The 72,089-nt window shown below is 41.0% G+C and overlaps 2 protein-coding genes across 2 annotated transcripts; both read left to right on the top strand.

The window, feature by feature from the left end:
• Nucleotides 1-15,129: 15,129 nt before the first annotated feature.
• On the top strand, nt 15,130-20,526 carry LOC122931370 (keratin, type II cytoskeletal cochleal-like). Its single transcript, XM_044285441.1, has 9 exons — nt 15,130-15,555; nt 16,015-16,223; nt 17,711-17,771; nt 17,860-17,955; nt 18,052-18,216; nt 18,304-18,429; nt 18,643-18,863; nt 19,584-19,612; nt 20,372-20,526. The coding sequence occupies exons 1-9, from the start codon at nt 15,130-15,132 to the stop codon at nt 20,524-20,526; spliced, it is 1,488 nt and encodes a 495-aa protein (XP_044141376.1).
• A 14,607-nt stretch (nt 20,527-35,133) lies between these two features.
• Nucleotides 35,134-40,372, top strand: LOC122930401 (keratin, type II cytoskeletal cochleal-like). The gene is made up of 7 exons (XM_044283768.1): nt 35,134-35,559; nt 37,382-37,590; nt 38,343-38,403; nt 38,493-38,588; nt 38,700-38,864; nt 39,939-40,064; nt 40,148-40,372. The coding sequence occupies exons 1-7, from the start codon at nt 35,134-35,136 to the stop codon at nt 40,370-40,372; spliced, it is 1,308 nt and encodes a 435-aa protein (XP_044139703.1).
• The last annotated feature ends 31,717 nt before the right edge of the window (nt 40,373-72,089 follow it).

Here is a 72,089-nt window from a genome sequence, read left to right as displayed (position 1 = left end):
TGGTCAATCCGCAAACAGGCCTCCCAGCCACTTTCAGCACATCGACAGTCTAACTTGAGTCCGTACAGTCGATAGGCTGAAAGCGCAGGTAGTGGACCTCCGATTGACCGCAAGTAAGCGTGCGACGAACTGCGACCGGAACTACACACAGGGTAGTTTAACTGCCACCACCTCACAATTTATGGGAGCGAGGAACCCACTATCTAGATAACACAACCGAGTAGCTTTCCCTTCAGGGAGGCTAGGGTAAGTTTTTGCAGTGTTTGAAAACAGGCATATGGCTAGAGAAATGACTGGGAGGTCATTTATTATATATCTATATACAATACAAATTATCAAGATGCACAGTAACTATTAACACAATAATAAAGGAAAGTATAGTCCAATAAACAAAAGGGAGAAAAGGAAGAAAATACTTAGTTTCCGCAGAAAAGATGTCCGTTGGTGAAATAGTCAATTGCAGGGATAAAGTCCAAGAAGCCTTTGTCCAGTGTAATATGCCTACAGCCCACAGGTTCTCTGGCTGAGGCCCTCTTTAGGTGTTGTTAAAAGTGGAGAACTCCTTTAGCAGATTCTAGGCCTTTGTTATAAAGGCTCCCAGAATCAAGGCAGGGAATTGAGAGTCCGCCTGCTGGGCAGGCTGTATTCCTGAGGTGAATGTCAGTTCTGAAATATGGCATGTGCCATATTGTGGGATGTCTCCGCTGTACACAAGTAACAAGCACATATTCACATTCCCCACAAAATATGGAGTTCAGGGATACCAAATATTACTATTATAACTGGTTCTATGATGGGGTAACACCATAACTTTACCTGGGCACATCTTAGAGTTATGTTTGTCCTATGTAAACGTCCAGTGAATTCTGAGTGACACGATGATGTAATTTTTATGTCCGTAAGTTGCATGGGCTCTCTTAAAAAGGTAAAAATCATATCTTAGATTCATGTTGCAGTCTGGGAAACCTTGGTGCCGGCCTGTCTGCAGCAAGCCAGCTTACAGACCCCTTATGGCAGCGACACCAAATGTCTCCCCCCCCAGGTGCAGTCTTCACACCTAGCTGTGATATCTCCTCAGGAAGGGAAGTTCTTTTGTCAACCTGAGGAAGCCAGCTGTAATTGCGTTATCTGCTGGGCATCTATTGACTGACTTGAACAAAAGGACTATGTTGTTCTCTGGGTACAACAGAAGGACAGAAGGAGACGCTCTGAATAATCAAATTGTAGGTTCTGGGGCCTAGGGAAATAATTACTGTTTAATAGACCCACTGTTCAATAAGGCAGAGTAATATTGATAATATTGGGAGGACAGTTCAATATTCTCGCGGATAATCCGTGACAACGGCGATACCAGATGTGTGACACTTTTTTGCAGCCTAGATGCGCAAAGCGGACCAAATTCCTTTTAGGAGGGCATTTTTAGACATTTGAATCCCAGACTTCTTCTCACGCTTTTGGGCCCCTAACATGCCAGGGCAGTATAAATACCCCACATGTGACCCCATTTTGGAAAGAAGACACCCCAAGGTATTCCGTGAGGGGCATGGCGAGTTCCTCAAATTTTTTTTTTTTTTGGCACAAGTTAGCGGAAATTGATTTTTTTGGTATTTTCTCACAAAGTCTCCCTTTCCGCTAACGTGGGACAAAAATTTCAATCTTTCATGGACTCAATATGCCCCTCACGGAATACCTTGGGGTGTCTTCTTTCCGAAATGGGGTCACATGTGGGGTATTTATACTGCCCGATCCATGTATCAGTGGATCCGTAAAAATCATACGGACGTCTGAATGGAGCCTTACAGGGGGGTGATCAATGACAGGGTGGTGATCAATGACAGGGAAGTGATCAGGAAGTCTATATGCGTGATCACCCCCTTGTCATTGATCACCCCCCTGTAAGGCTCCATTCAGACATCCGCATGTGTTTTGCGGATCCGATCCATGTATCAGTGGATCCGTAAAAATCATACGGACGTCTGAATGGAGCCTTACAGGGGGGTGATCAATGATGGAGGTGATCAGGGAGTCTATATGGGTGATCACCCCTCTGTCATTGATCACCCCCCTGTAAGGCTCCATTCAGACATCCGCATGTGTTTTGCGGATCCGATCCATGTATCAGTGGATCCGTAAAAATCATACGGACGTCTGAATGGAGCCTTACAGGGGGGTGATCAATGACAGGGGGGTGATCAGGGAGTCTATATGGGGTGATCAGGGGTGATCAGTGGTTCATAAGGGGTTAATAAGTGACAGGGGGGGTGTAGTGTAGTGTAGTGTTTTGTGGTACTTTACACAGCTACCTGTGTCCTCTGGTGGTCAATCCAAACAAAAGGGACCACCAGAGGACCAGGTAGCAGGTATATTAGACGCTGTTATCAAAACAGCGTCTAATATACCTGTTAGGGGTTAAAAAAATCACATCTCCAGCCTGCCAGCGAGCGATCGCCGCTGGCAGGCTGGAGATCCACTCGCTTGCCTTCCGTTCCTGTGAGCGCGCGCGCCTGTGTGCGCACGTTCACAGGAAATCTCGGCCCTCGCGAGATAACGCGTATATGCGTCACTCTGCGCAGGGCTGCCGCCTCCGGACCGCACATCTGCGTTAGGCGGTCCGGAGGCGGTTAAGAATGGCGTCTCAGTCCCTGTAATGTAAAACTTTAATCAGGAGAGGTCTTGGAGGCGCCCCTGGAGGCGGAGGCTGAAACGGCACCCTATGTGCCCGTTCTATTGCAAAAAGTGGGGATAGCTTTTCTTTGCCAATAATGTCCACCAGCCATTTTTCCATGTACGAGACTGGGTCCGGGCCCTCAGTGCGTTCCGGTATCCCAATAAAGCGTACGTTATTCCTTCTCAGCCGATTTTCCAAATCATCGGATTTAGCTACTAGCAAGGACACGTTATGTATAACACGCTGTAAGTCTCTCTTAACAGGTGGCAGTTGGTCTTCCATATCACTGACGGGACCCTCCAATTCCCCCACTCTCTCCTTAAATTGCCGCATGTCTTGACAAATTAATAAAACTTCCTCCTTGAGACCCCCCATATTAGTATTTAGGGACGTGAGGGCCGTGCTGCACTGCGCCACCATCTTGTATACTTCTGCAATGGTAGGCTCAGAGACAGGCTCCACTTCAGGCGGTAACTCCGGACCCACCTTTTGCTTTACAATTGAGGCATAAGTGGCTGCTTCCTGGGGCTCCGCTCTCCTCACCTCCTCGGATACCTCAGCTTCAGGGTCCGGATCATTAGCTGCAGCTGCCGGGGTGCGGGCAAATCTTCCCAACTTTACCGTTACATCGGAGAGCTTAGCAGCTTGTGCGGCGCCATCTTGTTTAGACGGAGTGTCCGTGCTGCCGTCTCTGCATTCTCTCTCCCTCTGCTTTTGCAGGGTCATAATGATATTGAGGTGCTCCACGGCGTCCAGGGAGGCTCCTATATATTGTCGATCGTCACCGAAGTTAGGCAGGAGGTGGGAAATCGATCAGTATCAGGATACTTTCCATGAGCTCCGCGCCATGCGTCTCTCTACATCGGCAGTCAGGCCATGTCCCCCGTATGTCATTTCTTACAGATCAAAAAAATAAATAGATAAATACATTTCTTTAAGGCGCATCATACATATATACATGTGATTACTGCATCAGTACTGACATTTTCTCACAGTCATGGCAATGCTGGTACTCAGAGGAGGCACTATAATACTTACACCGAGCTACTGTCTCTAATGGCTAGCAAATAATGACATGTATGTTTTTATTTCCAGGTCGTCTGATAGTGTGCCTTAATAACATTGCTATGCATTGTATTTCATGCACTGTGCCTGGTTGTCCAGCAGGTAGTTATGTATCTGGCAGAGAGTACTTTTAGATGAATGGAAATTACAATGCCATTGTCCACCCTTTTGGGCAGGAGTGGACTAGTCCTTCTTCTCACCAAGGGAGGGTTTGCAGGAAGATGTAGAGGAAGTTGAGTTTTGGAGTCCAAAGGGACCAGACATGGCACAGTGAGGAGAGCGTTCCCCCCTCCTGTTGCAGGAAGCAGCTTGTAGAGCACTCCAGCTCCAGGCAGTTCAAAGACTAAGTATTATGAGGGGGTCAATGGTCAAAAACACTCCACTCAAAGGTACAAGAACTGCTAGAAAGTCCAGTAACCAGAATGAAGCCAGAGATTAGCACAGCAGAGAGATAAAGCAAAGTATTTTTTAAGTTTACCTACCAGTTTATCCTTAGCCTACCAGAAAGATCAAGTATTGTTTGGATGACACAAGTTTATTGAAACTTTATTCAAGTAAAACCATTAAACTTCACCAAGTCTGGACTCTACTTACTCCACCAACTGCAACTCCCTTGTCGCTACGGAGCCTAACCCCAGGTAGTGACAGTATCCATTTAAAAGAAGAAAAACTGCTACAAGAGAACATAGTTTTAAATCAGAGGGGCAAAGGTTTATAAGTAATATCAGGAAGTATAGTATTACTTTACTGAGAGAGTAGTGGATGCATGGAATAGCCTTCCTGCAGAAGTGGGAGCTGCAAATACAGTGGAGGAGTTTAAGCATGCATGGGATAGGCATAAGGCCATCCTTCATATAAGATAGGGCCAGGGGCTATCCATAGTATTCAGTATATTGGAAAGACTAAATGGGCCAAATGGTTCTTATCTACATAGTAACATAGTAACATAGTACATAAGGCCGAAAAAAAAGACATTTGTCCATCCAGTTCGGCCTGTCATCCTGCAAGTTGATCCAGAGGAAGGCAAAAAACCCCTGTGAGGTAGAAGCCAATTTTCCTCACTTTAGGGGAATAAAAATTCCTTCCCGACTCCAATCAGGCAATCAGAATAACTCCCTGGATCAACGATCTCTCTCTAGTAGCTATATCCTGTAATATTATTACGCTCCAGAAATACATCCAGGCCCCTCTTGAATTCCTTTATTGTACTCACCATCACCACCTCCTCAGGCAGAGAGTTCCATAGTCTCACTGCTCTTACCGTAAAGAATCCTCTTCTATGTTTGTGTACAAACCTTCTTTCCGCCAGACACAGAGGATGTCCTCTCGTCACAGTCACAGTCCTGGGGATAAATAGATTATGGGAGAGATCTCTGTACTGACCCCTGATATATTTATACATATTAATTAGATCTCCTCTCAGTCGTCTTTTTTCTAAAGTGAATAACCCTAATTTTGATAATCTTTCAGGGTACTGTAGTTGCCCCATTCCAGTTATTACTTTAGTTGCCCTCCTCTGGACCCTCTCCAGCTCTGCTATGTCTGCCTTGTTCACTGGAGCCCAGAACTGTACACAGTACTCCATGTGTGGTCTGACTAGCGATTTGTAAAGTGGTAGGACTATGTTCTCATCACGGGCATCTATGCCCCTTTTGATGCAACCCATTATCTTATTGGCCTTGGCAGCAGCTGCCTGACACTGTTTTTTGCAGCTTAGTTTGCTGTTTATTAAAATTCCTAGATCTTTTTCCATGTCAGTGTTACTGAGTGTTTTACCATTTAATAAGTACGGGTGACTTGCATTATTCCTTCCCATGTGCATAACTTTACATTTGTCAGTGTTAAACCTCATCTGCCACTTATCTGCCCAAGCCTCCAATCTATCCAGATCCCTCTGTAGTAGTATACTGTCCTCATCAGTGTTAATTACTTTACACAGTTTAGTGTCATCTGCGAAAATTGATATTTTACTATGCAAGCCTTCTACAAGATCATTAATAAATATATTGAAGAGAATAGGGCCTAATACTGACCCCTGAGGTACTCCACTAGTGACAGTGACCCAATCTGAGTATTTACCATTAATAACCACCCTCTGTTTTCTATCATTGAGCCAGTTACTTACCCACTTACAGACGTTTTCTCCCAGTCCGAGCATTCTCATTTTATATACTAACCTTTTATGTGGTACAGTGTCAAATGCTTTGGAGAAGTCCAGATACACGACATCCATTGATTCGCCGCTGTCAAGTCTAGAACTTACCTCTTCATAGAAACTGATTAAATTTGTTTGACATGATCGATCCCTCACAAAGCCATGCTGATTTGGCGTTATTTGCTTATTTCCGTTAAGATGCTCTAAGATAGCATCTCTCAGAAAACCTTCCAACAGTTTACCCACAACAGATGTTAAACTTACCGGCCTATAGTTTCCAGGCTCTGTTTTTGGACCCTTTTTGAATATTGGCACCACATTTGCCATGCACATCTGCCGACACATTCTATGTTTTGTATGTTTCTAGGAGCACTGTAACACAAACTATCAGGCCACAACATATCACTCGCCATTCCTCAAAACTGGGACCCGATTGTCCCTGGGGGGCCGCCCGCAGCACTCGGGCCTACATCATGCCACTGCCACTAATGCCCGAAGGTCAGTTTCCGTGTACTCATTTTCAACACGGTTGAAATTTTAACTTATTTTTAATTTACATTTCATGAGCTGGCATACATGGTTAATGGGATAATTTTAGCGGCCGATTAAGCAGGTTTACATCTGTCTAATGGCCGTCAAAAACTGATAGTCTAATGCAATAAGGTATTTTAGGGGTTAAAAAAATTTACTCACCTCATCCATTTACACGCACAGAGGCAGTTGCTTCTTTCTTGATTCTGAAGGACCTGCCAACCTGTAGGAACTCATAGACAGAATTGCATGAAGGGACAGATGTGGAGAACAGTACAAAAAGCATGAAGGGACAGATCTGGAGAACAGTACAAAAAAAAAAAATCTGCTGCTCTGAAAGTTCCCAAGAACACAGTGACCTTCGCAATTCTTAAATGGAAGAAGTTTGGAACAACCAGGACTCTTCCTAGAGCTGGCTACCCCTTAAAACTAAATAATTAAGGCAAATGGCCTTTGTAAGAGAGGTGACCAAGAGCCCAATGGTCACTGTGTCTAAGCTCCAAAGATCCTATGTGCAGATGGACGAAACTTCCAGAAGGTCAACCACACTGCAGCATTCCTACAATCTGGCCTTTATAGCAGAGTGGCCTTGCCTCAGGGACAGACACATGAAAGTTTTTTTTAAAAAAAGCACCTAAAGGTCTCTAAGGGTTAAGGAAACACATTTTCTGGCCTGATGAAACCAAGATTTAACTTTTTGACATTTTTCTAATTAGTGTTGAGCGAACCCAAACTGTAAAGTAAAGACATGTGTTTGGGCGAGCACTCTCCCATAAAGCACACATTTATTGCAAGTAAATTGATATAAAACAAGTGATTTGATATAAAACAAATGGGTAGCAATATAAAACAAGTTAAAAACACAAATAAAATACATCAATATAACCACAATGGGGTGGATGGATATAGATCAATGTCCAAAAAAATATTATTCGATCCTCTAGCGTGAATTGTATCTGGAATTCTTTATAGGGCCTTTTAGTAAGGCCTTAGTCTCCAGTGGAAGTCCAATATGCCCCCAATGATAGGTAATTGATGTTGTGAATACCTATACAGCGCTATAGAGGTTTCTAACAATCGACTAATACTTTTTTTATATTGGACGTCAATCCTGTAATATTTTGGACAGAAGAAAAGGATGTTCTCGGCTATTCTGCCGCTTACCTCCCCTTTGTAGGGATAGTCCACTTGAGTCCGCATTTTTTTCCAAAGGAGCTGGTGAGAAAAACCGGGTGATGTATGATACCGGCGTCTCACGTTGCTCTGTTCAATGACCGCGTTCAGTGCTCGCGGGATTACACTTACGTGACTTCCTGTATGGTCCGGTGGTGACGTCTTTCTTATATTCGATTCGAAGATTTGAAAATTAGATTTTTCGAATATTAAAGTCCTGTCTGCATGGCCATGCGACTAAAGAGATTTCGACAGGTGTATGGCGTTTACCCAGACGTTTTTTCAGGATCCGCAATTTTATTCTAAGAAGCACAAGTCAAATAAACAGAACACTCCCACATATCATCAATGGAATTATGATGGACGGTCTGTGAAATAACACCATAGACATGCGGTAGAGCTGCAGAACCTTAATCCACTTGCCAAACTGTAAAGTACCCGGACCCGAACCCAAACTTTTCAGGAAAAGTTTGGGTTCGAGTTTGGTGTTCGGGCATTTAATAAAGCTTGTTTAAAGCCAATCAATAAGCTTTTAAGCTGTGGGCACTTAAAAGCCATCACAGCAATGCCTACTAATGGCATGGCTGTGATTGACCCGTGCATCATGTGACCCAGCCTCTATGAAAGCGGAATCATGTGTAGCACCGCCTATCAGCTCTGAGTATTGCAGGGACAGGAAGCAGGCTGCTGAAGTAAGGGAAAGTGTTAGGAATCTCATCAGGCTATTTATACTGTGGGTGACCTATAGTGATCTTTTGTGGGTACAATGCACCATCTTGGCACCCCTGACACAGAAATATAATAATTAATTTGGCTGTTAATTCTGTGGGTGACCTATAGCAATTTTTTTGTGGGTGCAATGCACCATCTTTGCACCCCTGACACAAAAATATAATCGTTAATCCATCTGTTAGTTCGGTGGGTGACATATATCCATTGTGTGTGTGAGGTACACCTGCACTGCATATGTGACAGGGAAATAAATCTAGTTAATCCTTCTGTTAGTTTGGTAGGTGACCTCAAAGAATGAGGAGAGCATAAGATAAGAGACGTGGCCCTGGCCGTGGTGCTGCTGGTGTTAGTGGAGCTCCTGTTGCAGGGAGAGGATGTGGATGTGGTCGATCTGTGCCAGCTACACGCCCAAATTAAACACCTTCCTCAGCTGCACGTGAGCGACAGAAAGTTCAGCGTTATTTTGTAGGCCCGAATACGGTGTACGAATAGTGAGGCTAGAATAAGTAGAGGCTGTAGTAGATTGGGTGGCTGACAGTGCCTCCAGTTCCTTCACATTGTCTCCCACCAGGTCCCCTGCTGAAAGTGCAGAGTTGGCACCAGCAGCTCATGGGCATCTGTCTTTCACCTCATCCCTCATACAAATCAGGCAAGCAGTCTGAGCCCAAAGTCATGCAGAAGTTTCTAATGCTTTTTGATGACTCTGCTGGCAGGGTTTCTGTCTGCTATCCACCTAGCCCTGCCCCAGAAGTGGAAGAGATTGAGTGCAATGATGCCCAACCACTTATGTTCCAGGATGTGGACATGGGAGGACCACCGGAGCACGTCTCTGATGATGATGAAACACAGGTGCCAACTGTTGCAGCTTTCTGCAGTGTGCAGACTGGCAAGGAGAGCAGGGGTGAGGAGTGGGTGTAAGATGATGTTGAGTATGATGAGGTCCTAGACCCCACATGGAATCAAGGTCATGCAAGTGACGTGTGCAGTTCGGAGGAAGACATGGTGGTTACACAGCGCCAGCTGCACAGCAAAAGAGGGAGCAGGGTGCAAAAGCAGAGTGGCTGTCCTCTAGACAGTACTCCTGCTACTGCTCACCACACCCAGGGACTGAGCATACCAAAGCCAGCTCCAAGGATTTACCTGGCGTAGCAGTTCTTCAGACAATGTGCTGATGACAAAACGCAAGTGTTTTTCAGGCTGTGGAATCAGAGCCTGAAGCGAGGCATAAATGTTCTAAACCTGAGCACCACCTGCATGACCAGGCATCTATATGTAAAGCACAAGCTGCAGTGGAGTACACACCTCAAAAACCACAAAAGATCTCAGGCTCCTCCTGCTCCCTCTTCTGCTGCAGTCTCTGCCTCTTCCTCCCCCTCTGGAGTGACAGTGCCACCTTCCACTCCGCAACACCACCTCCACCACCATCACCCAGCATGTCCACACTGTCCCACGGAAGTGTTCAGCTGTCCATCCCCCAAACATTGGAGAGAAAGAGGAACTACACCCCTACCCACCAGCGATCCCTGGCCCTGAATGCCAGCATTTTAAAATTCCTGGCCTTTGAAATGCTGTCTTTCCATCTGGTGGATGCGGACACAGTACGTGGTTCCCAGCCGCCACTACTTTTCCACGCAAGCCATCCCTGCCCTGCACAACCAAGTGGCAGACAAAGTCAGGTGTGCACTGCGCAACGCCATCTGTGGCAAGGTTCACATAGCCACTGATACGTGGACCAGTAAGCACGGGCAAGGACGTTATATCTCTCTAACTGCACACTGAGTAAATGCAGTGGCGGCTGGACCTAAGGCAGATAGCAGTTTGGCGCATGTCCTTCCGCCACTGAGAAATGCAGGACGTTTCTCGTTGCCTCCTACTCCTCTTCCTTCTCTACCGCCTCCTAATCTGGTCAGCGTAACACCTGCACCACCAACTTCAGCACAGCCAGACTGATGAGTGGTTGGTACCACTGTGCCTCAAGCCTGGCTTGCTGGTGTGCGATAACGGGTGAAATCTCATAGCAGCTCTGGGCCGAGACGGTTTGACGCACATCCCTTGCCTGGCGCATGTGCTGAATTTGGTGGTACAGAGGTTCCTGAAAAATTACCCCGATATGTCAGAGCTGCTGCAGAAAGTGCAGATCATCTCTGTGTGATTTCAGCATTCTCACCCTGCTGCTTGCCTGTCTGTGCTGCAGCATAACTTCGGCCTTCCCGCTCATAGCCTCATATGCGACGTACCCACAAGGTGGAACTCCATCTTGCACATGCTGGAGAGACTGTACGAGCAGCAGCAGGTGATAGTGGAGTTTCAGCTGCAGCACACATGGGTGAGCACCACTTCACCACCAACGAGTGGGCCTCCATGCGGGACGTGTGTGCCGTGTTGCCCTGTTTCGAGTACTCCACCAACATGGCCAGTGCCGATGACGCCATCCTCAGAGTTACTATCCCACTTCTATGTCTCCTTGAAAAAACGCTGCTGGCGATAATGGAAGAGGATGTGGCACTGGAGGAAGAGGAGGAAGAAGAGGGATCATTTCCACGGTTATCAGGCCAGTCATTCACAAGTGGCTCGGAGGGTGGATTCCTGCACAAACAGAGACCAAGTACACAACTGTCCAGCCAGGACACAGTTCTGGAAGATGAGGAGGATGATGATGAGAAGGAACCGTGTTCACAGCAGGATGGCACCCAAAGCAGCTCATGGCCATCACTGGATCGTGACTGGGGGATACAGAGGACACAGATGATACACCTCCCACAGAGGACAGCTTGACGTTGCCTCTGGGCAGCCTGGCAAACATGAGCAACTACATGCTGCAGTGCATGCACAATAACCGCCGAGTTGCCCACATTCTAACCAGTGCTGATTACTGTGTGGCCACCCTGTTGTATCCCCGCTACAAGGACAATGTGCCGTCCTTAATTCCATCACTGAAACGTGATGCGCGAGTACAAGCGCACGCGGGTAGATGCGCTGCTGATGGCATTCCCACCTGACAGCGGGGGCTCAGTGAAAGCACAAGGAAGCACAAGGCGAAGGCAAAGGAGGATACCCATCCTAAATCGCTATTTGTATAAGTTTTCTAGCAACATATACACGGTTGCAACAATTTCAACAGTTGCTATTTGGTGTATAGCTGGTGTTATACATTATCAACACAATCTAAGTATACCCAGTGTTCCTAGCAATTATCCACAGTGAGTTTGGATAAGTGAGCAGGACATGATAAAGAGATCCTGATATATCCAGATAAACACACTGTTTCAATAAGTGTGGAGGTAGAGGCTGTACCCATACAATTGTGGTGTGAGCCATTCCTCCAGACTTAAAGGGCTTCTGTCACCCCACTAAACGCATTTTTTTTTTGTCTACTTATAATCCCTATACTGCCATATTGCCATACATTATGTAATTAATAATTTTCGTTCAGTAGATTTAGCCAAAAACGTACTTTTATGATATGCTAATTATCTTTCTACCAGCAAGTAGGGCGTCTACTTGCTGGTAGCAGCCGCAGAAAACCGCCCCCTCCTTGTGTTGATTGACAGGGCCAGCCGCAATCTCCTCCTCCTCCAGCCGGCCCTGTCAGCATTTCAAAAATCGCGCGCCTGTGTTGATTCGGCGCAGGCGCTCTGAGATAAGGAGGCTCGCCTCCTCAGCACTCCCTCAGTGCGCCTGCGCCGATGACGTCACCGAAAGAGAAGATGTCATCGGCGCAGGCGCACTGAGGGAGTGCTGAGGAGGCGAGCCTCCTTCTCTCAGAGCGCCTGCGCCAAATCAACACAGGCGCGCGATTTTTGAAATGCTGACAGGGCCGACCGGAGGAGGAGATCGCGGCTGGCGCTGTTAATCAACACAAGGAGGGGGCGGTTTTCTGCGGCTGCTACCAGCAAGTAGACGCGCTACTTGCTGGTAGAAAGGTAATTAGCATATCATAAAAGTACGTTTTTGGCTAAATCTACTGAACGAAAATTATTAATTACATAATGTATGGCAATATGGCAGTATAGGGATTATAAGTAGACAAAAAAAAATATGCGTTTAGTGTGGTGACAGAAGCCCTTTAAGCCTGATGAGTTCATCATGTGGTAGGTTGCCACTATTTTAATAAATATAATAATAAAGTTTATTTTTAAGCGTTTATTCAGGCAGTAAAACTACTAACAACATAATACGCAAAATCATCCCTATAGTTAAATCTGAAATGGCTTTTAGTAGCCATAACTTTTTTGTTGTTGACTATGCTGTTTGAGGGCTCATTTGTTTTGCAGAACAAGGTGTAGTTTTTACTGGTACCATTTTGGGGTATATTTGGCATTTTGATAACTTTTTTTATTTTTTGGTAGGTGAGGTGCGCAAAAATTTTAATTCGGACAGTGTTTATTTTTTAATCTTTTATGGGGTTCATTGTGAGGTATAAAAGATATAATTATATTCTGCAGGCAAATTTTTTTATACTAATTTATATTTCTTTTAAATATTTTACTACTTTTATATCATACAATCCCTTTTCTTAATAAAAATCGGGTATATTTTGCATCACCACATACTAACTGCCATAACATTTAAATTTTTCTGTGGAGGCAGCTATGTGAGGGCTTTTTTTGTATGTGATGGGCTGTAGGTTTTATTGGTACCATTTTGGAGAACATATGACTTTTTGATTGCTTGTGATTGTCATTTTTGGGAGGTGATGTGGGTTAAAAATTGCAATTTGTTAGTGTTTTCTAAAAAAAATTACAGCGTTCTTCATGTGGTATTTATTTATAGATCAGGTCCTTATGAATGCAGCAATATCAATTATGTTCTTTACAAATTATAAATGAATGGCTAAGGGATAAAGCTATTTTTTACTTGAAAATGTTATGTTTTATTTTTTTGTTTTACTATTTTTTTTGGGTCCCACTTGAGGAATTGAACAATGGTTGCTGGTTCAACACACTGCAATGGTTGCAATGGTTATCTATTGCCCTTTTTTATATTTGGTCCTCATAGGCTCGGTTTATAGTATGCCAAGTGGCCTTTGTATGTCCTTTGGCTGCCATAGAAACCATAGGGGCCCTGCAATCTAAACACCTTAGATGTTGTGGTCGCATAGAAGGACCACTGAAATCAGTGAATCTGTCACTGCACTAAGCTGCCCTCTGTAATGGCATCATAATACAGGTGATAGGTTCCCTTTAAAGGTGTTGTCCCATCTTATAAAATGAGGTCATATCTTTAGGATATGCCCCCAATGTCTGAGACCCACATCTATCTCTAGAGTAGAGCCCACAAAAGGAAAGCGAGCGGACCGTCCATGTGCTCCCGCCCTCTATTCATTTCTATGAGACTGCCGAAAATAGCTGAGTGCTAGCTCACCTATTTCCAACAGCCCCATTGAAGTGAATGGGTGGGGGGCCACACTTGTGCAGTGTGCTTCCTATTCATTTCTATGGGACTTCCAAAAATATCTGAGTGTGTTGCTTTGCTACTCTCAGCAGTCCCATAGAAATGAATACGGCCATGTAAATTTGGTTCTTTCACCTTCACTTTTGTGGCTCCATTCTAGAGATAGTGAATATAACATTAGTTCATATAATAAATGGTTGCAGAGTGCTGTGCATTGTGTTTGGTTTTGTATTTTCAGCCATGATGTGCACCTGTGCGTTCATTTAATTTCATGGGATGTGCTGACTGCTGACTAATTTGTATGTATTAAGCAGAGAGGATTCATTATAGAGTAGGGTCCTATGAGGTCACCTTGCCATGATAAAAACAAATGATTTTAATCAAAATATATTCACTAAGTACATCATAGTCTTTTATATAGTGAATATAGTATTAGTTTATAGGGTCAATTTTTGCAGAGCGCTGTTGTATTGTCTTTGGTTTGGTAAGATATGTCACCAATGTCCGATGGGTCAAATCTTCATGTTTTGCATCCAAATTAAGTTATATACCACTTTGACAAAAAATATAGATTTTCCTATGCATGTGGTTAAGAAACTGCATTCAAATGCATAAAATGTCTATTGCACCAACATTTCATGTGGGTTTCAAGCACATTACATGCCGAAATCTGAGTGAACCTACCTTAATACCATGTTTTCTGTGGGCTCTATTTGGCTTTTTTCCAGGTGACCGCATGGTCATCCAATAACTACAATGGGTCAGTCATGCGGCCTCCTAAGAAAGACCTTTCCAAGCACCACTGCCACTTAGAAGTGATTGGTTTGGATTACTGCAGTTGGACCTTGATGCATGTTTTAGTGATAATGACACCAAAGTCTAGCCTGAGACAACCCTTTTTAATGAAATATGGAATTAATATTGTAAAATAATACAAAATTTATATTACACTGCTTACTAAAGTAACAGCACATGAATGCTTGCAAACAGTTTGTCTACACAGCAAAGTAAAATTTTGGTTGCCTTATATAAAATGAAAGATATCTAATTCCAGTCCTGTTCATTCTGACAGGTGTAGCATCATTTCATGTGCAGCAACATTTTGATGATACATGCCAGTTAATATTGCTTCTGAGACAGCATCATTGTTTTATTAAGAAATGTTAGCAACTAATAAAAACGAGGGAGCTTTGAAAATAGAGGTGGGTGATTGTTTTATTTCCTATGAAAAAAGGTGGAACCAGTGTCACAAAGCTAGAGTCATAGGTAGTAATGACATGGTCTATATTACAGACTACACCCACTTAAGGGGTATATAAGGGATGGAACAATATCCAGTTAAATAATACAGCTTGCCTAAACATCACTTAGAAGGTGGTTATACATTGAATCCTCAGCAAGACGAACCATCATGTCTCATCACTCCATCCTAGCCTCATCCGGACACAAGCACTTCAGCTCCTGTTCTGTAGCTTTACCTAAACATTCCAGCTCTCACAACATCTTATCCCATTCTTCGAAGCATTCAGGTCATGGACACAAGGCTCATTGCTTTAGCAGTGCAAGTGCCCATAATATTGGTTCCAAGGGTCATAAGGTCTCAGTTGGAAGTTTTCATTCAGGGAAGAGCGGACATGGATCCGGGTTTGGGATTGGTAGCATGGGTCATGGATTTGGAGGACTCTCTGGTAGAGGAGGAATCACCAATGTTACAGTCAACCAGGGTCTTCTGGCTCCTCTGAACTTGGAGATTGACCCAAACATACAGAGAGTGAGGACTGAAGAGAAAAATCAGATTAAGGGGCTCAACAACAAGTTTGCTTCCTTCATTGACAAGGTAAGTTATGATTATTAAGGATATGTATTGAAGTAAATTGAAAAAAATTACAAGTAAAGTTGGCCTCATACATTAGATAAATGTCACTTGAAACCACCAATTTTGGTGGGACTTGCTGGCCATGTAATGTATACTCCCAACTCTCCTCTGTTGCGTATGTTGTGGGACATCCTTTTGTTCTCCTGGGAGATAAGCAGTTTCTCCCTTTCTCTGTTTAGGACACATGCATTCTCCCCAAGCAAGCATGTGTATGGAGAGTTCAGGAGAGATAGTTATCAGCTGAACAGCTATCTAACATGTATAGCCAACCTCATACATTGAATAGGGAGGTAGACAGAGCTAACACTAAAGTATGCATTAAACACAATAAAACAATCACATACTGTTGGCTATTTGGAGATATAGAGAATTTCCATTAAACATTCTCAGTAACCCATAAACATGCTTATCTTATAACAGGTGAGATTTCTGGAGCAGCAAAACAAGATGCTGGAGACCAAGTGGGCCCTTCTACAAGAACAGAAAACTGCCAGGTGTCAGATTGAACCTCTGTTTGAGGCTTTTATCAGTAACCTCAGGAGACAGCTAGAGAACCTGGAATGTGAGAGGGCTCGTCTTGAGGCAGAAAGGAATAATATGGAAGGAACAGTGGAAGAACTGAAGAGAAGGTACTGCCATTGCTACTATCATTGCCTTAAGATTTGCTTTTATGCCTTACACTATAGCAAATCAGGATACTTAACCAACAAATATCACTATGATTGAATTTTTAGAGGATAACCAATGTTAGTGACACTCCAGTCCAAAACTAAAATTTGACAATATTTGAGAAATTTATAGTCAACATACCAGGAGCGTTCCTTATGAATTATAGTGCCTCTGTTGTAGGCCGCCCAGCTCTTTCATCAGAAAATTGACATTGTAGTGTTAGTTTTTCCTATGGAGATGCCCTTAGAAAGTCTCCTGGAATCCCTATTTAAAAACTTGCAGTGAAAGATACAGATGATATCAGCACTTGAGGGGCAGGGGGAAAAGGATGTCTTGCTGATAGTATCTCCAAAGGAATATCTAAGACAGTGGCAGACACTTTATTGAGTCAGTGTGCCAAAACTCTGCAATGGAGGCACCATCATTCATAAGGAGGGCACCAGGTATGTCGACAATATATTTCCCATTTATCAAATTTTAGTTTTTACCTGTAGGCTTCAACTGCCCGCTTTGTAACAACATGAGTTTGGCCATATTGAAGTAATATTTCAACAAGAAATCATAAGAAACATTTTACCAACTGGAACATGTATTATCTAGAGTTGTGCAATGAACGAGGGATAGACTAGAAATACAGTAGCATACTAATAATACCACCATGTATATTCAGTACAACTGTCTTTGTCTTCAAGCAACCAACAGAAATAAAATATTACACAATGTGGTCTATTCAATGTTCGGAAGTTATGCCAGTGTCATTGTGAACCCTAGACTATATTTAGAAATTAGTTTTAGAGCAGTTCCTCTTAGTAAGCCAAACTAATGTTTCCCAGATCAACCTATGGATTCCCTTCAAGGGTGTATTTAGATGTTGCTGTTGAGGTGCCGGTAAAAGCACATCAAAATCATATTTGAAAAACTACATGTGGTTTTACCGCAGTTTGCTTTGATTTTGTAATTATGTGGTGTGGTTTTTACAGGTAAAACACATACAGTACAATAAATGTCTTTTACATGTTAGACTTGTCCAACTACGGCATTGCAAAACCATGGCTAATTTCTGATAAAACCACGTGCTTTTACAGATACAGCTTTGATGTGATTTTAACCACACTTAAAATGCAACACCTAGTCTGCAATCACATGTGCCGTTTCTAAAGTAGCTTGTGGGCTAAAACAAGAAGTAGATTCAAAAGGAATGGAAAATATAGAGGAAGGACTTATACTGTAGCTCTCCTCCCTATTAGATCCCCAAAAAATGCACCTCAAACTGCGTTTACTGCATGTGGGTTTCCGATAAATGAACATTTGCAATATATCATAAAGTGCATTCACCCAATCACTTGCTAATCTCATATTTATTGTAATTGTTTATAGGTAAAATATAAGTTGTCTTTATATATATAGTATTTGTCCAGTGAATATAACAAAAATTCTCTTTCTAAAGCTATGAGGAGGAAGTGAACAGACGGACATCTGCCGAGAATGAATTTGTATCTCTGAAGAGGGTAAGTGATGGAAAAAGTGACGCAGCTGATCAAGTATTGTGCATCTTGATATCAATGCCTAAATTTTTTTTCATTACCTGCTCTGTAGGATGTTGATGCAGCTTTCATGAACAAAGCCGAACTGCAAGCTAAGGCAGACTCTCTGACCGATGAGATCAACTTCTTGAGGACATTATATGATGCGGTAACATTTCTGATACTTTCAATTTACTAAAAAAATAAAATAAAATGAATGATGTGATTATAGTAAATTACAATGTTACTATTTATTACTCTTTAGGAGATCAGTCAGCTCCAGGCTCAGATCTCAGACACCTCCGTGGTCGTCTCCATGGACAACAGCCGAGACCTGGACATGGACAGCATCATTGCTGAAGTCAGAGCTCAGTATGAGGATATTGCTAACAGAAGCAGAGCTGAGGCTGAGGCCATGTACCAGTCACGGGTAAGTCAAATATATAAGCCATTATGAAGATGCTGGCAACTAAGTTTTGTTGAGATTGAGACAGGGGTCTTGTTACTATGTCTGCAGTTTGAGGACTTGCGCACGGCAGCTGGAAGAAATGGAAATGATCTGCAGAACAGCAAGAATGAGATTGCAGACCTAAACAGAACTATACAGAGGCTTAAAGGAGAAATCGAATGTGCTAAATCCCAGGTATATTATATAATCCAAGAATCTATCTATCTCATATCTATCTATAAATTATCTATCTTTTCTGGAATATGATAGTTCTATGTACTGATGCTTATCATATATCACAAAGACACTATATTGTATATAATTACATTTTAGCTACATGGAGACATATATAAAATGAGATACAAATGTGTTATAAATAAATACTGTATATAATGTTTTTATTCATAGCGCGCTGCCCTGGAATCTGCTATAGCACAGGCTGAGGAACGCGGTGAAGCTGCTGTTCGTGATGCCAAGAATAAACTTACTGAACTGGAGGCTGCTCTACAGAAGGCCAAGCAAGACATGGCTCGCCAACTGAGAGACTACCAGGAGCTGATGAATGTCAAACTGGCCCTGGATATTGAGATTGCCACCTATAAGAAGATGCTGGAGGGAGAAGAGCACAGGTCAGTCTAAATGAAACACATACACTAATGTACATTAGATACAGTTAAACTATATACTATGTAGTTCTATAAATAAAGGGGTTTTTCCATCACAGACAATGGGGGCATATCACTAAGATATGCACCCATTGTCTGATAGGTGCGGGTCCCACCTCTAGAACCTGCACCTACACGGAGAACGGAGTGGAGAAAGTAGTGGAGGGTGCACTGCGCATGCGCAGCCGTCCTCCATTCATTTCTATGGGGCAGCAGCAAATGGCTTGGCTGTTTCTGTCAGCCCCATAGAAATGAATGGGAGTGGGGGCCGCATATGCGCGGTGCGCTCCCATTTACTTGTGTGGGAGCAGCGGGGAGCAGCGCTTGGTGGTGGCCGGACCCAGAGAAACCCGAGATCCTCCAGCCACAACTCTCCTTATAGTTGTAGGTGCGGGTCCCAGAGGTGGGTCCTAGTGATATGCTCCCATTGTCTGTGATAGGAATACCCCTTTAAGTTTTAAAAATTATCAATCAAACATTGAGCATTAGTCACTGTGAATTATTACCATTAAAAATGCAAATGTACCTCAAATAATATATAAAATATGGTATCTAAAAATATTTAAACTAGAACTTAAGGGATAATATCGTGATGTCAAAAATGATTATTCATGTTATAGATCAGGATTGCTTTGTCAAAATCAGAATTTCGCTAAAATAATGTAATTTTATTTTATTTTTCAGACTTGCATCCGATGGCCATGTTAATATTTGTAAGTAATTAAGGTCTACTAAGGTGTCTTACTATGTATCTTTTTATTGCCTGGGAAAGATGCTGCTGTTCCTATAGCTAACCTTACTGGCTATACACTTTCAGGACTTGATGAGGGTTTAGGCTTAGATTTTGTGCCTAAACCCTTACCAAATCTGCTGACATTTGACATTCAATGCATACAAAAGGCAATTACCCAGAAAAATCCCACCTAAACATAAGCAGACACTCTTTGTTGAAGCTTAGACATTGGTCTACAGCAAGGCAGCCATGCTGAACATTCTTTAGTTTTCTGTGACAGTGGGTTCCATGTGTTTCACCTGCCATTGTATCTATAACAAGGGGACATCCTCTATGTCTAGAGGTTTTTACACTAACATAGAAGGGGATTGTTTGCTGTAAGAGCATTGAGTCCATGAGGGACCTAGATGCATTTCTGGAGTGTAATAATATTACAGGTTATAGTCACTAGATTTCTGGAGAAGTTAATACAGAGTTATTCTGACCAATAGATTGGAGTTGGGAAGGAATTTTTTGCTCCTAACATATTTTCACCTTCTTTGCAGAATAGTAGACTGAATTGGATAGATGCATGTCTTTTTGCAGCCTTACAGACTATGTTACTTTAGTAGACTTATATATTTGATGCAAAATGCAACAGTTGTTTGTTGTTGAACTATCTTGATATTATTGCTGTGCTTGATCCCTGTTGAAGTTTCCCACATGTTTTTGATTACCTTTTTTATGTCATGGTCCTCAGCTGTTCTACACTCCAGCACTGGTGGAAAGCATCATTCAGGAGGAAAGTCCTATGGTGGAAGTGGACAACATCATTATAAAGGAGGATTCAGCTCGAGCAGTCATATCTCCATTGGCAAGCATCACTCTAGCCATGGACATGGACATCACTGCTAAAAGGGGACATCTATAGTGTACCACATATGATATGTCTAAGCAGTTAGGAAGCTGTAATATATGTGTGGCAAGCTACTGTGTATCTTTTTGTTTGCATTTGTGCAACTATCATATTCAAATTATTGTATCGGCTCTGTAGATTAGTTATTTAATGTATGTTGCTTTAATAAATCGCAATGCATGTTCTGTCACCTGTTGGAAGTCTTTTTTTTAAAAAAAATGTAAGTTTCTAATGTCAACATTTTGTTTACAAAAGGGGAAAAAATGGAAAAAAAATCATAAATTAAAACAAACATCGAAAGGGTTGGCCATGCAAAGTTGGCATAGTTACAGTAATGTAATAGACTAGCATGTGATGGCAGGCTCCTAATTGGCCTCTGGGCTTACCTTAGTCTGGATGAAGGTGCTCCCCTTGTATCCAGAGCAGTGGTGTAAACAATTGCCACCATCTATATTGTTTCCAAGATGGTTCCTGTCTTATGGTACTGAACCTGTGCTAAAAGTGGTTAGTTCAGGCATACCGTAGATACAGGACATCCAGCCATCACACGTTCATGTATGCAGTTACTAGAATTTAGCAGCAAAGTAGCCAACCTGTTTAAAAAAAAATCCAAGAATCCCACATGAGGTAAGTATTGCCCTCTAAGAATAGAAGGCAATTTCAGGCCATCAAAAATTCAAAAATTAGGGGTTCATTCCTCATAGTTTTATGGCCCGGTGGCCTTCTATTAATTCAGAATCACTGAGTAACTTATTTTCCATTTGCATGTAGAACTGTAGACTTTGTAGGCCTCATCAGTGCAAAGAATGGAAACCATAGCTCTAGTTCATAAAAGAACATAAAAGTCTATGTTTATCCTAGAATATCATTGTGTGCTCATTCATTTTCAAAGACCAAGCATAAAGTTCTGACTGCAGTATGTAAGATAAAGCCATATTACGAAATGATGTATGGAATGTTGGACCTACGGTAAACACTATATGGTGCTAAATGATGGACAGTCACTTTATATTAACTGGATTGTTTTGTAGTCATCACATTACTAAATCCATGTATCTCAGTATATTTGCTAATCAATGCAATCTAATTACTAACTATCAAGATATTTAATATCTGAACTAAATAAGCCAAAAAAGAGTTTTAAAATATTTTTTTCTGTTTCTATTCTTACTGTACATCTCTCTCTGAAAGGGCGCACCCTACTAGTTAGAAGGGTCCCTTGAAAACAAGCTGACCGCAAAGTTTTCTCTGTTGGGATTCCCAATAATCAGCTGTAAGCTGTGGACAATAAGAGTGTCAATTCCCTGCTGCACCACTATTGAGATAATTAAGCAATACACAGTGTTTACTCATGTTCCACAAGCCGGAGGATGGGAGTGGTAGTGGCTCTGGCTGCGATAGTCATTTACAGTGGCAATCCTCTCACTGATGCTACCTATGGCCAGTGATCCTTTCTTCTTTCGGGGCACATCCTAATCTTTAAGCTATCGCCTGATGGTATTTGTGGTGACCTTGGTGCTTTGGTACAGATTGAAGGCTGAAGATGTATGTGCAATGGGCAGCAAATGGTGCTGGAGTAAGTAACCAGGCTGATTGTAGAAGATAAGCTTCTCTCTTTACTAAAGTGCAGAATAGTAGTTGTAGTACATCCAACAGAATCAAAACACAGTTTCAAACAATTTGCACTGCAGATCTTCCCAGATAACAATGCATGGTTTTAGGCCAGGATTGGGATTGTAGTACTCCTTTCCTCTATGTCTCCAAAGCCTCTCTCTGTAGAAACTAAGGCTGGAAATATAATTCTTGCAATGTTGGCTATAATTAACATCTGAGGGGTACAGGATTAAGATGCAGTGGGCTAGACTATGTCAAAGTGTCCTTCCCACTGCAGTAAAGTCTTCAAATACCTTACTGACTGACTCCAATGCTCATCCATGCAGATTCTGGATCTTCAATTTTTTTTCTCTTTCTGGAGAACTGTAAAGCAGAGATGTCTTTCTCTATGTGGATCTGTCAGAGATAGTGGTTCTCTGAGGTTCAGGCCTAATACTTTGAGGAGTGAGCACATGTACATAGTTCCCTTTCACTTTCTCAGCTAGACAGGAGCGGAGCTAAGTCTAATACCTAAGTTCCTACAAAGGCAGAGATTGAATCGTTAACAGATGCACTCAGAGATATGCTCGCATTAACATATTAAGTAACATTGAATGGCATTACATAACAAGAACAGTTTGAAAGTAACCTATTCTGGGGTACTGGAAATGGGTTGTCTGTGTAATGATGTCTTCCAGTGCAAGAGAATATTTTTGTAACGGCTTTCCACTCTGTGAAGAGATGAGGATCCCGAACAAGAATTAGTTACTATCACTGCCAGCAACCCATCCTAGAATGTGCATAGGACAACTTGCCTAATATAATTGTATCTGACCCAGATAAATTAAGGGTTTCGGCTTACCCAGTTTTAAAAAAAGCCATTGCCCAACATACCCAATTTACATTTATCTCTTCTAATATGCCTCCTCAATAACATTGACCTCTATTCATATTCCCTAAAAGTTATGGGGCACATTTATTAAGACTATCATAGGTTCGTAATTGAGTATCATCGATAATTACAACCAAATACCTGGTATAAACAATAATAAGATATTTATAGATTTTTAAAATGTCCATGCCTTCTCATCAATGATGTCAATGAAAGGGTTCATCAAAATAAAATGACTGGTAGCGCTTCTAATATTTTCATTATAATTGCTTACAGTGAAAAACTATTGACTCAACTGAAAATATACAAGAAATAATCTATATATTAGACACTTTTTTTTGCTGTCCAATTACGTCTAGCAAAGTTCAGTCCTTTGTAAGTCATGATTTGCAGTGTGAAAGTATTAGGTCCATATACCTCTCTAACTTGTAAAGTCTCTGATTTAAAGGGACAATTCCATCAGAATGTGATACATTTTTAACTTAATTTAACATTATTTTTTTTACAATTTTGTCTGTTTTCTTTTTTAATTCTCTGTGCCATAGCAGTCACTAGAGAGATAACATTTTATATAGATAGATAACCCACTGTTAGTTTACTGCTGCTGTGATGGGAAGATGCGAGTATAATAATAGGTGTAGAATTGAGTTTAACAGTTTTAGATGTGCACATAAGATCTCTGCACTTATCAGTGTAATGGGTGATGCTCTAATTCAGTCACTTTCCTCTCTGGCCACAGTGGATGGTCTGATTGAGAAAGTGAAGCAAAGCTGTTTATCGTGCTTAAAGTTCCAACAAAGGAGGCAGTTAAAGAGCCAGGACCTAGAATACACGGAATGACAAAAAAATGATATCTTGAAAACATTTCACCTTTTTTTTTATTTAATTACAGGTAATATTCTCATATAGGCTGTTAATATGTGGTAAACATTTTTTGATGGTAGCGTCCCTTTAAGGAATGCAGTCCCACATTATCCTTTTCATAAGGAGACTCATTTGAATCACTGTACCTGTTTGTTATTTTTTTAAGAAAATGTAATATATTTCTAAAAAGAATTGGGGTCATTTTTAAAACTGGTGTAAAGTAGAACTGGCTTAGTGGCCCATAGAGACAAATCAGATTCCACCTTTCATTTTCCAAAGGAGCTGTCAAAAATTTAAGGTTGAATCTGATTGGTTGCTATGGGCAACTAAACCAGTTCTACTTTACACCAGTTTGATAAATGACCCCACAAATGTGTCCCTAATATATGCTTCCTATTAATCTCAGACTTTTTATGTAGCCCCTTTATGGAGACTTAAACTCACTCAGCAATATTACAAGCAAAAATAATAATAATAATAATTAGGTTATGACCACACAGTCACGTTTCCGATGCAGTTTTGAAAGCCAAAATCAGAAGTGCATCTTAAAGGGAGAGAAACACACCTGACCCTCCTTAGGCCTATTGCACACTACCGTAGGTGTCCCATGTCTGTGCTGCGGACCGCATATGCGCATCCGTAATACACGGGCGCCATTCTGTGGGCATTCCGCATCACGGATGCAGACCTAGTCACTTCAATGGGTCCACAAATCTGGAGATGCGGAATGTTGCGGAACGGAAGCACGGAACGGAACCCTCCAGAAGCACTACAGAGTTGCGGACTGTGGCACAGCCACGGGGCGCACATGTAGCATAAGGAGGCCTTATATTAATTGATCCTAAAGTAAATTTGTAGAAAATCAAAAACAGTGTTTACTGGTAGTGTTGAGCGCGAATATTCGATTCATGAATTTTAATTGTGAATATCGGCACTTTGAAAATTTGCAAATATTTTGAATATAGTGCTATGTAGTCGCGAATAGTGTTGAATATTCTAATCGCAAATTTATCGCAACTTTATCGTGACTATATAACATTGCGAATTTTCTCAATCAAGTAAACAATGACTGGAGATCACAAATTCTCGAATTTGCAAATTTATGGCGAATATTCGGCCAAAAATGTGCTTAATATTGCGCATTTGAATATTGCCTATGCCGCTCATCACTATTTACTGGTAAGGATCACTGGGTTTGATATAGTAACAATGCCATCTACCTAATGTTTTATATTTCAAGCTCACAAAGTAATTTTATTGGTCAAGTTTCTTGTTATTTTCATGGTATATATCAGATTTTTCCCAACACTAGAGTTAGACACGATTATAAAGTTGCGACAAGGTTATCCTTTAAATACTATTTAGTAGAAGATGAGGAAGTGACAGGGACCTTGGAGGTTGCTGAATGTTAAAGGATTGGATAAGGCTAGAGAACTCTATGGCGAAGATTTATCATAACTAGTGTAAAGGAAAACTGGCTTTTAGTTGTCAGTAGCAGCCAATAAGATTCCACCTTTCATTTTCCAAAAGAGCTTTAAACAACTGAAATGTGGAATCTGATTGGTTGCTATGTTCAACTAAGTCGGTTGACCTTTACACCAGTTTTGATGACTCTCCCCCAATGTGTTGTTCAGCAGAGTCCATACAGAGTCCATACAGAGTGTCACCATTTGTAGATGCTATGATAAAAATGGAAAGGACAGTTTAAAAGAGGTTTCTTAAAGAAGTATTCCAGGGCCCAAAATCATAATGTAAAATAAAAGACTGTTCTGTGAAATGCATTTATGGTATTCCCCAACTTTAGAATCGGTCATGTGGTCCTAGATGCTGTGTATTCTTTTCATTTGCTCTGATGTGTTGACACAGCCACATATAACTGAGAGCTGTCTACCCTACTGATTGTGAAGACATGTCACCAATTAGATTTTTACAAGGGTCTGACTGTTGGCAAAGTTGAATATCTAAGTCAGCCCTTTTCTTTATCCCAGATCTCTCCACACTATAATTGTTTTTATTCCAAATGGGCTTGGAATCAGTGGTGTATCTCCAATAGAGGCAGACTACGCAGCTGATATGGGGTCCACGAGGAAAAGGGGCCCATAGTGAACCAAAGGCTCCGCCACCTTATTACACTCATTAGTGTCCAGCTCCAGTATATGTAGTATATTTCCATCATCAGTGGAGAAAGCTAAAGGACCTCTGATGATGGTGTAGTTACCAAGTAAGAGTAGGTTCATATCACATTTTGTATGATGTATACCAGTGTTTCCCAACCAGTGTGCCTCCAGCTGTTGCAAAACTACAACTCCCAGCATGCCCGCACAGTCCAGGCATGCTGGGAGTTGTAGTTTTGCAACAGTTGGAGGCACACTGGTTGGGAAACACTGATGTATACAATAGGAAAAAAAAAGGATACAAAAACGCAGCACACCATGTTCTATAGTACTTTTACAGTGATACTCTGTGATGAATGGATGCCACTGTATGGTATCATTCTGAGGCATCCATTTAACATATATGTTTTTGTATACGTTAAAAATGATGGGGAAAACGTGATGTGAACCCAGCCTTAGATAGGAGCATCTGCCAGGACCTGTGATGACATCATCTTCAGTATCACAGGTCCTGTATATCTAGTAAGGGAACTCCACAGAGCATCATCACAAGTCCTTCAACCCTCAACAGCAAGTAGAACAACTGCAGGATGAGCTCTCCACTGAGTATAGAATGGAGTAGTAAGAGGAGATCCTCCTTTCTCTGCACCCCATTTCCTGTTTTTTCTCATATCTCACTCATGTATATAGTACTGCAGACTGTTACAACCAATATTACCCCATGTACCTCACAGAATAAATATAAAAAAAATAACTGACCACGTGTATCTGTACACACTGCATCTATTATACCTTGCAGTTCTCACATCAGTGCTCTACATATATATTTATATATACCATATATTTCGCCCTATATAAGACTCACTTGCCCATAAGATGAACCTAGGTTTTAGAGGAGGAAAATAAGAAATAAGATATTCTTGCTATGGGGCCCAGTAATGTACTCCCCTGCTTGGAAATGAATATCATTTTCATTTACCTTAGTCATTAGAGATGGCCTTGCTGTTCGCCCGGCGGTCGTTTCACGGCGAACATTGCACGTTTGCGATTCACTGAACATGCGAACATATGGAGATGTCCGCCAGCACCATATTCTTTTGCATTGCACCGAACTTTGACCCATGACACATTCATCAGGTGGGACAGGACAGTCATTTGAGATGTTTCAGCACATGGACATACCCCCTACCCTATAAAAGAACCCGATCTGGCAGCCATTTTACATTCTGTGTTTTGCCAGTGTAGGGAGAGGTTGCTGTGTAGAGCAGGGACAGGCTGTTAGAGACACCAAACGCTAGCTAATAGGGCCACAAAAGTCCTTTTAAGGACTGGTTTAGGTGTGCTATTGATAGGTGTGATATTCTTATAATATACTTTCTAACATAGAAAGTATATTATAGTGAATTTGTATTGTGCAGCAGTTGTGTGCGGTGCTGCTGAGTAGTGTTGAGCGCGAATATTCGAATATCGATTTTTTTTTTTGCAAATATCGGCACTTCGCTAATTCGCGAATATTTCGAATATAGTGCTATAAATTCGATATTTCGAATATTCGTTTATTTTTTATTTATTTTTTAAATTGTTATATATTTTTCTTTCCCACTTCCCTAAAGTTGTTCTTACCTGTCCTTTGGATTCCTGGCTGCTCCAGTCAGTACCGTTGCCGCTTCTGCCGACTTCCGTGCTCATGGAGCGTCCTCATCACCATGGGAACGTCTCCATATACTAGAATGTACTGCCAGATTTGAGAATTACGTTGAAATCGCAATTTGATTATTTCAAGTTATAATAATCAAATTGCGATTTCAACTTAGCACTGCTATATTCCATATTTGTTAATTCTAGCCTAATATGGAATATAGCAGTGCTAAGCTGAAATCGCAATTCGATTAATTCAAGTTATAATAATCGCATTGCGATTTTAACTTGGACCTGGTTTACTATGGTTGGCTTGGTAGAATTAGCGTATATGACGAATGTATTCGTCATATTCCACAAAACGAATATGGCGAGTGATTTCGTTATATTCCGCAAAACGAAGATTCTCCATCTTCGTTTTAGCTACCTATTCATCAACTTCACAAATTCTAGCAATCATATTGGAAAGTTTACTATAGAGACAGCTAAGTTTAATTCGCTATGCGATTATATGACTGCTTTTTTTTTATAAATAGAATAATTATAATAATTATCAGGTATTATAATTATTCTATTTTTTTTTTTTAAAAGCAGTCATATAATCGCATAGCGAATTAAACTTAGCTGTCTCTATAGTAAACTTTCCTATATGATTGCTAGAATTAGCGAAGTTGATGAATAGGTAGCTAAAACGAAGATGCAGAATACTTCGTTATCTTCGGTTTGTGGAATATAACAAATACATTAGGCCATATTCGTTTTGTGGAATATGACGAATACATTCGTCATATTCGCTAATTCTACCAAGCCAACCATTGTAAACCAGGTCCAAGTTGAAATCGCAATTCGATTAATTCAAGTTATAATAATCGAATTGCGATTTCAACTTGGACCTGCTATATTCCATATTAGGCTGGAATTAACGAATATGGAATATAGCAGTGCTAAGTTGAAATCAAAAGTCGATTATTATAACTTGAATTAATCGCATTGCTATTTCAATAGGAGAGTAGCCTTTAAGTTAAAATCGCAATACGCAATTATTTAAATCGCATATTAATCGCGATAACTAGAATAATGACGAATATTCGATTTCAACAAATATAAAACGAATATTCTATTGAATATTCGCGAATTTCGTCGAAATCGAATATGGCACCTGCCGCTCATCACTACTGCTGAGATACCGCAGCTATATAGAGGGAAAAACGCTATTGGAACAACTAATTGCAATGGGTGTGATATACCTGTTGCTGAAAAAAGGTGCACCACAATAATATGCGACTGACCATACTGGCTAGACTCTCACGCTGATGTTAAAAGCTGAGACTTAGCCAATATCTTCCAGTCAGGAACATATTGGAGCCCTTCCCAACCCTTTCAAGGTATCTCAGTTTGGCATGGGTCCTACCGCTAAACTACCAATCGTGTGTGAACACAGTCTGATAGGTGCTAACTGACTCACAGCCAAGCTCCTACATACCTCCGTAGTAAGATCCCAAATACAATGGGAGGGAGGAGGAGGAGGCTGCGAGACCCACCTATAACAGGTCATGTGACACAGGCTACACCAGAATGTTACCAATGACAAGCATTAGCACATTCAATACATGTAAAGAAATATCACTGAATAAAGTGGCCTAAATGGGAGGAAATGCTCAACCCCAAACACTGCATCGTGTTTATAATCAGGGGAGCAAATCCATTGCTAACGACAATACCCATCAAAAATGAATACAATGGGGAATGCCGGAAGAGGACCACATGCACCACAAAAACATCCTACACAAGATGAAATAATATGTGGATGAAAATATAAAAATACATAAATCACTGAAAAAAGGTGCACCACAATAATATGCGACTTACCATACTGGCTAGAATAGGGCTGGCCAACCTGTGGCTCTCCAGCTGCTGTAAAACTACAACTCCCACTATTCCCTGCTGCATGCTGATAGCTGTAGGCAGACTGGGCATGCTGGGAGTTGTAGTTGTGCAACAGCTGGAGAGCCGCAGGTTGGCCAGCTCTGGGCTAGACCCTCACGCTGATGTTAAAAGCTGAGACTTTAGCCAATATCTTCCATTCAGGAACATATCGGAGCCCTGCGCACCCCGTCAAGGTATCTCATTGTGGCATGGGTCCTACCGCTAAACTACCTATCGTGTGTGAATACAATCTGACAGGTGCTAAGGACCGACTCACAGCCAAGCTCCTACATACCTCCATAATAAGATCGCTAATACAATGGGAGGGAGGAGGAGACTGCGAGCCCCACCTATAACAGGCCATGTGACACAGGCTACCAGGTGAACCAGAATGTTACCAATGACAAGCATTAGCACATTCAATACATGTAAAGAAAAATCACTGAATAAAGAGGCCTAAATGGGAGGAAATGCTCAATCCCAAACACTGTAGCGTGTTTATAATTGGGGGAGCAATTTCTCCGCAAGTGATACCTGTTACCCCCCCCCCCCAAAAAAAAATGATTAATGGGTGTGATATACCTTCTTCCACAAAATACTGACTGAGAGCTGTTATTTACCTGTTTCCCAAAATAAATAAGGGTGTGTTATAACTGTTGTGGCAAAAAATTTTTTTGATGGGTGTGATATACCTGCTTTCACAAAATACTGATTAAGGGATGTGAAATACCTGCTTCCACCAAATATTGATTGAGAGGTGCTGTGGCGAAACCAACCTCGCCACTGGGTTTTGGAGGGGCCTGGCTACTAGCCTCTTGCCCCAGGATTATGGCCCATACTATCTTTGACGGAGAAGACAGATCAGCTGCACAGCTTAAATCTGTGGAACTGTTTTGGGCAGGAAAGCCATGCTTGCGGCCGGCCAAATGTGACTTCCATGGAATTCGGGAACCCCTACACGGATCTGGGAGATTTTTGGGTATGTTGCTCACTCAGATCAGAGCTATCCATGGATGTATACATTATGGGCATATGTGGGGTTTTGGGGTGTTTTCTGTGTTTTGGAGAAAAATTTGTGTTTTCTGTCTGTGAGTGATTAAGTTAGACCATTACGTTTGGTAATTGTATTTTGTTGATTGCGTCTCAGACAATGCCAGTGGGTTAGTTAATTGCGTCTCAGACAATGCCAGTGTGTTAGTTAATTGTGTCACAGACAATGCTCATTGTATTTTGTTGATTGCGTTACAGACAGAGGGAAGGGGGTTTTGTGTACAATTGCTGGGAAGGTTTCAATACTGTAAATGCATGTGATTGGCTGTTTTTACAAAACCCTCTGGGTGGTAACCTTGTTGGAAGATGTGTATAAATCAAGGCTTGTGTGTTCAAATAAACTGAGTACCAGTTTTACCCTTTACCAAGTTGAGGCTGGTGTTTGGGTAACTGATCGACGCTGGGGCATTGCTATATGCTGAAGATTTGCTATACTCCCCTGGCATAACTACTAGCTCTTGTAAGAGCTGTTCCTGCTCTCTGGATGTAGGAGAGGTTCACACACTGGAGCCTGGAGCCTTGTCGTAGGTCCAGGGTGGGTAGGAGACGGTGACACCTCAACCAAGCTTCCGTGGTTTGTGGGGTCTGCAGCGCTTACGGTGTCAAGTGGAGTGCTTGGAGTCCTCGGGAAGCACTAGGAGCATCCGTTACAGGTGCGATATACCTGCTTCCACAAAATACGGATTAAGGGGTTTGATATACCTGTTTCCACCAAATATTAATTGAGGGGTGCAATATACCTGCTTCCACAAAATACTGATTAAGGGGTTTGGTATGCCTGCTTCCACCAGATATTGATTGAGGCCTGCAATATACCTGCTTCCACAAAATACTGATAAAGGGGTTTGATTGACCTGCTTCCACCAAATATTGATTGAGGCCTGCAATATACCTGCTTCCACAAATACTGATCTTCTCTAGGGACTTAGGCACAGGGTCATTTTGAAAATGACAGGCAGAGGAAGAGGCAGGCCGTTCCACACAGGTGGTAGGGGTCAGGCAGGTGCACCAGGCCGGAGCCAAAATGGGAAGTTGGAGTAAGCACATGCAATTACTTCAAAGGGCGCACCAGAGTTGGTTAAGTGTTTCACTCAGCCTTCCGCTTCTGCACCCTCCTCATCCTCTGTATCTGCACCCTCCGCACTCTCTGTTATGTGCACCCCCAAAGATACTACCACCACGATCACCATAGCCCCCCTCCACTCGAGCCACCACCCATCAGTCTGGCGACAGTACCCAGATCAGCCCAAGGAGGTAAGTCTCTGGTGTTGCTGCCTTCTCCGAGATTTCAAATGTCAGTGGTAGTGAAGGTGATGATGATGACGTGTCGATGGACGTCACGTGGGTTCCCACAAGAGAGGAAGAGGAGGGAAGTTCAGAGGGAGAGACGGAGCAGCAGAGAGGGAGGAGGAGGAGGAGAAGCAGGCAGAGCTCACAGGGCAGAGTAGGCAAAAAGCAGACTGCAAATGTATCTGGAGCGAGCCATCCACCATGCACGGTTACTTCTTGCACTCCCAGGATGCCGGCACATGGCTCCGCAATGTGGGCTTTTTTTTAACATGTCAGCTGTGGACTACCTCACGTTTCTAAAAATGAATGAGGCATGGATCTCGGAAGAATTCAACACCTGTAATGACCACGTGCAATTGAATTTCCTCATGCCAGCCCACACATATCCGCCACCACTCAGAACAAAAAATGGTCCTTGTCTTATGTATATACAGCGGCATAAAAGGCCTTTTCTGTCAGGTGAATGCCTAATTTTTGGGGCCTCTACCCCAGTGTCCTACAGTAAAAATGTTATCCAGTGACTGCCTAATGTACCTCCAGCCACATCATCACAAGTTCTTTTCTTTCAGGTTAATGCCTAATTTTTGGGGCCTGTACTGGCCTACAGTAAAAATTTTATCCAGTGACCGCCTAATGTACCTCCAGCCACATAATCACAAGATTTTTTCTGTCAGGCTAATGCCTAATTTTTGGAGCCTGTACTGGCCTACAGTAAAATTTTTATCCAGTGACCATCTAATGTACCTCCAGCCACATAATCACAAGTTCTTTTCTGTCAGGTGAATGCCTAACTTTTGGGGCCTGTACTGTCCTACAGTAAAAAAAAATTTTATCCATGTCATCTATATTTTAAAAAAAATGTTCACACTGACCACTAAATATGTTAAGAAAAACGAAAACTGGCATAGTTGCCCATAACAACCAATCAAATTCCACCTTTCAGGGCTTCTTTGGAAAATGAAAGGTGGAATCTGATTGGTCGCTATGGGCAACTAAGCCAATTCTCCTTTACACCAGTTTTGATAAATCAACCCCCTCCAGTCTTTTTAGAGCAGCTATATAGGTCATAGACACGATGGACAGGAACTGAACTATTTGACTTCTATGGGATATTTTCTCGGCATGCTCTGTGACCTGTGCAGAGGTAAAGAGTAAGCGGATAAGCTGTGATATCATCTATTGTGAATGGTCAAGCATGTCTTATCTGTATAGAGGTGTTTCTAGTTATTGTATGTCTGCCTGGGTTAATAATGATAATAGCTACTGAAAAGTGACCTGTACAAAACAGGAAATCATGACCTAGCCATGATTCCACCTAGTGGTCAGTGTGAAAATGGCAGGATTATATAAAAAACATTTTTATAGATAGTAACATGAAAAAAATAACACCAAAACTTAAAAAATAAAGTTTAACCTAAAAAAGTAATTAAAACAAAAATGTATTTTCTGTTGAAACATTTCCTTTAACTGTGAGCATAAGTGTTGAGCGAGCATGCTTGGCCGAGCTGCTGTTCATGAGTAGTGTAGATCACAAATATTCTAATCGTGAATTTTTATCGTAAATTTAAAATGCAAAAGGCTGAGTGCTACATAGTGTGTGGACTCTGTTAAGCAGGGTGCCCCACTTACTAGCGCCCCAACTAGATGATCAGCGCCATCTATTGGTTTCATAGTCTTATGACAAGATTAATAATCTTGTCATAAGACTATGAATCCAATAGATGGTGCTGTTCATGAATAGTGTAGATCACAAATTTTCCATGCAAATGCATGTCTTTCCCATATGCCCATGTTTATGAAAATTTGTTTTTACATGACAAAACTGTATAGAAAGGTTATTGAATATTATGTTAGGGCAATCAGATTTTTTTTTGTCACCCTAATGATATTGATCTAGGTGCGCAGGTCCACCCAAGCCATCCAACAGATGTGAAGCAACTTTGTGACTTACTGGCTCTCAGTCAGATGAGAGCTGGTTTGGAATGTCTCATAGTGCACAAGGCTGCCATTGTAAGGTATGCTGACTGTTATCTGTCTTATGAATAGATTGTTGGCTTCCACATACCTGGATTTTGGCATATAGCCTTTGTGTGGTTGTCTATTGTATGTCATAGATAATAGGAGTCTAAGATGCATCCAACCATCCTCTTAATGCTGTTTCTAAACAATTTTGATGGGGTTTTAATCAGTTTCTAACCTTTTTTTTGTGAACCAGACACTCTCTTCTCTTCCGAGCAGGGGGTGTCTGGGGTTCTCCCTTTGACTTCCATTGTGCTCGATTAACACTAGTGAGTAGAAATCATAATTGCAGATGGTAAACTTTATCCGGGCTCAGACAATTTGATTTGTGTATAAGGAAGTCTTGTTTCTATTTACAAAGTCAATTAGCTATCACAAATTTGACAGTGTTTGTATAAAATTAAATAGTAGGGTTTGAAGGCCAAATTGTAATTAAAATAAACATCTCAAATTCTCAATGTAAGGAGTGGCCCTAGTCAGGATGGAGAACAGGCCAAGGAAAGTAGCAACCTCTATTGATCTAGTTGGATAGTATGAAAATTGTTGGGGGGGGGGTCTACTTTGGTGGTGGCAATGTGTTTTAACATCATACTTTCAACTGATAGGATAACTATCAGTGTACTGTTAAGACAGGATATTTTGAGGGTCTATTAAGGAACTGAGAAATAGTACCAGGCACACTCACTTAATTATGTGCTTATGTAAATGGTCAGTTGCAGTTATTGGAGCAATGTGGTCAGCTCATTGTCATCAGTAGGACCACCACCCATCTAATATGCATATGCTGAGGATAGACCATCACTATGTCTCAGAAAACCACTTTAATAAAACAATGGCACAAAGAAGAATGCTCAAAAGCATTTTTTATTGCTATCACTATTCATTGTACTTCTTTTTCTTGCTTCCCAGTAACAAATTGTTCCTTTTTCAATGCTCATTAAACAGTTCAATACCTATTCTATCCACCCACTTTCTTTGAATCTAACTCTAAAATTCTTAAAAGGACGCTACATTATCTACAAATGATTGTTTTATTTTCTATGAAACAAGGAGGATCTGATGCCACCAAGCTAGAATCACATGAATTAATGACAGACTATATTTTTATGACTACACCTTCTTTAACTATAAAAAGGCCAAGCAACTGTTAGTAGAACAGTAACAGCCATCTGAAGGTGACTGAGCAACTGCACTTTACATCCCCAGCAAGAAGAACCATCATGTCTCATCACTCCATCCTAGCCTCATCCGGACACAAGCACTTTAGCTCTTGTTCTGTATCTTTACCTAAACATTCCAGCTCTCACGGCATCTTATCCCATTCTTCTAAGCATACAGGTCATGGACACAAGGCTCATTGTTTTAGCAGCACAAGTGCCCATAATATTGGTTCCAAGGGTCATAAGGCCTCAGTTAAAAGTTTTCATTCAGGAAAGAGCGGACATGGATATGGGTTTGGCATCGGTAGCATGGGTCATGGATTTGGAGGACAATGTGGCAGTGGAGGAATCACCAATGTTACAGTCAACCAGGGTCTTCTGGCTCCTCTGAACTTGGAGATTGACCCAAACATACAGAGAGTGAGGACTGAAGAGAAAAATCAGATTAGGGGGCTCAACAACAAGTTTGCTTCCTTCATTGACAAGGTGAGTAATGATTATTAAGGATATGTATTGAAGTAAATTGAAAAAAATTAAAAGTAAAGTTGACCTTATACATTAGGCTACTTTCACACTTGTGTTTGGTACGGATCCGTCTTGTATCTGCACAGACGGATCCGCACCAATAATGCAAACGCTTGTACCGTTAATAACGGATCCGTTTGCATTATTCATTAAAAAAAAAGTGTAAGTCAAAACTGATCCGTCTTGACTTACATTGAAATTCAATGGGGGACGGATCCGTTTTCAATTGCAAAATATTGTGTCAGTGAAAAACGGATCCGTCCCTATTGACTTACATTGTAAGTCAAGACGGATCCGTTTGGCTCCACATAGTCAGGCGGTCACCAAAACGCTGCAAGCTGCGTTTTAGTGACGTCTAAAAAACGCAAACTAGACCAAACGCTGTCAAACTGATGCATTCTGAACAAATCGTTATCCATTCAGAATGCATTGGGGCTGAACTGATCCGTTTTGGGCCACTTCTGAGAGCCCTGAAACAGATCTCACAAGCAGACGCAGAAACGCCAGTGTGAAAGTAGCCTTAGATAAACTTGAAACCACCAATTTTGCTTCCTTCACTGACAAGGTAAAACAATTTTACTTTTATTCTTTATTCAACGTGATACAATACTGGTTGGATCAGTAAATGGAAGGCATCACATTTAACTATTTTCCTTTTTTTATCACTGATAAAATTCTTATGGTCACATACAATATATTATTATTGTGGCGAAAATGAACAAAGGCAATTTACATATTAAAGTAACCCTCTGTTTCAACAAAAAAATAAATAACATTAACTGGGGATTTAACAAAACATTTACCAACAGTAATTGCTTTCTTTTCATCTTTTCGAAGATGGCCACCCCATTTCTCAGACTATATTACAATGGACTCACTGTGCATTGAGTATTCCAAAACCTTTTCTGCTGTACTTGGATTGGCCAGCAGTGCTCACATGAGCAGTGCTTGCCAATCCAAAAGCACGACAGTACAAGCAGGCAGTGTCTTAGATTAGTGATGCACCAGGTAGTCTGAGAAGTAGCACAACCATCTTGGACAACAGAAGAGGAGCCAGGGAACTGGCACAAATATTTCTGAAAAGATGAAAAGGAGGGCATCGTGTTAGTGTGTTGTTCATTTCCTAGTTAATGTGAATATTATTTTAACTTGAATGTCTATGTTGATCCAAAAGAATGTACCGTGCATGGACATTACGTATGTACACAAAGTAAGGCCACTTTCAAACGGTCAGTATTTGATCAGTATTTTTAAGTTAAAAACAGTTGAGGAACCTACAGAGAAAAAGTGTAATGGGAACATTTGTACCTCTTCTGTGTTTTAGCTCATATACTGTATACTAATGAAAACATTGATCAAATACCTGCCATGTGAAAGTGGTCAAATGAAAAGGAAACTTCCTCCTGGCTTGATATTTAATTATTTTTTAATTATGCAAAAGTCTACCTCTAAGAAATAGAAACATTTTTTTTATGGAGAACTGTACAATAAAAAAAATAATTGTGCTAAAGTATCCATAAACGTTTGCTTCTGTTTAAGTAGTAATGGTCTGGCTTCTCAAACTCCTACTCTCCAATGTTCTAGTCATAAACATTTTACAAAATTGGATACAAAATTGCAATTGAGATGACCGCAAAAAATTATGAAAAATGGTCTTCAAGAATGATGGTCTTCTCAACAAAGATGGGCAGTATACATTGTATGCAATGGAACTGTCACAGGAAACATGGTCTATTCTATTATCTAAATTTGAATTGCATTATTATCATTTTTTTTTAACTAGGTTCAATTTTTAGAACAACAAAACAAGATGCTGGAGACTAAGTGGGCTCTTCTACAAGAACAGAAAATTGCCAGGTGTCAGATTGAACCTCTGTTTGAGGCTTTTATCAGTAGCCTCAGAAGACAGCTGGAAAACCTGGAATGTGAAAGGGCTCGCCTTGAGGCAGAAAGGAACAGTATGGAAGGAACAGTGGAAGAACTAAGAAGACGGTACAGTTTTGATTCTACTGTATAAGGCCTTATGCACATGACTGGATCTATCTGCTCTATCTGAACCCAATTTGTGTCAAAACTTCATTTATAATATGAGCTCCGTTATGGGCTTCTTCTTCTAGCCACAATTAATGCGAGACTTGCTTAGTCTCGTGTCTGTGACGTTACAGGTTGGTTCTGCGCATAAATTACTGTTTTAAAATCCGGATTAGACATTGATGCAAAATACAGTCAATTTGCCTTAAGTGAACTGTGTAGAGATAGCAAACCATTGGAACTTAGCTATGTAGTGATACTAGGGGAATATTGAGTGATATAAGTTTTCCTCTGGTACTCTTCTAATTTCTGAAGTTCTTCTTCCCTCTTAAGGGCTTCCATATGACGTATGTACTGCATGTGTAACATTTAACGAAGCACTCATCATATCACCAAAATCCTACAATTTCAGTCCCTCTACAGCTCTTCAAAGTTTATTTCCCTGCTCCTGCCATTAGATGCCCCTTTAGTTGTAATTCATTAAATCCATCCATTGCTATTTCTATTGGTTATGAATATAAGTGCCATAACCTGGAAGATCTTAATCTTTACTTACGTGTAGGTATAGTTAAAAAAGAAAGAAGTGGTCATCGTTTTGAATATTACTGCACCTACATATAGTGGTGATCTAACACCTAGTGCTAATTTTATATTTTTGTAAGGTACGGTATAATAAGCCACTTAATATAAAAAAAATGTATTTAATTCAACAGATATGAGGAAGAGGTGAACCGGAGAACAGCTGCTGAAAATGAATTTGTTTCTGTTAAGCGAGTAAGTAATATCTTGATATCAATTGTTTTTCTGGTTGTACTGTAATAGACATTACATAAATATGCTTTTGATTGATATTTGCGTTGTAGGATGTTGATGCTGCTTTCTTGACCAAGGCTGAACTTCAGGCTAGGGCAGATTCCCTCACTGATGAGATCAACTTCCTGAGGACCCTCTATGATGCTGTAAGAATTATTTTTCATCTATTTTCTTCCCATACATCAGCTCTTTCTAGAAAATAAGTCATCTTTGAACTTTTTTTTATAAAAAAAATATATATTTCTTTAACACCTTAGGAAATTGGTCAGCTCCAGGCTCAGATCTCAGACACCTCAGTGGTTGTGTCAATGGATAACAGTCGAGACCTGGACATGGAGAGCATCATCTCTGAGGTCAGAGCTCACTATGAAGAGATTGCTAACAAGAGCAGAGCTGAGGCCGAAGCTATGTACCAGTCAAGGGTAAGTTCAGGGGAGTGGAGCATGTGCCTTAGGCGTAGGGCACCTGGATGGATGGCAACAAGTCACATTCCCCTTGCAAACTCTAAAGTAAATCTAAGTTAAAAAATAGTGGAGAGGTTACACTAAAGTGAATGAAACATTGCAACTTCACCACAATCTTAGTAGAATAATTATTCTGTTGTGGTAATAGCGATGCTAGTAATTTCTAACCCTTTAATGCAAAATTGTATACATTATTTCATCGATGGGATACAGTGTACAGCGGGTGTGTGGCTGTTAAAGGCTAATATTTAAAAGATTTTCAAGCAATATGCATTATTGCTTTTAGAATAAAGCTAAGCTATAATGATGGATGAGCTTCTGTCCCTAAATAAGAACTGTCTACCCCTTTAGATCATAGGTGCAGAACCAGCCCCTTGCACTAGGTCTTATTGCTGCTCTTTGCCCAGACCTATGTTTCTAGGACACCAGTAATTTATACAATCCATTTGGAAGCTGATTATGATTCTACTCTTATAGCTACCAAATGGAATCAAGGAAAGAATGTCTTGAGGCTCTATTAACATTGTCATGTTAGAGACATCCGGCGGGATGCTTTTCACATAATATTTCTCCCAATATGCATAACACATGAGGTCCCTGGTTAACTCACTCAACAAGCAGGTCACAATCTAGTGAAGAAGTCTTTAAATGAACTATTAGCTAACTAAAGAACTAAAGAGAATTTCCTGACTCACATGAAAGACTCATATACATTCTCTATTATTAGGGTTAGTGGCCAGTGCGAAAACTGCAAGGTTTTATGTTTTTTGCTTAAATATAGATATAGACATGGAAAATTAAAAATAACATCACCAAAAATTATTTAAGAATATAAAAACGTGATTTCATTTTCTGATTATACATTTCCTTTAAGGGGTCCAAAAAAAATATTGACCAGGTCCCTGATCACATATTGATAGCCTAAAAACTCCTAGAGTACTGTACACAAGGTCTACAGAGTCCACCAAGGATTTGTTCATACAGCATATACACACACGTTTTTTTATATTTTTCATCAACTTTTTCATATAGTTTGAGGACTTGCGCATGGCAGCTGGAAGAAATGGAAATGATCTGCAGAACAGCAGGAATGAGATTGCAGACCTAAACCAAACAATTCAGAGATTAAAAGGAGAGATTGAGTGTGCTAAATCCCAGGTACAGAACCTTGTTGCATATTGAGGGCAATTCAAACTGCAAATTTCAATATATTATGTGATCAATGTTGTGTTTTACTCAAGCGCGCTGCCCTGGAATCTGCTATAGCACAGGCTGAGGAACGTGGTGAAGCTGCTGTTCGTGATGCCAAGAATAAACTGGCTGAACTGGAGGCTGCTCTACAGAAGGCCAAGCAGGACATGGCTCGCCAACTGAGAGAATATCAGGAGCTGATGAATGTCAAACTGGCTCTGGATATTGAGATTGCCACCTATAAGAAGATGCTGGAGGGAGAAGAGCACAGGTAAGGCATGACTCTTTTACCATGGACCTAACAATTATATGGTGATGGTTTTCATATACAGTTTATATATCAGAAAGAGAACAGTAACTTTATTTCTCCATATCTCCAAGTTTTTCTCTGAATATATATTTTTTTTTTTACACATTATGCTAATGAGTTGTTTGTTAATTATAACTTTGCAATGCAGAATATAAAGTAATGATATCAAGTCTTATTTAGTTATATGTAGTGATGAGAGACATAGGCAATTTTTTGCATAATATTCGCAATAAATTTGTGAATTCTAGAATTCGTGATCTCCAGCCATTATTTTCGCGATTGCGCAAATCGGCACTAATGATGTGCATATTTTTTGTGCAATACATGCAACTTTACATTTTATCAGGTTTGAGTAGATATTATTGATTAGTGCACTAAATATTGTTGTGACATCACAGCACCATGTATGTAGCATGTATGTATGTATGAATGTACAGCAGAGAAACAGTAATTCCTATCACACTACCTAACACCCTGCACTGGAACCTATCAGCTACACTATATCACCATCTAACCTACACTGACTATTTCCCACAAACTATCTGTAATATATATATATATATATATATATATATATATATATATATATGAGATAACTAACTATCTAATGTAATTGGATAAGGAATAGGATCCAGATGAAAGCACAGAGCACAGCAATGTCACTGCTCTCTCTCTCTCCAAACTGCATAAATAACAGCAGAAAATGGCTGCTAGGGAGTTTCTTATATAGTAAGGGGTAGGCAACTTTCCTATTGGTTGCTAGGGATGTTGCTAAGCTCAGACAAAGATATTGCAGCCTTCTTATTGGCCCACAAGCAAGAAGAGAGGTTACTGATGGGAAAAAAAAAATCTAGAATACTCGAGATTATGAATATATAGCACTATATTCTACATTTTTGTGAATTCTCGAAGTGCTGATATTCGCAATAAAAATATGCGATTAGAATATTCGCGATTAACACTAGTTATGTGCATTATATTATGGGATTCATTCAAGTAGAACTACATTTCCCAGGACAAGGCTTTAGTTTTAGATTACCGTTAACAACTAAAAAAATGGCGCTTCCTGCCTCTGAACATTTAGACTAACACATCCCATGAAGGAAGCGGTCATCTGAATGTAAGGCAACCTCAAATGTCATGACTAGAGCGGCCTCCTACTGCTGCAATTTGAATATCTGTTAAGTTTACACACAGCTTTTGTATACACTAATAGCACAAGTAAATATAAGAAATGCCCTAATATATCAGAGAAAAATGTCTCTTTCCCTCCAATCAACTCTTTTCCTGCCCCTGCCACTTCCTAAGCTAACATTATCTCTGAATTATCTGATAATTCCATCTTGGAAGAACAAAACAGACTGCCAGGTCCCCGAATGAACAGATTACACACACAGACACATACAGACACTGCTGGAGCTAATAGTAAGCGTTATCTTACTTCAAGTGCTTTATTAACATCATCACTGCTCAGTGCTCCTCCAAATTGGCCTGTATGTTCTTTCTGAGTAATTTTAAGTGAATGAAAGAGAAATGAAGCAGATTGTATCTATGTATATTCTATGGGGAGACATCATTACAGCTAGTCTCTTCCCACCAACTCAGGGACAACTTAAAAGTAGAGATTGAGCCTGAAAAGTAGAGATTGAGTCTGCAGAGGAGAATAATAGAAAAAAAAGACAGATACCATTCATATAATGGCAAGATATAATGTAGTGTTGGCACTCATGTGTACACACAAGGCACCTTATTCTGCAAAGTTAGTAAATAGCAGTAAAATTGTTTAAATTAAAGACCCCAAAATGTTAAAGAAAGTGACACTCTGATTAGAAGGCTGCATTCATCTTAATTCTTTAAAAAGAATCCATACAATTCAGCATGGACAGAATCCCAGAACTGAATTATGTTATCTGTTAAGTTTACACACAGCTTTTGTATACACTAATAGCACAAGTAAATATAAGAAATGCCCTAATATATCAGAGAAAAATGTCTCTTTCCCTCCAATCAACTCTTTTCCTGCCCCTGCCACTTCCTAAGCTAACATTATCTCTGAATTATCTGATAATTCCATCTTGGAAGAACAAAACAGACTGCCAGGTCCCCGAATGAACAGATTACACACACAGACACATACAGACACTGCTGGAGCTAATAGTAAGCGTTATCTTACTTCAAGTGCTTTATTAACATCATCACTGCTCAGTGCTCCTCCAAATTGGCCTGTATGTTCTTTCTGAGTAATTTTAAGTGAATGAAAGAGAAATGAAGCAGATTGTATCTATGTATATTCTATGGGGAGACATCATTACAGCTAGTCTCTTCCCACCAACTCAGGGACAACTTAAAAGTAGAGATTGAGCCTGAAAAGTAGAGATTGAGTCTGCAGAGGAGAATAATAGAAAAAAAAGACAGATACCATTCATATAATGGCAAGATATAATGTAGTGTTGGCACTCATGTGTACACACAAGGCACCTTATTCTGCAAAGTTAGTAAATAGCAGTAAAATTGTTTAAATTAAAGACCCCAAAATGTTAAAGAAAGTGACACTCTGATTAGAAGGCTGCATTCATCTTAATTCTTTAAAAAGAATCCATACAATTCAGCATGGACAGAATCCCAGAACTGAATTATGTTTTTAATGTTTATAATGAAAATAATTTATTTACCTTACGATTTCTTTTTCAGACTTTGTTCTGAAGGTCATGTGAATGTCTGTAAGTATATTATTTAAGTATAATTAGCAGTACATTATAATGCTTCACCTAGCATTTATTTGGTATATTGATGTCAGGATTATATCATATTGAATCATTTAACTTAAAATAAACATTTTCATTATTTATTTTAGCTGTCCTACACTCCAGCACTGGAGCAAAACATTCAGGTTCATCATCCCATGGTGGACATCATCATCAGCATCATCACAAGGGAGGATTCAGCTCCAGCAGCTATATCTCAAAATCAAAGCACCACTCCAGTCATGGGCACCATTGTTAAAGTGAACCAGTGGTCACCAGCTATATTCAGGCTTTAAAATATTCCAATAGTCTCTCTCTCTGGGTCGCATTAGCAGTGATGAGTTTACAACATGAGCTTAAAACGTACGGTAGTTTTTTTCATACAGATTTCCCAAATGAGCACTTCTGATTCTGTCAGTTGTTCCTTAGCTATAGACCACAAACCACTTCTTTGGTAGAATACTAACCACTGACAAAATGGCTCGTTGTAATCTGCCAAATAACTATATAGGAAATATCTGTGACACTCAAATTGTAAGAAGATGCAAAATGTATCATACACTTTATCAAAGGAACATTGATGACTGAACTTGTTAGGAAGTTCATTTTTAGAAACTTAATGATAAAGAAGAACCATATATATCCTACTGAATATTCTTGTAAATCAAATTTCATACTTGTCACATTTTAGGACTACATATCAAAGTGTATCTGCTCTTCAAGATAAGGTGCATTAGAAGTCCATATGTGTAAGCTTCTAGGAAAGCCATCAATTAAAAAATGCAGTCCCATCTGAGGGCATCATATTAGAGAGCAGAATGAGTTGAGGAGACATATAAATATATTATTCAAGCTTCTCATTTCAAAATCTTTGCTCTTTCTAGGTTTAGCAGTCAAGTGGTGGTCTTATCAGTGATTGGGTGCCTTCCCTACAGTTGCGTACATAGAAAAGTAAGGGCCTCATAGCAAGCATCAAACCAGGCCCTCAGGCTCTTTTTTCCACTGCTTCATTTTCTAACAGTTGTTTCTGTAGAGGGTAGAGTCCTGACCAAATTTCCACACCCAGTAGAAGAGGAGATGATCCCAACTGGACCTCCTTTTGCCCTGGGCCCCATGGCAGTCACATGGTCTGCCGCTATGGTAATTACACCCCTGCTTCCCTGTATGACCATGTAACCATGCATACCAAGATAGCTGCCACACACAGAGTAGGACTGCCTACTCGACTCCTACACCCGGAATGAGCTGAATGAATTCACAAGTTTTACTGAATCTTTGCCCACAAAATTTTACAGGAATCTACTCAGCCTCTCTTGGTCTATACCATGCTACCCGTGTATTGTACTGATTTGCAACGTAACCGGTTCCCTTTAAAATAAATGTGCACTGTACTGTATAGCAATGATTTTTAACCTTATAGAGGAATCCAAAGTTTTCTCTTATCTCTGAGTAGCTGGTGTAGGAAAGAGTAAAGGATATTATAATTTTTCTCTATTGCTGTACCTGTGCTCATGCATCTACTAAACATATTACATATATTATAGGACATGTTACATCTTTATGGTAATATTCTGTTATTCAGGTCATACTCTTCAATGTAATCTTAAATATGACAGTGATAGGGTAGAAAATACTGATGGAAGAATGATATTAGCTCAGAGATTTATATAATAAATTGGTTGTCTAGGGTATCTACTATTGTAAAGTCTAATGAAAGAATTCGTAGGACAATGATAAGGATGGATTTGTTAAGTGATAATTAAATACGTTTTGAATATAAAGATTTTGAAGAGACTTCTGGGCATACATCCTGTTCAAATTCTATCACTAGATGTTCAAATATTTTACTGAATCCACCATTGGACCTGACACAGAAATACATACTTCAACATATGTAAAACTTATCTATACAGTGAGGGGTTCAAAATTCAGAAACCAACATCTCATCCTCATTTTATTGTTGTGTACATCGATTAGTAAAATATATATTATCTGATACATTACATTTCCTCACAGATCATCCAGATATAAATATAGTAGTGTGATATGGCTGATATATTTATTTACAAAGAGAATATTCAACCCTAAAAATTATCCAATAATTGTTATTATGTGCCTATGTCCTATATTGCTTGTGTGACCTAGTAACAACATGTTGAGTCAGTTGTATACCATCACTGCTTTTGTTTGTAACTGGTGTACTTTAACTGTTTCTTGTATGACTGCATGCCAATAAAGTTGCTTAGTTGAAAATATCTGACTAATGGAATTTGTTATTTAACTGAATCTACCATAAGAAACTGCAACAAAAATGAGCTTTCCAGGTTTTCACACTTGACGCTGCAGTACCAGACCCAGCCATACATGCATGGACATTGATGTGTCAAATACTGAGGTGAATGGACTGCCATGCTCCATTGAGCACTGCTAGGCCCTCATTTTGCTACTCAGACCTGGTGGAATGTAGATATACATAAGGTTGTGAGATGGGATTGTGGAGCAACGAATAAGGCACTATACTGAATGGTATTGACCTCACCCTTTATTTATAGGATTTTATTGTGGCTATAACAGTGGTTTTAAAATCACCATAATGAAACTTAGCTGCCACACAAAATGAGGGCCTAGCAGTGCTCAATGGAGCATGGCAGTCCATTCACCTCAGTATTTGACACATCAATGTCCATGCATGTATGGCTGGGTCTGTACAATAACCGGGTAGCATGGTATAGACCAAGAGAGGCTGAATAGATTCCTGTAAAATTTTGTGGGCAAAAATTCTGTAAAACTTGTAAATTCATTCAGCTCATTCCAGGTGTAGGAGTCGAGTAGGCAGTCCTACTCTGTGTGTGGCAGCTAAGTTTCATTATGGTGATTTTAAAACCACTGTTATAGCCACAATAAAATCCTATAACAGTGGTTTTAAAATCACCATAATGAAACTTATGTTTTAAATACTACTCTTTTCAGTGATTAGTCCAGGGAAAGCTGGGTTACAACCATTTGAAGCTGTAATACAGACTGTAGAATACTAAACCCATCAAGATAAATCCCCCTCTCCATTCCTAAAAAGTGCCCTAGATTTGCCTTTCTGGATCCTGGGAAGCTGAGCTCCAACCATGGGAAACTGTAATAGATTGTAGAATACTAAATCTACCAAGATAAATCCCCCTCTCCATTCCTAAAAAGTGCCCTAGATTTGCCTTTCTGGATCCTGGGAAGCTGAGCTTCAACCATGTGAAACTGTAATAGATTGTAGAATACTAAATCTGCCAAGATAAATTCCCCTGCCCACTCAAATATATACAAATGTAACCCAATCATTGGTTTGTAGCAGTAGTTAGTGAAAGCAAACGCCTGTTCTGATGGAAACCTTCCCCATCAGAAATTTATCTTCCTCTCCAGTGATACATATTTGACTGAAATATTCAAGGCTGTGTTCACATCACTATTTTGTCCTAAATGTAACTAATACACTTATTAGCTATATGTTAAACGGCTGTTCGGGTGTATGTTATACAGAGGCATCTGTCACCATAGGGTTCCATTATAAAAATAAAAAAAAAGTAGTAGTAAAAAAGTGTTTATTAAAGGGCTTGTCCGGTTTCAGAGCTGAACCTGGACATATCCCCATCTTTACCCTTCCTCCCCTGACATGAGCATTGGAGCATTTCATGCTCCGATGCTATCCCTTGCCCTGCGCTGTCTTGCACGCAGCAAGGCCTTTTTTGTTTACTTTGGTACGCTGCTAGCGGAGGCTTCTGCCCAGCAGTGTGGCTGGTGACATCGCTGGCTCTGAAGTGCAGGCTTTAGTGCTGCCCTAGCCGTTTTAGTATGTCATTAGATCTCTAAACATGCCTTTGCCCTGCAGCCTTGAACCTGGACAACCCCTTTAATAGATTTTATTTATTTATTTTTGCTTTTTTTCTATTGCATCTTATTTATTCCCTAACACATTATAAACATGGAACAGAAATCTGATATGAACAGCCCCTAATGGGTATTGCTAGAGAAGCACTTCACAGGTTTTATGCTAAAGATCCAGTATGGACAGGAGGACAATGTTACATGGAGACTTTACTGATGTCTGTGTGCAGTGCTATTCAGCGCAGAGGGGATTCCATGGCTACTGATTTTATTCTCAATCCTTTTTATGGAAACAATAAGAGAGCAAGCATGCCCTGAGTGATGGGGGGACTGATTACATACACAGAAGTCTATGTTAGGCTTTATCCACATCTGTACTGGAGGATCCATCAGATTCCAGCAAAAATATAAGACAGAATAGTGGAGCACGGTGCGTCTTCTTGTCCAGTAGAATGTTAGGTTTTCTATTAAAAACAAGATTCCATTTTAGTCAGTGTGGTCTGTCAGGAAACATAAATTTTATAGTTAGTGTGGTCCATCATTTATAAGTCAGTGTGGTCCATCAGACGGTGTTCATTTCCGTCACTTGATGGAAATGCTACTTCCATTATTTTAATTGTTCTCCTTTTATAATAGATGATTGTGTGATTATTTTAATTTAGGTTTTCTATTAAAAGCAAGATGCCATTGCAGTCAGTGTGGTCTGTCGTCCATCAGCAAGCAATCATTTTATAGTTAGTGTGGTCCATCACGAAGCATTCATTTTATAAGTCAGTCAGTGGCGGATTATAATAGGGTCGTTCGCATACTGCGGCATGGCACGGGAGCGAATAGTTCCCTGCCCCGCCGCCAATCACCGCCATAGGCTTCAGGCCTAGTAGCCCCGAGGCCTATGCGGTAGTGAAATCCCGGCGCAGGCGTATGTGAGGACGTCATTGCGCGCCTATGTCGGGAGGGACGCAGGACAATGAAGAATGCGCGCCTGCCTCTCTATGCCGGACACAGGTAAGTATTAGCTTTTATTTTTATATTTGTTTCTGCGTGTGCCAACTTTGGGGGGGCAGAGGAGGACATGGGGCAGTGTGGTAGCATATCAGTTTGGGGGGGCAGATTATTAAACGGGGGCAAATCACTTCATGTGGGGCAGTTATTACTTGGGGCAAATTACTTCATGGGGGCAGTGTGGGGGCAAATCACTTCAGGGGGTGCAGTGTGGGGGCAAATTCTTTGTGGTGGGCAGTGTGGGGCCAAATTACTTCAGGGGTGCAGTGTGGGGGCAAAATACTTCAGGGAGTGCAATGTGGGGGCAAATTACTTCAGGGGGTGCCGCGCGGGGGCAAATTGATTCAGGGGGTGCAGCGCGGGGGCATAATACTTTATGGGAACCAGTGTGGGGGCATATTATTTCATGGGAGTGCAGTGTGGGGGCAAATTACTTCATGGGGGCAGTGTGGGGGCAAATTATTTAATGGGAGTGCAGTCTGAGGGCAAATTATTTCATGGGAGTGCAGTGTGAGGGCAAATTATTTCATGGGAGTGCATTGTGGGGGCAAATTACTATATTGATGACAGTGTGGGGGCAAATTACTATATTGATGACAGTGTGGGGGCAAATTACCTAATGAAGGGCAGTGTGGGGGCAAATTACTTAATGGATGGCAGTGTGGGGGAAATTACTATATGGGGCAGTTTGGGGGAAATTACTATATGGGGGTAGTGTGGGGAAATTACTATATGGGGCAGTGTGGAGAAAATTACTATATGGGGGTAATGTGTGGGTGTTCCTATTAGGGGACATTATTTTTGGGGACACTGTATAGGCATTATTACCTGGAGCACAATATAGGGTGTTATTATCACTAGGGGACATTATAATTTCTGTAGACACTATAGGGACCTTTGGGGTAATTTATCAAACTTGTGTAAAGTAGAACTGGGTTAGTTGCCCATAGCAACAGATTTCACCTTTCATTTTTCACAGCTCCTTTGGAAAATGAAAGGTGGAATCTGATTGGTTGCTATGTGGGCACCTAACCCCGTTGTACTTTACACCAGTTTGATAAATGACCCCAATTATGAGAAATCGAACATGTCTGTGTAACAAGCTCTGTAGAGACGGGATGCGGCTAAAATAATTAGTCATGGCGGTCTGGGTCAAACGGAGGAGAAGAGGAAAGAGGAGGTCTACATGACAGGAGAAGTCACTGGATGTAAGAGGTATGTGGTGCTGTATTCCCCTATATGTAGAGTTGGCTCACTACTGTGACCTGCATCTCATCTTCTCCTCCAAGTCTTTTTTTTGTCATAATGGTATGTATTTTAAATTTGGCAACTAAACTTTTAATTTGTCACCTGCAGCCCAGATAACAGTGATAACTTTCTGTGTACAAATAATGTAGTAGATGTTCCATGCAGTCCTATGTAACATCCCACATAACACAATAGTTCACTGTGTAATGTGGGGTGTTACATAGGACTGCAGTTAACATCTATGAAATCTGTACACAGAGAGTTATGAGATGGTGGGGGTCCGACTCCTGGCACCCCCGCCAATCAGCTGTTTGAGGAGACCGTGATGTTAAAGTGAGTGCCGCAGCCTCTTTGCTCCTTACCAAGCACAGCTCTGTCCATTTCATAGCAGTGTGCTTTGCATAACAGATCAGCCCCAATCACTCAAATGAGACAGAGCTGCACCTAGACCATGTGAACAATATCATATGGCCTAGGAAGAGACTCTTCATACAGAAAAAAAAGTAAAATAAAGAGGGGGGGGGGGGTCATGCACTTAATCGGCCCCTGAAGTCAGTGTGGTCAATCAGACGGCGTTCATTTCCGTCATTTGATGGAAATGTATCTTCGATTATTTTAATTGTTCTCCTTATATAATGGAAGATTGTGTGATTATTGTAATTTATTTTGTGCCAAAATTGTGCAACATTTTATATACATATATATACTTTTGCTTTTATTCCCTTAAAGAAAAAAACACCCATACAATGGAGTAGTACACGTATGGTATGTATATAAAATTTATTAAACAAAAAGGATCCAGGAAGATTCAGCAGAATCACGTTTCTGAGTCAAATTAAGTAAAGTATAGAGAATAAACGTGACTTAAAAAATACCTTTAATGATAAAGTAATGGGTATTGGTACGGTGGTACCTAATAGCTAATAATAAGTGATGTAACCCTCCAGAGGAGAAAAAATATAAAAATGAATGGAATGGCGACGGGGAAAAAAAAGGATAAATCAAAAGGAGGATGATTAGGGGACCACAGGGGATACTAACTCTGTAAAACCCTAGTCTATCCTCAGCCCAGGGTTGCCCCCTAGTGCTGGAGGTTCCCTGTCCCCGTGCCTACTCCTAGAGTATCCCTGTTAAAACCCTATAGATATGGGCTATAACAAATACTAAAAAGGATAGAAAAACAACAAAAACAATGATATATAGATATATGGATAGTGTCTAGTGTGCCGAAGGTAGTCATACACCAGCACTTACTTTATACAAAAAAGAACCCCTATGCGTTTCGCCTAAGGGGTGAGAAAGGGGGTGAGAAAGATAGTACAATAATGACGAAATGATAATAATATATTTTTTACTTAGCTCCCCGTCCAGATGTAAGGAAACATTGGTCTAGGCGAATTGCTGATATCATATTGCCAAGAAATCGGTGGCCCAATGTTCCAATGTTCTCTATGTATATAAAATGCTGTATCTGTAGATACCAGTACATATAACTGTGCACTCTGTAGCTTACTACATCTGTCTCCAATACATGAAGACATGTATGGCAGTGACAATATTAAAAGCTGAGACAGAATCAAAGTCAGGGATGTCTCCAAGCATTGGAGATAATCACTTTCCCCTTATCCTCTATATATCAAGTCAGCAGAGAACAGGGAATCTTAGGCCATATCCCTATATGGAGTCAGCTGCAGAGCAAGGACTCCTAAAGCATAGTGCTGGAGGATTAAGTTCTGCCCCTCTCCCAAACTTCCTGTTGAGTATGTGTCCTGAGGTCATGCGGGTGCACTCAGGTATTCTGTAGATGATGACTGGGGGAAACTGTGTGTGCACTTTCAATTTAAAGCATTTATGGTTATATTTTTACCTTTTTGCAGGGTGTATTGTCCCGTTAAAGCTAAGTATGATGTCAGTAGTCTATGTCCTCATTTTCTCCCGGCAGGCACAGCCTCTGAAACACTTCCCCCATCCCCCACTCTAGTACTCTGGTGTTCCATGCCCATCAGTGTCTCCCTCCCCTGCCTGCAGTGTCTCAGTCTGCCCCTAGGGTGCATGCACCATCTGGCTTTTAAAGGGCCAGCTCGCACTAAGAGCCTAATCTGTCCAGCCTATGCATACCATGACTACGGTATTTAAGGCATGTTCCCCTGTGGGAGAGTGCCGGAGCAATAGATATTCCAGTTTGCCAATCCTTGATTTTCCAAGCCTGACTTCTGCCTGTTTAACAAATTTGACGCTCAGCTGCCTCACCTGATCTCTGCTTTCTTTTTATGATGAGTGTTGGGTGTGAATATTCGAATAGCGAATATTAATCGCTAATATCGGCACTTCGAGAATTCTCGAATATTTAGAATATAGTAATATATTTGCATAATTTATAATATTCTAGATTTTCTTTTTCATCAGTAACCTCCCAATGAGAAGGCTGCAATGTCTTTGTCTGAGCTTAGCAACATCCCTAGCAATCAATGGGAAAGTTGCCGGCCCCTTACTATATAAGAACCTCCCCAGCAGCCCTTGTATGCAGTATTTTGCAGATCTGAGAGAGAGAGCAGTGTTATTGCTGTGCTCTCTGCTTTCCTGTGTCATTACATTAGATAGTTAGTTAGCTTTTATATATACAGTATATTATATATATATAATACAGTTAGTTAGTTAGCTTATATATATATATACTACAGATAGTTGGTGGGAGATAGTCAGTGTAGGTTAGATAGTGATATAGCGTAGCTGATAGTGCTGTGATGTCACAAGTTCACAACAATACTTAGTGCACCAATCACTAACAAATAGTCAGACCTGTAATGTGAAGTTAGACTTATTGTGCCAAAATATTAGCATCATTAGTGCCGATTTCTCAATCATGAATATATTGGAGGACTCTATCTGCATATAAAGCTATTGTAATGTTCTGCCGTGCCAACCATTTTCTCCAGTCTCAGGAAACTTCTATCAGCTTAAAAAATCTAGCTATAGTGACCCACATCTATATTTGGCGCGCATTACACGAATATTACATTGCCGATTTTTCACGATCAAGAAAATAATCTCGAATTCGCAAATATATGACGAATATTCTACCAAATATTTGCAAAATATTGCAAATTCGAATATTGCCCCTGCCGCTCATCACTATTTATGATACAGATTCAGCTGTTTTTTACTATTGTATGTTCTACACCGTTCTTTCTATATGAAAGAGCCAATTGCATTTTTGCACAATTTGCCCATGGTCCTGACAGAATTTGGAGATAAAATCCTGTCTATTTGTCCCACACTTTATCTTTTGATCCTAATGGTATCAGTGATGTGCTTGTCACTTGCAGGTGAATAGTATAATTATTTTTTCTCAACAGTGGACATAACCTTCAACAACAGTGGCCACAACCTTCTCAACAGTGGGCACAGCCTTCAACAACTGTGGCCACAACTTTTCTGAGTGTTGCAAACCTTACAATGCACCAGAGGTTCCATTAATTTGCACTAAACTCACTGCTACAATGCCACTGTAGGTCTCTGAGAGACTACTCTCTTCCCCAGACTGCCCCACCTTTACGTTGTTCACAGGGTTGCACCAGTGACAGTACAAGAACTGCTTGCAGGTCACCAAGGCCTCTAGGCCAAAGTTATTCCAGATTACAAACTACCAATTGCCTCCTTATGTGCAACACAAGAGTAATGTCCCTAGGCCACAGTGTAGCTAACACGTTCCAGTCTAAGTCCATATTAGAAAAATTACATCTCTGGGACTTGCACTTTTTTTTAAGAATGAAGGTTGCTGCCCTACCTTACTCTCATTCACTTTTATAAGAATTGCATAAACAGTATAGAACAGAAAGTGTGGTGTTTCTATAATGCAGCTATCTCGGCATTAGCTGCTGCCTCACCAGCATGGCTCATTTAGACGGCTGTTGTGTTTTTCAGTCCGCAAATTGCGAATCTGATAACCACGATACTGGCCATGTGTGTTGCCTCATTTTTTGGACCACACATGGCTGCACTATGATAGAAATGACTATTCTTGTCCGCGATTGTAGACAAGAATATGACTTGTACAAGATGATAGGCACACCTCTATCTGGAAACTGACCAGATATTGTATTGTAAGGGTATTTTAAGTGACTGATTAGCTGTCTCCTTTAATTCTGTTTAATACTCTGTGCAAAAGTGTATAAGTTTCCCTTGTAATGAAGTGGGTTAGAGATATTACCCATCCACCATTGTACTGATAAGACCACATTCCTGAGTGATCTCAGAAAAATGTGTGGTGCACACTGGAGGAGGGGCTAACAGGTTAATACTCTGTTACCCACCTTCACTCAGGATACTCGACCAGGCCTCTATTCTAGGTAAGAAGGGAGTATGATTGCCCTATCTCTCTTGTATACCCTGGGGTGTCAGTCATGTGTTATAACGGGGTAGACAGCCATGGGTTATAGCATGATTGACGGAGTCTTCATCCCATTTAGGCTAGTGATGTTTAATTACTTTTTTATTATTCTGTATGTGATTTCTTTGTGTTATCGTATATTTAATCACTTAATAAATATATTTTTTCAAGTAGCCTGCGTAAGCTTATTCATTCTCAAATCTTTCAAATTCACTTTACGTTACAGATATAGACAGGAAATGATGTTCCACAAAGCTCAGAAATATTAAAATACAATTTATTACTAAAAAAAATTGCTAAATAAATATCATTAGTACAAATCACTCAAATTCATATTATTAGGCTATATAGCTTTCCTGCGCTTACCTTGTGCCTTGTGTCAGGTTGTCAATAGCAGCGCTTGTCTGTTTCGGTTCAGAACCTGTGAGTATATAACCCGTTACGAAGTGCCAGCGGGTAATTTACAGAACTGATGGTCACAACTTCTGTAGCAGCAAATAAGTGCAATAGCGATCACTGCATATACTGAAACAAACATATGGTAGATAATTCCGAAGCAAGCGAGACGCAGTAAGCATGTGTTTAAAGAACATGGCTGCATAATTTAAATGCCGAAGGCAATATAAAACATAAGGGTAATCATTACATTGTTTCAAATATACACCATATATATATATACAATTTGATGCAAGTAGCAAGATACTGGACCTTGTTACTACAATTAACTGGTGGAATTATCATAAACCATAACATCTACAGGATCAATGAACTTTCACTCTATTCAGAATTACATTTATGGGATCTATGAATTTTTACTTTATCATGCCACAGTAATGAAGTATTTTTAGATAATTTTTTGATAATTTTTGATAATTTTTAGATGAATTAGAATTTAAGATGTTGATAATTATGAGGTTTTACTAATATGAATTGGAGTGGTCTACTAATATGAATTGGAGTGGTTTGTACTAATGATATTTATTTAGCAGTTTTTTTTAGTAATAAATTGTATTTTTATAGTTTTGAACTTTGTGGAACATCATTTCATGTCTATATCTGGTCAGTTCCAGATAGAGGTGTGCCTATCATCTTGTACATGTATATTTTACCTTCATTATTGGCTAGGTTGAGCCTTTAGATAGAGCACCCTCCTTTTGCCCATAATAGAACGAGTGGGCCATTTCACTAGTATATAGGCATAGGACATGCTCTATCTTACTTGCAGGGCCGCGGAATGGAACTACGGATGCGGACAGCACACATTGTGTTGTCCGCATCTTTTACGGTCTCATTGAAATGAATGGGTCCACAGCATTCCGCAAAATTGCAGAACAGATGTGGACCTGTACATACGGTCATCTGAATGAGCCCACATACTTATCATTATTAGAATTTTAAATTCAGGCATTTACGACCCACCATGGAAATGCTCCCACACCCACCTGGGGCTACAATTTTGGCTCACGACAGCCTAAATTTGTCAAGATTGTGTCTGAAAAGACATCATGTCTAGGTTCGGCCAGCACACAATCCATAGCGTGCACTGCAGTGGGAAGGGGTGTTCCCCACAATTAGCGCCTCTTGGTTCAATACGGTATATTCTTTATTTCAGCAGATAATCAAAGATTACAGGCCTACAATTTGTAGGCCATCCCTTTGTGTGGCCAGTTGAAAATTTGGCCCTTGATCACATGAGAACATTGGGTGCAATGTAGACATGGGAATGTACAGTTTCTTTGACTAGTGAGGGTTTTTTGTCTTAGACTAGTTGTATTACTGCCCACGTCTGCATGTACCAATTGGTCATGGTAGCTAGGAATACGTTTATTACAGATAGCAAGAGGAATTATGAAGGTATGACTTCCCCAATATATGCCAGTGTTTATACATACAATGTTGCAAAACGTGTGTAGAATGGCTGAAATTTATGAAGGAAAGCTATGCGCATCTCAGCTATCCCAGGGGAGGGGGTAGTATGGAATCATGGGATCTGTCACTATTTCTCTCACCCTTTAATTAGGGATTTCGGAATCGCCTTTTTAGTGCAAGTGGGTGAGCACTCTGGAATTGTAAAATACTGTTTTAGTTCTTTTTTCTTTTCTAAATAAATCATTTTTAACTACTATGGTATCCAAGAAGTTGACAGAGTATTGATCATATGTCAAAGTAAACCTCAGGCCCTATCCTATGGTCAAGCCCTATGGAGAATAAATGGAGTGATAGCATGCATGTGCAACCTGCCATTTCATTTAAATGTCATCACTGCCTGGCCCTGTCAATCAAAGTGCAGAGGGCACAGCAGTTGCAGAGAGAGCAGAGCCTCTAGGTGTAACAGTAACGCCCCTGTTGCTCCTAGCGGCTCATTTGCATGTAATAAAACATTTTTCTCAGCAACGCAAGCACATATGAGCATGGGACCAGCACAGGTGTCTCTAGCTGCCTAGCGCACATGGAGAAGGTCAGCCATGTCATAGGCACAAATCTGCAGACAGGTGTCCTTGAAATCTCAGACTTTAGTCTAGAAAAGCTAACTCAGATTTCCTGCTCCACAGGCCTACTGGAGTGAGATTCTGATTTTCTTTTGTGACTTAAAAAAAAGTCCCAGTGATGAATATGGAATGAAATTCATTAACATAGCTAACCACAGCCACTTTACTGCCCATATGTCAAAATTGGAGTGAGTGCTGTAAATATACAAAAATTTGCAAATTTTTTCCACAAGTGAGCACAACATTTAACAAAAGCCCCATATTGTGACTTTTTGAAGCCAGAATTCTGCAGTAAAGCCATAATAAATCAGGGCCATAGTTTATACGTTTGGTGCATTTGTGAGGAGATTGCTCCCCCCGCCACTCTCCTCCTTACCGTTCCCCTTATGGCGGTGATTAACAGGCTGCATTTTTAAAGTTTTCTGGTATTGAAGAAGACAGCATTACTCAAGGATACAAACATCTTACCGTACAGTGTAGATGAAAGTAACATTTATTTTATAAAAGAATCAGAGGCTTGTGTGCTCTTCAGACACCAGTAATTATATGCTTCATTCTGGATAATGACACATTTGTCACCTTAAATAAATCCTCTACTTCAAGCATTCACCTCATAAAATAACCAAGCTGACAGCTACAGCTGATATTTATATGTTTCATTTGTGCACGGTGATAAATTACATAGACTGGTAGAAGCAAACTAATCAGAGTGTCTCCTGTTCAGGAGGACCTGGTTTGTTCATGTAGTAAGCAGGCAACACATTGATTTTACTGGACAACATGTAATGCTTCATTTCCCCAGTTGAGGCACTGCAGGGGAATTGGACACTTGCAGCTAAGAGTCTCAACAATGCTGCTCATTGTGATCAGATTAATTTAAAGGCTCTCTTCTAATAGAAAGGGATTTTCTAAAGCAGACAACCTATTTAAACTCTTAACGTATTTTTTTTACCTATACAATGTACTTTTCCCCAAAAGTGGGGGGGAAATGTCAGTGCGTCTTATAGGGCAAATACTAATAAGTGCTTCCATTATGGATGTCTTCTTTAGTACAGTAGGCCTAGGGAGTGGTTAATACAGAGGAACAGGCGAGGTGAGTTGAATTTTTTTTTGTCTGATCTGGGGTTTCATTAACCCTTTCATGACCAAGGGTCATTGATGCCCCAATGTCCAGGTCAAAATTTTCAAATCTGACATGCGTCACTTTATGTGGTAATAGCTTTGGAACACTTTTACTTATCCATGCCATTCTGAGATTGTTTTCTCGTGACACATTGTAATTCATGATAGTCATATATTTGAGTCAATATATTTCACCTTTATTTAGGAAAAAATCCCAAATTTACCAAAAATGTGGAAAAATTCACAATTTTCCAAATTTCAATTTCTCTGCTTCTAAAACAGAAAGTGATACCTAATAAAATATTTATTACTTAACATTCCCCATATGTCTACTTTATGTTGGCATCATTTTGGAAATGTCATTTTATTTTTTTAGGACGTTAGAAGGCTTAGAAGTTTAGAAGCAATTCTTACAATTTTTATGAAAATTTCCAAAACCCACTTTTTAAAGGACCAGTTCAGGTCTGAAGTCACTTTGTGGGGCTTACATAGTGGAAACCCCCATAAATGACCCCATTGTAGAAACTACACCCCTCAAGTTACTCAAAACTGATTTTAAAAACTTTGTTAACCCTTTAGGCGTTCCACAAGAATGAAAGGAAAATGGAGATGAAATTTCAAAATTTCAAATTTTTGGCAGATTTTCCATTTTATATATTTTTTTTCTTTAACACATTGAGAGTTAACAGCCAAACAAAACTCATAATTTATTACCCTGATTCCGCGGTTTACATAAACACCCCACATGTGGTCGTAAACTGCTGTACGGGCACACGGCAGGGCGCAGAAGGAAAGGAATGCCATATGGTTTTTGGAAGGTAAATTGTGCTGGATTGGTTTTCTGAACGCCATATGTTTTTTATTTTTGTGCCGATCGTCTTGTGCAGGGGCTCGTTTTTTGCAGAAAGTGTTGAGGTTTTTATTGGTACCATTTTTGGGTACATAGGATTTTTTGATCATTCATTATTACACTTTATGGGGCAAGGTGACCCAAAAATTGGCTGTTTTGGAACAGTTTTCATTTATTTATTTTTACAGCGTTCATCTGAGGAGTTAGGTCATGTGATAGTTTTATAGAGAAGATCGTTACGGACGTGGCAATACCTAATATGTATACTTTTTCTTATTTATTTAAGTTTTACACGATAATAGCATTTTTGAAACCCCAAAAATGATGTTTTAGTGTCTCTATAGTCTGAGAGCCATAGCTTTTTTATTTTTTGGGCGATTGTCTTAAATAGGGTATAATTTTTTGTGGGATGAGGTGACGGTTTGATTGGTACTATTTTGGGGGTCATACGCCTTTTTGATCGCTTGCTGTTGCATTTTTTGTGATGTAAGGTGACAAAAATAGCTTTTTTGGCACAGTTTTTTAAATTTTAATTTTATGGTGTTTATCGGACGGGGTCTATCATGTGATATATTTATAGAGATGGTCGTTACGGACGCGGCGACACCTAATATGTGTATTTTATTTTATTTTTCATTTTTTTATAGGAAAAGGCAATTTCTTTTTTCTAATTTACATTTTTATTTATTTATTTATTTTTACTTTTATTATTTTCACTTTTTTTTTTATCAGTTCCCTCTTGGATCTTGAAGATCCAATGGGGCTGATAGTTGTACTATACTTTGCAATGCTCTTGCATTGCAAAGTATAGTACTTCCAGATTTCCTGTAGGTGGCAGCACTGGACGCCTTTGCCATGGCAACCGGACGCTTTTGCAAAGCGTCCGGTTGCCATGGCAACCATCGGGTGCTGCAATCACAGCGCTGCAGCCCCGATGGTGGAGAGAGGGAGCTCCCTCCCTCTGTTAACCCCATGGAGAGCTGACACTCTCTGCTGATGGCGGCGGCTCAGTAATTGAGCCGCCGCCATCGCACACAGCTGGGGGATCGGGGGGGGGGGGGCAGCGCTGGAAAGAGGGGGGTTCCGGGAGGCTGCCCACAATATCGAGGGAGGCTGGGGCAGGAGGGGCGGCTTGAAAATTAATGCAGGGGGCGGGGAGGCGGCGGACCGCATCAGTGCAGGAGATGGGCACAGATCAGCGGGGCACAGATGGGGGCACAGATGGGGGGCACAGATCTGCACTAAGTGCTTGGAGGGGCACAGATCGGGGGGCATGAGTTACACTATCTGCTTTCAGGCTCTGATCTGCAGAGCGCAGATCAGAGCCTGAAACCGGCATTTTAACACTGCCGCGATCCGATTGGTTAGTCTGCACAGACTAACCAATCGGATCGATTGCCGGCAAGGGGCCACTCTGATTGGTCCCTTGCCGGCATTACTGCACTGTATGCTGTCCGTGACAGCAGCAGGACAGGGGCAGAAGCTTTAATCCAAGCGTTTTGCAGCGCTTGGATTAAAGAGCTGCCAGAACGTTTATATACGTGGTAGCTGCACGGGGTATGTGCAGCTATCACGTATATATACAGATTGCAGACGTGAGGGGGTTAACATTAGAAGTCTAATCTGAGGTCTGTTTGAGAGTCTAAGCTTTGGTCTAATTAACATTGGGGGTCTGATCTGAGATCTGATTAACATTGGGGGTCTGATCTGAGATCTGATTAACATTGTGGGGTCTTATTGGGGTTCTGATTTGATTTTTTTTCTCATTTTCTTCCTCTAAAACCTAGTGTGTCTTATGGGCAGGTGCATCTTATAGGGTGAAAAAGATGGTAATTCATATGCTAGACACTTTGGATAGCTTTTATTTTTAATATACATATATCTACAGATTAATTTTCAGCCATCTTACAATGAAAATAAAGATTGTTATTGTTATGTTTTTTGTTTTTTTTTGTATGCCACTTAGTAATCAGATTCGCTCACTCGAGATACCAAATTGATTAAGATTAATTAACAATTTTGGAGCATCTCTGATGCATCTCTTAAATGGCGCCTGATTTTGAAATCTATACCAGCTGAGAACTGGCAAAGATTTCAACCATAATGGATTTCTAGAGTAAGCTATAGTAAATATGCCAGGCCATTGTGGACCAATGCTCCTCTCATCCCATCTAAGCCCCCTTCTTTTTAATGGAATGCATGGTGTAAAAAGGGGGAAAGTTGCTATTTATGCAACTTTTTAGCTCAAAAAGTTGCAAAAACTTAAAGAAGTTGTCCAGTCGCAAAATAAAATAAAAAATGATGTGCTCCTAACACCCCTCACCATGCATACATATGCCCCCAATACCTGTTTTTCATGGCTGAGCTTTCTTTCCCTCCTGGAAGACATCACATTATCCTGGGAGATCTGTTTACTTTGTCCCCTTCTTGTTTTGTTGAATACATAACTTTATTGATACGCAATCCTGGCTGCACTGCACAGAGATGAGTCACAGGCTGGCCACGCCCTCCACACTGCTCTGCCTGCAGCAGCCACACCCACTACAACTCCTGTGTCCATCTTTCTACACCCAGACATGAATCTACTTCTCACCCAGTGTCTAAATCCCATTACTGACTGTCCACAGGCTCATCTAATGCTATCCTGTGTGATACAGCCTGCTGAGCTGTGTATGTAATATCATCACTGACCGTCTGCAGGCTCTTCCCTCACTATCTCCAGAGTGTGAAAAACAGCTGGAATCAGCAAGCGTATCCAATCACATATGTATCTAACCCTATCCTGTGTGATGCAGCCTGCTATGCGGTGTATCTAATCCCATCACTGACCGTCTGCAGGCTCTTCCCTCACTATCTCCAGAGTGTGATAAACAGCTGGAATCAGAAAGCGTATCCAATCACATCTGTATCTAACCCTATCCTGTATGTGTGCCTGATACAAATCCTGTTGTCTGCGATACTACCTGCTGAAGTGTATATCTAATCCCATCTTCTATGATACAGCGTGCTAAAATATGTATCTAATCCCATTTTGTATGATACTGCCTGCTGAGTGGTGTATCTAAGCCTATCTTTTATGATCCTGCCGCTGAGCTGTTTATGTAAACCCTTATGCACACGGCCGTATCCATTTTGCGATCCGCAATTTTGGCAGTCCCATTGAATTCTATGAATTTCAGGTCCTCATTTTGAAGACCAGAATAGGACATGTTCTGTCTTTACTGGAAATGACATACGGATGTAAATAACACACTGATGACATCCATGTGCTTTCCACATCCGTATGTCAGTTCTGCAAAAGATAGAACATGTGCTTTTCTGGTCCTTATAATGCATATCTAAAACCTATAGAACTCAATTTGACTGCAAAAAAATGTGAATCGCACATGGACAGTAACCTTATTTAGTGGATCTGCGACTTGCAGACCGCAAAACAGATACGGTTCTGTGCATAAGCCCTATCACTTATACTCAACGCTCATAACAATGACATCCACAGTACCCCCATAACAGTCACATACACAGAGCCCCCATAACAGTGACATCCACAGTGCCCCCATAACAGTGACGTCCACAGTGCCCCCATAACAGTGACATCCATAGTGCCCCCAGAACAGTGAAATCCACAGTGCCCCCCATAACAGTGACATCCCCAGAGCCCCCATAACAGTGACATCCATAGTGCCCCCAGAACAGTGACATCCACAGTGCATCCATAACAGTGACATCCACAGTGCATCCAAAACAGTGACATCCAGTGTCCCCAACACAGTGACATCCACAGTGACCCCATAACAGTGACATCCACATAGCCCCCATAACAGTGACATCCACAGTGCGTCCATAACTGGGACATCCAGTGTCCCCATAACAGTGACATCCACAGTGCCCCCATAACAGTGACATCCACAGTGCCCCCATAACAGTGATATCCACAGTGCCCCCATAACAGTGACATCCACATAGCCCCCATAACAGTGACATCCACAGTGCGTCCATAACTGGGACATCCAGTGTCCCCATAACAGTGACATCCACAGTGCCCCCATAACAGTGATATCCACAGTGCCCCTATAACAGTGACATCCACAGTGCCCCCCATAACAGTGACATCCGCAGTGCCCCCATAACAGTGACATCCACAGAGCCCCCATAACAGTGACATCCACAGTGCGTCCATAACGGTGACATCCAGTGTCCCCATAACAGTGACATCCACAGTGACCCCATAACAGTGACATCCACAGAGCCCCCATAACAGTGACATCCACAGTGCCCCCCATAACAGTGACATCCGCAGTGCCCCCATAACAGTGACATCCACAGAGCCCCCATAACAGTGACATCCACAGTGCGTCCATAACGGTGACATCCAGTGTCCCCATAACAGTGACATCCACAGTGACCCCATAACAGTGACATCCACAGAGCCCCCATAACAGTGACATCCACAATGCGTCCATAACGGTGACATCCAGTGTCCTCATAACAGTGACATCCACAGTGATCCCATAACAGTGACATCCACAGAGCCCCCATAACAGTGACATCTACAATGCGTCCATAACAGTGACATCCAGTGTCCCCATAACAGGTGACATCCACAGTGACCGCATAACAGTGACGTCCACAGTGCCCCCATAACAGGGACATCCACAGTGCCCCCATAACAGTGACATCCATAGTGCGCCCATAACAGTGACATCCACAGTGTGTCCATAACAGTTACATCCACAGTGCCCCATTGTGCCATCCAGTGCCCCAGTACCATCCAGTACCCCCACTATGCCATACTGTGCCCCCTTTTTTGCCAACCAGTGCCCCTGTTTTCCATGCATTGCTCCCTTGTGCCATCCAGTGTCCCCATTGTGCCATCCATTGCCCCACTGTGCCATCCAGTTCCCCCTTGTTTGCCATCCAGTGTCCCTGTTTGCCATGCATTGCCCTTGTGCCATCCAGTGTTCCCATTGTGCCATCCATTGCCCCCTTGTGCCATCCAGTGCACTCATTGTGCCATGCAGTGCCCCCTTGTTTGCCATCCAGTGTCCCTGTTTGCCATCCAGTTCCCCATTGCGCCATCCAGTGCCCCCTTGTTTGTCATCCAGTGCCCACTTGTTTGCCATGCATTGACCCCTTGTGCCATCCAGTGTCCCCATTGTGCCATCCATTGCCCCCATTGTGCCATCCATTGCCCCTTGTGCCATCCAATGCCCCCTTGTGCCATCCAATGCCCCCTTGTTTACCATCCAGTGTCCTTGTTTGCCATGCATTGCCCCTTGTGCCATCCAGTGCCCCCTTGTTTGCCATCCAGTTTCCTTGTTTGCCATCCATTGCCCCTATTGTGGTGCCAACCATTGCCCCCATTGTGGTGCCATCCATTGCCCCCATTGTGCCATACATTGCCCCTTGTGCCATCCAATGTCCCCATTGTGCCATCCAATGCCCCCTTGTGCCATTCAGTGCCCCCTTGTTTGCCTCAAATCACACACAGAGTGGTACAGGTATTGCTCAAGAATTTCCCTGTATTTTGCACCATCCATCTTTACCTCAACTCTGACCAGTTTCCCAGACCCGGCTGCTGAAAAACATCCCCACAGCATGATGCTGCCACCACCATGTTTCACTGTGGGGATGGTGGTCTCTGGGTGATGTGATGTGTTGGGTTTGCACCAGACATAGCATTTACTTTGATGGCTGAAAAGTTCAATTTTAGTCTTATCAGACCAGAGCACCTTCCTCCATACATTTTGGGAGTCTCCCACATGCCTTTCCGCAAACTCACAATGTGCCTTTTTTTTTTAGCTGAAAGTAATGGCTTTCTTCTGGCCACTCTGCCATAAAGCCCAACTCTATGTAGCATGGACGGCTGTCTCTTGGCAGGTTTGCTGTTTTGCCATGTTCTTTCCCTCTGGTTATGATAGATTTAATGGTGCTCCTGGGGATCATCAAAGATTTGGATATTTTTTATAACCTAACCCTGACTTGTACTTTTCAACAACATTGTCCCTTACTTGTTTGGAGAGTTCCTTGGTCTTCATGGCAGTGTTTTGTTAGTGATGCCTCTTGCTTAGGTGTTGCAGCCTTTGGGGCCTTTCAAAATAGGTGTGTATATGTAATGACAGATCATGTGACATTTAGATTGCACACAGGTGGACATCATTTCACTGATTATGTCACTTTTTAAGGTAATTGGTTGCACCAGAGCTTTTTATGGGCTTCCTAACAAAGGGAGTAAATACATACGCATACGCACATGGCAATTTTCTGTTTTCTATTTTTCAATAATAGTGTTATTTATATATTTTTCTCATTTCACTTCACCAACTTATACTATTGTGTTCTGATATAGCACATACAATTCAGATTGAATTTTAGGCTGCAATGTAACAAAATACAAAAAAAGTAAATACTTTTGCAAGGCACTGTATATATATACAGAATCAGAACACAATATATATACATACTGTCCTGCCCATAACAGTTGCTCCAAGGAGAATATTGCAAGGAGTGACCCATGTTCTCTGGAACGTGACAGTACAAGGCAGGAATGGATATTTTGGAGAAATAATGCTAACTAGGTATTTTCCAGCAACGCTGAGTACATACTGTCACGGATGATCCGCGAGAATATTGAACTGTCCTCCCAATATTATCAATATTATTCTCCCTTATTGAGCAGTAGGTGTATTAAACAGTAATTATTTCCCTAGGCCCCAGAACCTACAATTTGATTATTCAGAGCGTCTCCTTCTGTGTACCCAGAGAACAAAATAGCCCTTTTGTTCAAGTCAGTCAATAGATGCCCAGCAGATAACACAATTACAGCTGGCTTCCTCAGGTTGACAAAAGAACTTCCCATTCTGAAGAGATATCACAGCTAGGTGTGAAGACTGCACCTGGAGGGAGCCATTTGGTGTCGCTGCCATAAGGGGTCTGTAAGCTAGCTTGCTGCAGACAAGCCGGCACCAAGGTTTCCCAGATTGCAACATGAATCTGAGATATGATTTTTACCTTTTTAAGAGAGACCATGCATCTTACGGACGTAAAAATTACATCATCGTGTCACTCAGAATTCACTGGACGTTTACATAGGACAAACATAACTCTAAGATGTACCCAGGTAAAGTTATGGTGTTACCCCATCATAGAACCAGTTATAATAGTAATATTTGGTATCCCTGAAATCCATATTTTCTGGGGAATGTGAATATGTGCTTGTTACTTGTGTACAGCGGAGACATCCCACGATATGGCACATGCCATATTTCAGAACTGACATTCACCTCAGGAATACAGCCTGCCCAGCAGGCGGACTCTCAATTCCCCGCCTTGATTCTGGGAGCCTTTATAACAAAGGCCTAGAATCTGCTAAAGGAGTTCTCCACTTTTAACAACACCTAAAGAGGGCCTCAGCCAGAGAACCTGTGGGCTGTAGGCATATTACACTGGACAAAGGCTTCTTGGACTTTACCCCTGCAACGGACTATTTCACCAATGGACATCTTTTCTGTGGAAACTAAGTATTTTCTTCCTTTTCTCCCTTTTGTTTATTGGACTATACTTTCCTTGATTATTGTGTTATAATTACTGTGCATCGTGATAATTTGTATTGTATATAGATATATAATAAATGACCTCCAAGTCATTTCTCTAGCCATATGCCTGTTTTCAAACACTGCAAAAACTTACCCTAGCCTCTCCGAAGAGAAAGCTACTCGGTTCTGTTATCTAGATAGTGGGTTCCTTGCTCCCATAAATTGCAAGGTGGTGGCAGTTAAACTACCCTGTGTGTGTTTCCGGTCGCAGTTCGTCACACGCTTACTTGCAGTCAGTCGGCGGTCCGCTCCCTGCGCTTTCAGCCTATCGACTGTACGGACTCAAGTTAGACTGTCGGTGTGCTGAAAGTGGCTGAGAGGCCTGTTTGCGGATTGACCACTAGGGGCGCTGTGACGGTTTTGTGACGTATTGTGGCCGCGGCGGTCGCAGTTCGGAATCGTCACACATACCATCGACTCCCTAGAAGCATCAGAATCCACAAAGTTGTATAGTAATGCAGTTTTCGCAGTAAAATGCTCTTGCTATAACTGAACGGTTTCTTGAAGTCATAAAACTTATGCACTAACATGGGTATATTGATGCACTTCAGTGTGCGGAAAATGTGTAATCACAAATAATAAATCGAGGTTATTAGAAAAAAAAAGAGGGCAATTGCTAATCTTTTGCAGCAGAATTTATGCTTTTGGGGTGCTGGCAATAAGCTAATGAACTGTAAAAATGTTAGGTTTTTCGTTTTACAAAAAAAAAAAAAAATGCTGATTGGCTGTCCATATGCAGAAAAAATGAGTTTGTTGCAGGATAGAACTTGCCAGCAAGCTGTATGAAGTGTAAAAGCAAAAAACAACACAAGAGTTAACAATCCCTCACTCTCTATGCTATGCTATAGCCAATAAAAGACTAAAATCTACCCAATTATATCTCCTTAGAGTGTCCCTAGTATAGCCACGTAGGTTGTGTCTGTGATACCTTTTTTTTAGACACAGCGAGGATACATACTCTCAGGTCTCAAGTTGAACACAGAATGACATTTTATGACATTCTCAACAAAAGGACCTGCCTTAATCCCGCGACTGATTCGTTGAGCAGGTTGTCTGTCAGCTTCTGAGCCAATCAGGTCAACCCTCCCCCCCCCCTTACATCCAAGCATCATGTGATCCTCCATCTCCCATTACTCTATCACTAGGGTTCTTTCTGACCCCAATTCCCTGGTTATAATATTACAGGGTATTAATAATGCCTGCAATATACACTTTTGTATATTCCCCAATTTCTGAGATCATTAAGTATTGCTACAGTCAGCAGTGCTGGAACACTCGTCCCGACCTTTCTTTTTACTGTATCACCTGTAAAACTAAAGTTCAATAAACCTGCAACTTAGAACAGTTCCATATTAAATGCCAAAAGTCTGCATTTTCCAGGTGATACCTCAGACATCTAGAGTCTCTTTAAGGCCTCTTTCACACTTGGTTGTCCGGATCCGGCGTGTACTCCACTTGCCGGAATTACACGCCGGATCCGGAAAAACGCAAGTGTATTGAAAACATTTGAAGACGGATCTGTCTTCAAAATGCTTTCAGTGTTACTATGGCACCCAGGACGCTATTAAAGTCCTGGTTGCTATAGTAGGAGCGGGGAGGCAGTATACTTACAGCCCGCACGGCTCCCGGGGCGCTCCAGAGTGATGTCAGAGCGCCCCATGCGCATGGATGACGTGCCATGCGATCACATCATCCATGCGCGTGGGGCACTCTGACGTCACTCTGAAGTCCCCCGGGAGCCGCACGGACAGTAAGTATGCTGCTCCCCCGCTCCCCACTACACTTTACCATGGCTGCCAGGACTTTAGCGTCCCGGCAGCCATGGTAACCATTCAGAAAAAGCTAAACGTCGGATCCGGCAATGCGCCAAAACGACGTTTAGCTTAAGGCCGGATCCGGATCAATGCCTTTCAATGGGCATTAATTCCGGATCCGGCCTTGCGGCAAGTCTTCAGGATTTTTGGCCGGAGCAAAAAGCGCAGCATGCTGCAGTATTTTCTCCGGCCAAAAAAACGTTCCGTTCCGGAACTGAAGACATCCTGATGCATCCTGAACGGATTTCACTCCATTCAGAATACATTAGGATAAAACTGATCAGGATTCTTCCGGCATAGAGCCCCGACGACGGAACTCTATGCCGGAAGAAAAGAACGCAGGTGTGAAAGAGCCCTTAGAGTCTATATCCTATGCAAGAGAACAGGAGTCAATGTAAAATATTACGTCGGGTCATCCTGTGATTACTAGATAAAGATGAGTCCTTTATATTCTTATATATCTGACGCTATTGCTGTATAGTGTTGATCACGAATATTCGAATTGCGATTTTTTTTATTGCAAATTTTCGTAATGCTAATTTTTATCGCAAATTTTTAAATTGCCGAGTAAAAACATGATTCCTCCCTGCTTCTTGCTTGTGGGCCAATGACTACACTTCTCACATCTATGTCCCTGTCCCACTTTTCTTCACTTTTAAATCTTATTGTGTCTGCCATCACCCTTAACAGTTTTTTATGTTTCTAAATGTGATATTAATGTTTTCCTAGAGTTCAAGCACAATTGAATAACCTTGTGATTCTTTATCTATATATAAAGCTAAGTGTATGTGTGTGTTTGTGTGTATGTCAGCTAAATGAATCCGCACTGTCGCATTTACAATCACAAAATTTGGCACACAGGTACATCAGGTGTCCAGGAAGGTTTTATACCAGGTCTCAGCTCTCTAGGAGGTACCATTCCTGAGATATTCCCAAAAAATGCATTTGCTAATAGAAGCTTTGTCACATGACCCTTATCAGCCAATAGAAGCTCGCAGGCCGTTAGCCTCCACATACAGTTTTACTCTAGGTTTCCATAACAACCCAGCCATTTATCCTCACTGCTGTAGGAGTGCTTTAATGAAAATCTGTCACAAAGATAATTGCTATTGAAGTAAAGCCATGGCCTAATAGCACTTAGTACCTTATTTCAAGATGTGCCTTTGTTCCAGCAATAGATGTTTTTATCCTCTGAAAATACTGTTTATTTGGTATGCAAATGAGCCAGTAAGGTTCCCAGAGGGGTGTCACTCTTGCAGGAAGGAGCCCAGACACGCCCCCTACCACAATGTGTCCACCCTCAAAAGACTTAAAACCCCGCCCCAGGTCCCGCTAAGCCACACCGTTTATCTGGTTAGGCCATGCCCCCACTACTGAGCCAACGTGGATTTAAAAAAAATGAAGGTAAAAATCAACTTCTGTTAGCTGCAGGGGTGGGAGGGAGGGTGACTTTCTCCCTGCAGCTCACACTTAAACAGCACAGTGCTGCTGTCTTAGAGTGAGCTGTTCAAATGGACACCCCACCCCCGATCTGGTTAGGCCACGCCCCCTTACACTCCATTGCTTACTGAGATTGAAAAAATGAAGTTAAAAATCAACTTCTAGGTCCAAATAAGCCACACCCATATTTGGTTAGGCCACGCCCCCTCACACTGCTGACCCGACGTTGATTGAAAAAATGAAGGCAAAAATCAACTTCTGTCAGATGCAGGGGTGGAAGGGAGGGTGACTTTCTCTCTGTAGCTCACACCAGGCCCAATGAGGGCGGTCCTGAGCCAGAGATTGCTCTGATTAGCTAATGCCAGCAGAAAGTATCTGATCCTCACAGCTAACACTCTGCTAAAGGCAGGAGCGTAAAGGAAAATATTGCAGTGGATTGTAGAGTCATCAGACCCATTGGATCTTTAAGAACCAAGTGGGTCTGGGTCCAAAAAGTGGGAAAAAAAAGTAAAAAAAAAGTGAACAAAAACTCAATATTAGGTATCGCGTGTCCATAACAACCAGCTCTATAAAAATGGCACATGCTCGAAAAGCCATTTTTTGGTCACCTTTCATCACAAAAAGTGTAATAACAAGCGATAAAAAAATCATATGCACCCCAAAATAGTAACAATCAAACCATCACCTCATCCCACAAAAAAATGGGCCACTACATAAGACAATAGCCCAAAAAATAAAAAAAATATGGCTTTAAGAAAACTGAGACACAAAAACATGTTTTTTTCTAAAATGTTTTTTTGTGTAAAACCAAAATTAAAGTTAAAAATAGACATATTAGGTATCACTGCGTCTGTATTGACCTCCTCTATAAAAATATCACATGATCTACCCCCTTACAGGTAAATTCTGTAAAAAATATAAATAAATAAAAACTGTGCCAAAACAAGTTACAACCAATTTTCTGGTCTACTTGCCCCATGAAGTGCAATATTGAACGACCACAAATATTTTGGTACCACAAAAAATGAGCCCCTACACAAGACGACCAGCAGAGAAAATGGAGACACAAAAACATTATTTTATTCTGCTAGATTTATTTCAAACTGTCAGCTTAGGGGATGTGTCCTTTATCAGGGAGCATGTCCTTTCTACTGGAGCTGGTGACTAGAGATTAGTAAATTGAAGTTTACTAAGTGGAATTCGATCCGAATTTCAGGAAAAATTTGATTCACACCGAATTCACACGCTTCGTGGTAACTGGCTAAACTGTCTGCTGCACGTGTTAGGACATGGAGCAAGGAACTCTGGAAAAGAGGGATCACCCACAATGCATGTAGCCAACCAGCAGCCACCCAGCCAGCCCTGTGATGTCACAGCCCTATAAATAGCCTCAGCCATATTGGATTCAGTCATTTTCCAGTGTAGTTATTGCAAGGAGAGACGTCAGCAGACACTAGGGACAGTGGTAGAAAAGACTTTAAAACTTTTATTTTGCTGTATAGAAGTTCAGGGAAATGATATGAAGGAATTATTCCACAGTATTGAATAAGAACAGGTTCAGTAGGGGAGGTTACAGACTGGGTAATAGGAACAATCCTATTACACCTTGCTGCACTGACTGCAGATCCAAATTGCCATTATACAGCTCTTTAATTCCAGCAAACCGTTCTTGTTATTGGGGTGCAAGTGCTGTTTGATACAGCCATTAACAGGGTTTATTACAAGGAAATATTTCTATGTTTTATTTGCCCTTGTGCGGTGCAGTTATATGTTCTAAAGCATTTTTGGGCTTCTATTAGTGGGAAAAAAGGGCTTATTAGCCGTTGTGTATATTATTTGCCATTAATAGGTAGAGTTATATTTTCTAAAGCCCTTTATGCCATGTATTAGTGGCAGAAAAATATATATTATTTAAACATTCAGCGGTGCACTTATATGTTCTAATGCTCTTTTTGGCATATATTAGTGGCACAAAAAAAGTACTGTATTTGCCGTTGTGTGGTGAAGGGAGAAAATAACACCACTTTTTTTCATATATTAGTGGCAAAAAATATATATATTTGCTGTTCAGCGGTACAGTTATATGTTCTAAAGCCCTTTTTGGCATGTATTAGAGGCACAAAAAAAGTATTTGCCGTTGTGTGGTGAAGTGAGAAAATAGCCCATTTTGGCGTGTGTTAGTGGCAAAAAAATATATATTATTTGCCGTTCTGAGGTGCGGTTATATGTTCTAAAGCCTTTTGTGGCGTGTACAAGTGGAAAAAGTAAGGTCCTATTTGCCATTCAGTGTTGCAGTTATATGTTCTAAAGCCTTTTTTGGTGTGCATTAGTGGCAAAAAAAGTATATGATTTGCCATTTTGCGGTGCAGTTATATGTTCTACAGTCCTTTTGGGCATGTATTAGTAGCACAAAAAACGTATTTTCCGTTGTGTGGTGAAGTGAGAAAATTACTGCCTTTTTTTTGCGTGTATTAGTTGCAAAAAAAATAAATATATAATTTGGCGTTCTGCAGTGCAGTTATATGTTCTAAAGCCTATTGTGACGTGTATAAGTAGAAAAAAGTAAAGGCCTATTAGCCGTTCAGCGTTATAGGTAGTGATGTCTCGACCTATTCGCCCGCGAACAGTTCACGGCGAACATGGCTTGTTTGCGTTCGCCGCGGTGGGCGAACAAGTGCAATGTTCGGTCCGCCCCCTATACATCATCATTGAGCAAACTTTGACCCTGTACCTCACAGTCAGCAGACACATTCCAGCCAATCAGCAGAAGACCCTCCCTCCCAGACCCTCCCACCTCCTGGACAGCATCCATTTTAGATTCATTCGGAAGCTGCATTCTTAGTAAGAGGAGGGACAGTGCTGCTGCTGCTGATTTAATAGGGAAAGCGTTAGCTAGGGCAGTGTTCTGTGTCCACAGACTCATCTGCTGTAAGGACAGCATCCAGACAGCACCCCAAAAAGCCCTTTTTAGGGCTGGTACATTAGTCTGCTTTTATATATATATATATATATATATATATATATATACAGGGAGTGCAGAATTATTAGGCAAATTAGTATTTTTACCACATCATCCTCTTTATGCATGTTGTCTTACTCCAAGCTGTATAGGCTCGAAAGC

The sequence above is a fragment of the Bufo gargarizans genome, chromosome 3 (assembly GCF_014858855.1).
Source record: "Bufo gargarizans isolate SCDJY-AF-19 chromosome 3, ASM1485885v1, whole genome shotgun sequence".
Taxonomy (NCBI): Eukaryota; Metazoa; Chordata; class Amphibia; order Anura; family Bufonidae; genus Bufo; species Bufo gargarizans.
This window is presented reverse-complemented; position numbering and strand designations above follow the sequence as displayed.

Excerpts from the sequence above, each read along its gene's own strand:
- LOC122931370 (XM_044285441.1), top strand. The coding sequence starts at position 15,130 with ATGTCTCATCACTCCATCCTAGCCTCATCCGGACACAAGCACTTCAGC. Across the intron at positions 15,556-16,014 it reads TTGCTTCCTTCATTGACAAG|GTGAGATTTCTGGAGCAGCA; the intron begins GTAAGTTATGAT and ends ATCTTATAACAG. Across the intron at positions 17,772-17,859 it reads AATTTGTATCTCTGAAGAGG|GATGTTGATGCAGCTTTCAT; the intron begins GTAAGTGATGGA and ends CCTGCTCTGTAG.
- LOC122930401 (XM_044283768.1), top strand. The coding sequence starts at position 35,134 with ATGTCTCATCACTCCATCCTAGCCTCATCCGGACACAAGCACTTTAGC. Across the intron at positions 35,560-37,381 it reads TTGCTTCCTTCATTGACAAG|GTTCAATTTTTAGAACAACA; the intron begins GTGAGTAATGAT and ends TTTTTTAACTAG. Across the intron at positions 38,865-39,938 it reads AAGCTATGTACCAGTCAAGG|TTTGAGGACTTGCGCATGGC; the intron begins GTAAGTTCAGGG and ends TTTTTCATATAG.